The 72,089-nt window shown below is 43.5% G+C and overlaps 1 protein-coding gene across 2 annotated transcripts; it reads left to right on the top strand.

The window, feature by feature from the left end:
* The first annotated feature begins 21,739 nt into the window (after positions 1-21,739).
* Positions 21,740-70,339, top strand: LOC147465866 (NOL1/NOP2/sun family protein). Of its 2 annotated transcripts, none has more exons than XR_015189527.1 (13): positions 21,740-21,916; positions 29,713-29,831; positions 29,950-30,116; positions 30,217-30,370; positions 41,323-41,460; positions 41,612-41,674; positions 42,382-42,503; positions 44,468-44,741; positions 44,816-45,027; positions 45,113-45,213; positions 46,354-46,451; positions 69,257-69,338; positions 69,565-69,621. XR_015189527.1 is itself a non-coding variant. In XM_086522503.1 (13 exons), the coding sequence occupies exons 1-13, from the start codon at positions 21,753-21,755 to the stop codon at positions 69,805-69,807; spliced, it is 1,764 nt and encodes a 587-aa protein (XP_086378629.1). In that variant the 5' UTR covers positions 21,741-21,752; the 3' UTR covers positions 69,808-70,339. The 2 variants fall into 2 exon arrangements, 1 of the variants encoding a protein (XP_086378629.1); XM_086522503.1 differs by lacking the exon at positions 46,354-46,451 and adding an exon at positions 69,699-70,339 and having other exon boundaries at positions 21,741-21,916; positions 69,565-69,623.
* The last annotated feature ends 1,750 nt before the right edge of the window (positions 70,340-72,089 follow it).

The raw sequence follows: 72,089 nt of genomic DNA, 5'->3' as shown, positions 1-72,089 counted from the left end.
AAAAGGGGGTCCATCTACAAAAGAGCAATGTGCAACAAAGGGCTTCAAACACCCTAAAGTTCAGTCCATTTAGACTTCCAAAATGCTAAGGTTCCCAAATTCAAAGGTTATGTCAAATGGTCCAACCCTAGATGGTTTAGTCATGACCAAAAAGTCTTTCATGACTCCTAAAGAGGAGGGGGCGAGCCCTAAAGCTAGGGGAAGAGAGAGAATCTTGTGAGATAATACACACACACACACACACACTCAAAGGCTTTCCTTTACACAAAGGGCATAATGGACACATGTCAGCTCCCTAGGCCAATTGCCCACAAGGTGCACTCAAATCCTATTGGATGGCCATAGAGGTGGACCAATGAGAATTAGACTAGAGTAAATCTAGTCTAATTTTCTAGGGTGGTGAAAGAGACCCTTTTGAGATAAAAGGACCATGTACTTAAAAGTTAACGCAGATTGTGGCTCAAAGAAAATTCATTTTAGAAAATCAAATGGAATTTCCAAAAAGAAGATTCCGTAGTGGAAGCCCTCCCCTCATTGGCTTACAGCACTGTCTCTCTGAATGTTAGAAGGAAAAAAAGAGATATCCAACTTCCCCTAATGGAGGGTGGACAACTTTATGATTTTTGGCCTTCCGTAACTCCTGCATATGATCTCCAATTTGAGGGGAGAATATAGATTTATACTCTATACATTGATCTCTTTCAGTAGATATGTCTAAACGTGATATGGTTTTGCCCGCTAGATTTTAAATTTCATTTTGGGGAAAAGATTTGAATTTAAATAAACTAGTCATTTTGCCTGTTTAAATGCAAAAGTTGTCCTTTGATTGCTTTCTTAATACTAAACACATATTTAGGAAAATAGGGAAAAATTCACACATTTGGGACGATTCTTTGTGTCTCATGGACTTGAGGTAAGGTTGTATTGTACTAGGTTGTTGCACATATGAAAACTGAGATACAATGTTTAGTGGATGCTTATGAGTCTGCAAGATCCAATATGGTCCGTTTTCAACAACCATATTATACACTAGAGTGTTTTTGCACATGATAGTTTACAAATACACACACACACACACACACTCATGCACCCAAAAGAAAATTTTCTTCCCACACATGCTTCATTTGATAAAATAATTAAAATGTAAGTTGCAAGAAAAACTTGGGTGACTAAAGTGAAAAAAAACACCATTCATATTGAATAAGATTTCTTGAAGATTACACAGGTGGGATGCCATTATCAATGTTGCTAATGACCCTAACAATGGGTGGACTAATTGGAACCATTGCTAGAAGATTACAAAGGTGAAAGGCAAATGCTAAGCGATCATTCCTCCTCATTTTCATTGACATTTGATGGTGCCTCATGTTTATCAAGTTTCAACTGACTCTCTTTGGCCTTGAGGATTATTGCCTTTGGAATCTTGATTTTATCCACCCTTGGGCTTCCATGCCCAAATGATGCAGCTAGTGTCTTCCCAGCATTGAGGATCATTGATGTCCTCTCTCCAATACTTGTTCCAACAATCCTTGTAAACCTCCACATCACTTGCATTCTTCTTCTTTGAAATCGGTGCCCAGTATTGTACCTTCACTTGAAGATAGGTTGCTGAGTCATTGTTCTGATCAATATCTGTTGTTGCCACTCCTAACCAAATTGGGTAATTTTCATCACAAGGTTGCACAAGTACAAAGTCTCCCTTTGCCACATCAAGAGTTGGGTTGAACTCCTCAACAGGTTTGTCGTGCATTGGACCACAATAGTGGCCCTCGATTATGTCAAGTACTTCATCTAGACCATCTTCCAATGGAACTTCAAGAGGATGAGCTTGTTCACGTATACTCCTTGGCCATAAGTCATCAAATAAAGTGTTTTCACTTTGTTCAGGGTTTTGCATAGCTTGCATGAGATTCTCCCAGTACATAAGAACTAGGTTGATCCAGCTAGCATACTCACTTTCATCTCCTTTCTCTTGCAAGTGACCTTTCCACCAACTAACATACTTCTTTAATCCTTCCATAACTTTCTCACTATCTTTAACATACTCAAAGGGTGGTAATACTTTTGGAACATGTTCAGGAACCTTGGCTCCTCCTTGGTCATTTCTCTTTCATAACTCTATACCATTTTCGGGTAACCAATCCACATTTTTAGGGTTTACTTTGTACTGCATCAAAGGTATTCCATCACTCATATAGAATCAAAATCTCAATGGCTTTGAATGACCCACTAAGCTATCTGCTCCATCATGTAAGAACCCCTTTACAAATCCTTTAAAGTCTGCCACCTTTTGTAGGAGAAAAGGTGTTGGATGCATGCAAACACACTCACTGAAGATCTTCATCAAATGTGGAAATGTAAAAATGGCTTGTTTTCTAAGCTTCTCAGAAAAGCGATTGAACAATGCATCAATGTATTCATGAGTGTGACCAACCATAGTGTCAAATACTCCTCGTGCAACCAACAATGATAGGTATGCAAACACATATCGATTCTTATTTTCTAAACCACAATTGTCAAGTTGCAACAACAATGTTCTTAGCAACCTCTTGAACCCAAATACATTGCCATCCTCCTGCACATGTGCATTAGTAGAAAAGATTGATTGCATCCTTGGACAATCATTTCCCTGTCTAGAAGCAAAATTCTCAGTGTCCACATTCACATGTGTGATTAGATCAATCTCTGCCTCTTCATTCTGAGCACTCTGTTCCTTGCAGTACTGGTTTTTCTCCTTAAGCACTTTCATATGGTGATAGAGAGAAGTGGTAGAAAAAACACAATCAAAAAGATTTGTTCGTGGTTCTACACTTGAGTTTTCTAAGCTCAAGTCACCAAACATATGTTTATCTCTTCTTTCTAAGTTTCTTAAACATTTTGAGAGAGATGCAATTGTGAAGTTGGGATTACTCGGCCATAATCCCAATGCAAAGTGACCATAAGCTGTTTGTCCATGTCCATGAGTGAGCATTCCTGTCAAGGATACTGGAAGCCTCTCAACTCCATTGAGAGATTTTGGAACTAGTTTAATTTGTGGTATAGCAGTCTTACTCTAGTCCATCTTATCATGTATAATGCACAAGAACTTGGTTGGATTCATTTCTGAAGAGCTCCTCCAAGCATAGTACAAATTTCTACAGATCATTTGTTGCAACATGTGTGCTCTCCTCCGTACCATGTATCTAGCACGCTCCACCTGATTTTTGGTAGACTCCAACTTTTTGACCTTTATTGATGTGCAAATGTCACATTTAGAGAATGTGCTTGATTTTGATAAAGTGATTGTCTTGAAGACTGTGTTCCACAACCTTGAGAATGTTGGCTGTGACAACGTTTTGTATTCCATTGTGACAAGTGTGTTGTTTACTTCCCGCAAAATGTCCACTTGTTTCTACATCATTGGTAGAACACGTTGAGTTTCCTGAGTGCCATGCATGGTTGTCCTTGACTTATGTGGCATTTGATCTGCATTATTATCTATGAAGCCCTGTATGAGTGCTTTTTCCATCTCAACATGTGTCAAACTCTTCCTTATTATTCCACTGTTTCCATGATTGCCAGCACATGCTCCATCCAAGAAATTTTTTATGCAGCCTGTAAAATGCTGACTTTCCTATTCCATGCATTACATACCATGCTTTACTGCATACCTTCTTTCCATCAAAAGTAAACTCAAAGCATTCCTCTTCTTGATATTTTCTATGAGCCATGCTCATACAATCCAATACAAATGTGCATCGGCCAGTGTAGCTTTGTCCCCAAAAGTCTGCCCTTGCTCGCATGATTTTGGATCTATTTCCAATCTGACAGCATCGCATCTCACAACAATCAATTGTTGCAACTTTGTGAATGTTTGCAACATCACATAGTTTTTTGAAAGCATGAGCATTACCTTTTTTTTTCTAGTCCTAACTCTATGTACATAACTCCTTTTCTTATCTGTCCCATCTCTTATATCATAGTCACCGGCAATGGCATCCTGTTCTCTATCATTTTGAGTATGAAGAAGAAGACCTAGTTCTGTACTGGTGATACCTTCTTCAAAACTAGTTTCAGTGTTGTTATCTATGCCATCATCCTCATACTCATCACTGGAAGCATATAAGCTGTCAAGGGAATCTCCCATTTCTTCCATGAGGGGATCTTGAATACCCTCAATGGTAGAAGAAGATCCAGTGTCTTTGATCAAGGGCTCACCATTCTGAAATGTGAGCTGCCTAATAGGCCAGATTACCAAATTCAAACTTAAAATATCATTCTGATGTGGATGCATCGACCCTTCCACAATGACACCCAAGCTACTCTCACCTAGTTCAGTACAGTTTATAGCCTCATATGGGTGGATCAGCAATACCACTCCATTACCAAGTTTTGTAGATCTATCGTTAGCCCAAAGGATGACTCTTTTCTCTTTCCAACTCGCTCTATCTATCAAAGTCATCTTCTTGACCAACAAGAAAATCCTCATCTATTGTGTGAGATTTTCCTTTTTCCATAACAATATTATGCAATGGCCATTTGATGATGCTTCCAACTGCTTGAGACATGGTTCTTGCATCCATTGTGACGAATGGAATCAAGAAGGTGTCATCAAAACTTTCTAGTAAATGTATCGCCATACATGTTGTGCCAATCAATTCAAAACCACAACGTTGAGATGCATCAGTGGAATGAATAACCCCACGAGCTTTCCTTGTGGAACCATCAACAAGAAACACTGAATCACCTTGTTTTGGACTCTGCAATTTTTGAGAAAATCAAGAGATATCAGTAAAATTGTATGTCTGAACATAGAACTCAAAATTTAATGCATTCCCAAGATACACTCACAATTTTGGCAAAAGTTTGCATCCCATTCAATTAAGAAAATCTACACTGAGTCAATCCATGGAGGATGGTAGGAGGCTCGAGCTCAAGTTTGAGCCTGTATGTACATCCAAGTGCTAGAAATCTAAAGCTGACAAGAGTTGCAAGATAGGGACTATGTTACATTGCAGAGGCACCCATGGAATTTGATAGGAGGATGGAGCCTTTATGCACATCCAAGTGCTAGAAATATATAGCTCACAAGAGTTACAAGATGGATCTCACGTTATATTGAATCAACCCATTAGGGATAGTAGGAGGCTCGAGCTTAAGTTTGAGCCTAAATGTACATCTAAGTGCTAGAAATCTAAAGCTGAAAATAGGTCCAAGATGGTGCCTCAGTTACAATGCCGGAGCATAGATGGAGCCTAAATGTAGGTCTAAGTGCTAGAAATCTATAGCTTAAAATAGTTGTAAGATGGATCTCAAGCTATATTGAGTCAACCCACGGAGGACGGTAGGAGGCTCAAGCTCAGGTTTGATTCTAGATGTACATCTAAGTGCTATAAATACCTAGCTAAAAAGATTTTCACAAAGCCAAAGTTTCATAGAGGCAAGCATGGAATTTTGTAGGTGACTCGATCTCAAGTTTGAGCCTTAATGTACATCCAAGTGTTAGAAATCTATACTTGTCACACGGGGTTGCAAGATGGAGCCCAAGTTACATGGAGGCACCCATGGAATTTGATAGAAGGCTCAAACTCAAGTTTGAGCATAGATGCACATTCAAGTGTTAGAAATCTACGAGCAACAAGAGGTGTGAGAAAAAACCCAAGCTATGTTGAAGTAGCCTTGAATTTGGAAGGAGACTCAAATTGAAGTTTGAGCTACATTATACATTTAAAAAATTGTAAGGTGGAGCCAAGTTAATTGATGAGCTTTACATCAAACCTACGTTTCCTTGAATGACCTATCAAAAGAGCCGGAGCTTACAAGAAGGTGAGGCTTCAAAGTAGTTGCATGAGTGGCTCAAACTTAAGTTCGAGCCTAATTAGTCATATAGTTTTCTTTTAGGATAGGACATTAGTTTAAGTATAGGTGGCCTTGGAGATTATGCTATGACAATTGAGCCTTGATGGACATTCAAAATACAATGAGGTTTTTTTCTCAGTTGTTTATGTGTAAATCGAGTCTTGGTGATTATAGTCCTGGTGTTTTACGTGTTAGCAGGACAATTTTACATGTAAAAAGGTGCCACGAAATCGGTTAAGGAAGAGGGTTGGTGGAGGCGGGTTCTTCACTCATTGATCCATAGAGGTTTTAGCCAAGGGAAGTCAAAACTATGTCCAACTTGTGAGTATTATTTTCCCAAAACTCTCAAAAAACTAGTTCTAGACACCCCTAACTTCGTCGAATTTTTTGACCCCTTAAACGTCATTTTTTTGAAATCTGTTCGTAAAACTTGACAACAGCTTTTCTGAATAATGTTTATTCATAGAAGCATAGAGCCACTCTCAAGCTACACGCTCATTAAAAAAGTTTTGCAATCGGACTCCGTATGTGAAAGTTATGCTGATTTTCGTGAAAAGTTTTTTTTCCACTTCTTTTAACCATCATGAAAACCATTAGTCTTGGTCCACACATGTGAGTTTGCTAATCTTACCTTGGTAGGGTTGGTGAGAAAAGCTATTAAAGACCTTTTAATGCTTTTGAAACCTTCTATATTATAATAGGTTTGGATTTTTCTACAGACGGTGACGAATTCGACGACGTCGCGACAAGTGAGATTCTTTACTCCCGCATCTCCTTGCCCTCTGCGCATCTGCTCGCAGCCCCACAAGGCTCTTTTTCACACCTCTACATCAATTCTCTCTCTCTCTCTCTCTCTCTCTCTCTCTCTCTTCTACATTAAAATAAGATTTGGATTTTTTTGCAGACTGTGAAAAAACCGATGACGACGTGACAGGTACAGTTCTTTACTTTCCCATCTCCCTCTCCTCTATGTATCTACTTGCAGTCCCAAAATGCTCTGCATTAACTCTCTCTCTCTCTCTCTCTCTCTCTCTCTCTCTCTCTGTGTGTGTGTGTGTGTGTGTGTGTGTGTGTATGTCTTTCTCTTTTTTATTGTAGGTGAAGATCTGATATAGCAGTGGAGTCCAGATTTGAAATTTGAATTTCAAATTCGAAAGGCTTATCCAGGTGCACCTCTTTGTCTCTCTCTCGTGTGTGTGTGTGTGTGTGTGTGTGTGTGTGTGTGATATCTTCTTCTAATCTTTCTGTGTAATTACCCTCAGCTCCTCTTAATCACTCCCTAATCTATTCTAATCTCTCTGTGTAATCTCCCTTGCCTCCTCTTAAATCACTCCTTAATCTCTTCTAATCTCTCTGTGTAATCTCCCTTGCCTCCTCTTAATCACTCCCTCCCTTCCTCTTAATCTCTCCTAAACCTGCATCAATCAAAATTTCATTCTACTAACCATTGTAACTTGTCTTTTGAGATTAAATTCACAGGTTCTAAACTTCTACTCTCCTCTCAGATATTAATATTTTCCTCTCCTCTAATCTAATGTCCTTTTTCAATTCTAAATGCATCTCAAAATTCAGTCTTCAATCTCATTCTATTAGTTTCTAATCTCTATTTAATCTACTTCTAATGACTACATATACTCATTATTGTTTTCTACCGCCTCCTTGATACACCTTTTAAACTCTATCATTAAGTTAATCAAACTACAACTACGTCTAAAATCACGCTCTATTGAAAGTAAGTGGCTATTCTCTAATTAGAGTACTTAATCAATAAGTACTCTAATTAACTTCTTTTAAAGCTGTAATTAAGTAATTAATCTACTTAAAGAAAAAGATAGATAACAACACTTACTTGGTTGGGTACTAAGTGTGACATTTCCACTTGACATAGATTCTTTGCTTTTAATGTTTAGCTCGTTTTTGGTGCCTTGTTTCCTTGTTGAGAAACTAGAACAATGAACTGATGTAGCTTAAACCTCACCTTCTATTGCTCTCAAAGCACTAGCATATTCCACTCTAGTGTGGCCTCATGAGCTTATTGTGGATATTTTAGCATGATAGTGTTGCCTCATGCACGTGCTTGAGACTTAACCAGGGCCAGAGCATAATAGCTCTAGGGAAAGCGGCTCAAATTTAAGTTCGAACCTTACCTACATATGCTATTGTAGCAAGTCTAGCTTAATGATATCCTTGTGGCTACTTAGGGAAAGAGGCTTGAGCTTAAGTTCGAACCTTGCCTACATATGCTAATATAGCAAGTCTGACTTGAACTTAAGTTTGAGCCTCAATTGTATATGTTACTTTAGCACTAGGGTGTAAGGTTAGCCTCATGACATCTGTGTGGCTACCAATGCCAGTAGGCTCAAACTTAAGTTCGATCCTCACTTGTATATACTAGAGTAGCACCATCATGAAGGGCTTGTTGCTACCAAGGGCATAGAAGAACACCTTTAGGCTCGATCTTAAGTTCGAGCCTCAAGTGTATATTCTTTAGAACTAGGATGCAAGGCTTGCCTCCTAACATCCTTGTAGCTACTAATGGAAAGAGCGTTGCTTGCAGTGTAGCCCTACTATGCAAGGGCACAGCCTCATGACATCCTTGTGGCTATCAAGGACATGGCAAAATATCTTTATCAAGGACATGGCTAAAGTTTGAGTATTTCATACTGTAGCGCTAGGGTGAAAGGTGAGCCTCATGAAATCCTTATAGCTACTAAGTTCATAGAATAGCATCCTTGTGGCAAACAATGGGAAAAAGCTTGCACTTAAGTATAGACCTTGTCTACAAATGTTAATATAGCACTACGATGCATGTATAGCTTCATGACATCCATGTGGACTAGAGGAAAAGAAAAACACTTTGAGGCTTGAGCTTAAGTTCGAGCCTCAATTGTATAAGCGATTGTAGCACTAGGGAGTAAGTCTAGACTCATCCTTTAGAGATACTAATTCCAAGAGACTCGAATTTAAGTTTGATCCTCACTTGCATAGGCTAGTGTAGCACTAGAATGCAAGACTAGCCTAATGACATCCTTGTGGCTACCATGGGTATGGAATAGCACCTTAAGTTCAAGCCCCATTTTCATATGCTAGTGTAGCACTAGGATGCAAGGCTTTCCTCATGACATCCTTGTGTCTACTAAGGACAAGAGGCTCGAACTTAAGTTTGAGCCTTGCCTACATATGCTAGTATAGCACTAGCATGAAAGTCTAGCTTCATGACATCCTTGTGGATACCAAGGGAACAGAACAACACCTTTAGGTTCAAACTTAAGTTTAAGCCTCAATTGCATATGATATTGTACCACCAGTGTGTAAGGCTAGCCGAGGATATCCTTGTGGCTACTTAGGGAAAGAGGCTCGAACTTAAGTTCGAACCTCGCCTACATATGCTAGTATAGAAAGTCTAACTTAATGACATCCTTGTGGATACTTAGGAAAAGCGGCTCAAATTTAAGTTCGAACCTTGCCTACATATGCTATTGTAGGCTAGCTTAATGACATCCTTGTGGCTACTTAGGGAAAGAGACTCAAACTTAAGTTTGAACCTTGCCTACTTATGCTAGTATAGCAAGTCTAACTTAATGACATCCTTGTGTCTACTTAGGGAAAGCGGCTTAAATTTAAGTTCGAACCTTGCCTACATATGCTATTGTAGCAAGTCTGGCTTAATGACATCCTTGTGGCCACTTAGGGAAAGAGGCTCGAGCTTAAGTTCGAGCCTTGCCTACATATGCTAATGTAGCAAGTTTGCCTTGAACTTAAGTTTGAGCCTCAACTGTATATGTTACTTTAGCACTAGGGTGTAAGGTTAGCCTCATGACATCTGTGTGGCTACCAATGCCAGTAGGCTCAAACTTAAGTTCAATCCTCACTTGCATATACTAGTTTAGCACCAGCATGTAGGGCTTGTTGCTACCAAGGGCATAGAAGAACACCTTTAGGCTCGGTCTTAAGTTCAAGCCTCAAGTGCATATTCTTTAGCACTAGGATGCGAGGCTTGCCTCATGACATCCTTGTGGATAGCCTTATTTGCATATGCTATTGTAGCACTAGGGTGTAAGGCTAGCCGAGGCACATCCTTGTGGCTACCAGAGGCAAGAGGCTCAAGCTTAAGTTCAAGCCTCACCTAGATATGTTAGTATAGCACTATCATGAAAATCTACATTCACTAAGTCCTTTTAGGATTCATGAAAGAATAGAAAAACACTTAGGATTGAACTTAAGTCTAGCCTCATGGCATCCTTCTAGTTACCAATAACAAGAGGCTCAAACTTAAGTTTGATCCCCACTTGCATATTCGAGTGTAGCACTAGCATGTAAGGCTAGCTTGATGACATATTTGTGGCGATCAAGGGCATAGAATAGTACCTTTAGTCTCGATCTTAAGTTCGAGCCTCAAGTGCATCAAGGAATAAAAATTCACTTTTAGGCTCAAACTTAAGTTTGAGCTTCCTCTCCATATGCTAATGTAGCACTAGGGTGCATGCCTAGCCTCATGACATCCTTCTGGCTAGAAAAGTTCACTTTTAGGCTCAAACTTAAGTTTGAGCTTCCTCTCCATATGCTAATGTAGCACTAGGGTGCATGCCTAGCCTCATGACATTCTTCTGGTATATTAATGGCATATTCATCTCGTTCATCATGGCTCTTGCAATCTCTGTTTTGACTCTATTCTTTCCCTCAACAACTCCATTTTGTTGTGGTGTGTATCTGCAAGTAATTTGTCTTCTTATGCCTTGTTCACGTAAGTAATCATCAAAACTGTGTGACATGTACTCTCCCCCTCCATCTGTACGTACGTATTTAATTTGACAACCATTCTCTTTCTCAACCATAACTTTGAACTCCAAGAATACCTCAAAAAGCCTCTAACTTTGCCTTTAGAAAGTAAACCCATGTCATTCTGCTGTAATCATCTGTGAATGTGATAAAATATCGACAACCATTCGACGTAGCATGATCACAAGGTCCTCAAATATCTGAATGAACAATTTCCAAAGGATTTTGGCTAATTCTCCCCCTCTTTGGAAATGGTAAACGAGATTGCTTTCCAAATTGACAAGCTTCACAAACATGATCAAAATTCAATCTGCCAAACTTTGATAATCCACGTACAATTTGATTTGATTGCATATGCTTTAGTCTTCTAAAATTGACATGACGAATCCTCTTATGCCATAACTCTGCCCAATTATCTTGAGTGGCTGATTTGTTTGCATACATACCGCTGTGTAAACATGGATCTCCAGCTTCCAATGAGAACAAGCGACCTTTCTTTCTTCCACATGCCAATATCTTGCCTGGTCTGTCTTTGTGAAACTCCTCTATGAAGCAGCCATAACGATTAAAACGGATTTGCAACCCTTGATTTGTCATATGTCCAACTGATGCCAAATTCTTTGTGATTGAAGGCACATATAGAACATCTCCCAATGTGTTGTATGTCCAGGCTTTTTCTAGCAATGGAACTGAACCAACATGTGTAATCCAATGCATAGTATCATCACCTGTAGCGACAAACTCATCCTCTTCTAACTTCTCTTTCCTGTCAAACCATTCACCATGATATGTCATATGATTTGTGGCACCACTATCTAAATACCAATCATCTGTATGATGTGGCTCCACCATGCTTCCAACAATATGCTCCATAGGAAATAAATGTCCACTCGATCTATTGTCACATATATTTTGATCATGAGGATTGTATCCAACAAAGTTTCCTCCATGTTTACCATAACCTCGGCCTCTTCCACCACGATCACAATTTTGATTTAGCCATGTGTAACATTCTCTTTCAAAGTGACCATTAATGCCACATCTGTTACAATATCCATCTCTTTGGGGATGTACAAATCGTCCACCTCCACGTCCACGAGGTCGGGCTCTCCCCCTGCCTCTTTGGCTGTAATCATGGTAACTTTGACTTTGTTGGTTTTGTCATTGACCTCTTCCAGCATTGTTTCCACAACCATAGTTTTCTCTTCCACCTCCACGACCTCTAGAGTAAAAAACCTGATCTCTGGAATTGTTATTTGATGTAGAAGGACCTGACTTGCCTAACTTCACCTCTTCTTGCAAACAAAGGTTTACTAACTCTTCAAAATCAGGTATGTGTCCTCGAACAGATATAGATGTATCCAATGACTTGTATTCCGGTCCCAAATCATTCAATGTCCCTGAAACTAAGTCATCATCTGGAACTTCAACATTAATGCTCGCAAGATCTTCCTGTATTTGCTTTATCTCTATCACATAATCTGATATGGATCTATTTCCTCGCCATACACAATGTAACCTTTGCTTCAAGTGAACTTTTCGTGGTTCTGTATTAGAGCTGTTCATTCTTGCTAGTATCTCCCATGCTTCCTTTCGAGATTGAGCCTTCTTCACATGTGGTATAAAGAAGTCACTAATGCATAGTGAAATCCAATGCATCACTTTCCTTGAATTCTTGATCCACTTCTTGTGAGCTTCTACTCCTGCTTGCCATGTTTTATGTACTTCAAAATTCTCTCTGTTTGGTTCTAAACCAACCTCGAGACACTCTTGTTCACCTGTAATGTAGTCCCATAAACCTTTGCCCATGATAAAGTTCTCCATCCTGTAAGACCATATGCTATAGTTCTCTCTGGTCAGCTTCTCTCCAATAATCTGTGTGACTTGAGTTGAACTTTTTGCCATCTTCACTCTCTCAAATTGCTTCGAAAGGATTTTGAAAAAATTTCGGCAGAGTTTTGTTTGTATTTGGACAATATCTCAAGTGACAATCTCAACCAATGTATTCATAAACACTGACATAAAATCTCTCATTGCCAAGGAAAAATCCACTGACTCACTTTGCCACAGACTGACTCAATACTATGCATAAATACTCTAAAACAATGTCCACATTGACCTGTATGCAAATGCAATCCATACGCTGTCTTGTACCACATATCCATACATCCACCTTCTTCCCATAGTCGTAAACGATATATGAGGTCTTTAGCGAGGCCAGTCAGGGGTTTGCTCCAGTACCTAATCCACTTTGCCAAGGTACCAAAGCTCCCAAGACAAGGCTTCAAAAAACCCTCACTCGACCCTCACAAAGATTCCAGTTTTTCAAAATACATTAACCGCATATCCATACCTAACCTCAAAGTACTCAATTTGACAATATAACCACCTCAACTTCTTTCCACAACCTTTCTTATATAGGCGGTTGTCCATAACGGACCCACAACAACCAAACATAATCTTTGATAACACAATATCATGATGCAAAAGCTCTATGTCGCTCTCCAAAACCTGTGTAAATGTTGAATTCTTCACCTGTAACCTGTAAATCTATTTCCGAGTGCAAAACTGAAAATCTCCTATGCTTGTGTGAGCTAGCTATTTGCTGTGGAAAATTGCAGATTTTGGTAAATCTGAGTATGCCAATGCGTCTGGAATGCCCAAAAACATAAAGATAGACCCATGGATCACTATATTTCGAGTTCGGGTGAGGGAGTTATGACCAAAAAACCTCTCTTTTTTGCTGTTTTTCAGAGCTGCGAAAATCTGTGTATTGACTGTAGCTCCTTAAACTGAGCTCAGATACCACTTTGTAGAGTGCGTAGGTGATGGAGAAGGTAGGAAAGAAAACTATGCACACACACCAACACACATCGAGACACACACACACAATCGTTACCCTGCCCAGCAGCCATTCAACGTGCTGCTCTCACTCTTCTTCTCTTTGAACTATTATCAAAAGTATATTTACAACATAATATAGTCAGTGTTCGGCCGCCCATAGCACAATGGACATATTCTTTAACATCATATTCTTTAACACTCTGTATTGTGGCCCCATACCTGGTTTAGCCGTAATATCCTTTTCAAGAATCATAGAGGACTCCATAGTAAGTTGAAGCAGCTGATTTGTGACCTTGGTGAGACCTTTGAGCTGGATTTTCCATTGTCCCATACAGAGCTTGATCCTCTGCATTTCGCCTTGCAGTTCCAAAACATCATTTAATTGGAGAGCATCATTGATCATTGTGTGCTAGGTTTTTCACTCTACAATGGCTCGCTCATACCAATCTTGAAGATCATCAATGATGTTATAATATGTGAGCCAATCCACTGGTTCTAAATGTTGAGGATACAAAGCTGGGAAAAACCTAGGCAGCTCAGTCTCCCTGGCCGGCAATGTATATAGGAGAAGTGGGGAATCAGGTACAAACTCCAGAATGTTGAGAACAGTCTGGTTCTCCTACTGCATCATCTTCTTGGTGACTCGAACTAGTTGAAACAGTTTTCGAAGAGCAGTTGCTTGTTCCCCTACTGTCATTTGAGTTTGTGGTCCCTTACTGTTGGAAGTCTGATCTTCAATAATAGCTTGTACCCTCTGGTCCATCACTCCTCTGGCAATTTGCATTTGCAATAGGACTTCTTTCAGTTGATTTCTAACCTCTGTCATACATTTATATGTCAGCCTGTTCCCAAGCAGGAGCTCTAATTCAATGGCTAGGGATTGACAGTCTGCAATAGACTGTCGCTGCCAGTGTGGATTGACCAGCTTATCATCAGAGGTTAGTGCCCATTCAGGTACTCTCTTTAGCAGTTGGATTCTGCTAGGATGCTCAGGTAATTGGCACAACTCCTGATCATGGAAAGTGACTGATTTCCAATGCTGGATCATTCTAGCGCCGACATATAGTCGTTGAAACCGTTCTAGATCAGAAAGAAGAACATCATCCTCCAGATACATCCTTGTAATAGGAGCTTGTTGATGTCTTAGCCTCTTGTTCAGTGTGAGAGCTATAATGAATGTTGCTCATCACCTTTCGAAGCCTAAGTCACACAGCTTTAGCTTTCCCTTGCACATATGAATTGTGTTGTGACTGGTGTACTGGGGAATCTTCAGTGTTGCCTGGTTGTTGATCATCAGCCCCTTGGTCTCCCGACTGCTGATCCTTATACTGGTCTATGTTGGACTGATTGCCCCCTATGGCGGCTGATCCACCAACACCAGATCCTGGAGGCGGAGAGTCATTATCATCATCATGCCTATTTGCTGGTTCATCCTCCCTCTCTTCATCCTTCTCTTCTGCTTTCTCAGAATCCTCGTCGAGGTCATTCTGCTTATCAATATAGTCCAGAATAGCTTGATTTTCCAAAGCACTATTATATTCAGAAAGTTTATCCTGCAAATCACTTTGCATTGTTTCCATGAGCGCCCTCAGATTATCCATATTGAAGACGGCGTTGCCTTCTGGATTTAGTATATCAACCAAATTATTGTATATGTATATTTCAGTTATAGAGGCTTTCAATGTAGTGTGGCTGGTCAGGAATGAGTTGAAATCAACTCTCTTCATCCTCATCATAGTTTCAAATCTGTCAGCAGCTCTCTCAGCCTCTGCCTTTCCTTCATTTAACTGCCTCATCTTAAACTCAAGCTTAGACAACTTTCCTTCTAATGTTCTGAATTGTCTTGGCTGACTGATTTTCAAGAACACTATGCCACAATGATTGTGCCCCTATATCCTGTTTCAACTTCTCGACTTGTTGCTCTCTGTTCCTTAGTTCAGCTTTTAACTTGGTCACTTCATCATTAGACGCTGAGGCATCCAACATTTGTCCGAAAGCATGGATAATCGTATTCCAGGATGACTGGATAAGCACTGAGCAGCCATCATTGACCGTCGCTGGGTCAGAGGCACTGACTTATAAATCGTAACAGAAGCCATATATGGTAATGTGGTAAAGTCAGGTTTGTGTAAGACTAATTGTCTTGTGAGCAGATGAGTCTGCAGTTGTTGTAACCTGTCCTTCTTGGATAAGGCTAAAGCCAATTCACTGAAAGGGATAGGACTTTCACTAATTGGACTAGCATGTGCTAGACCTTTTTCCTTATCAGTATGAACTACCGACTACTCTGGCTAGTCTTTGTCTGCACTGGTGTTTGCTGAACTCTGCCATGCTTGCTGGCTGGTCCCAACAGTAATCTTTACTGGAGGCTGGTCTGCTTGGCCAACTGAAGATGGGTCTACTGGGGATTTTTTAGCAGACACAGTTTTGACCTGACTTTCTAGCTGCTTCAAGAAAGCACTGCTCTTGGCCAATGTAGTTTTTGGTCTCTTAGAACTACCAGCTTTCTCTTGTGTGGCCTTTCTCTTCTGACCAGTGAGAGCCAACTGAGTGCCTGGGGTTTCTTCATTGGAAGATAAATCAACATTGTTAGTTGCTGGGTCTCTTAGAACTACCAGCTTTCTCTTGTGTGGCCTTTCTCTTTTGACCAGTGAGAGCCAACTGAGTGCTTGGGGTTTCTTCATCGGAAGATAAATCAACATTGTTAGTTGCTGGGATGGATCTTTGACTCCAAGCCGTCCGTACCTGGTCATGAGCAGCAGAAGAAGTTGCCCAGTAAAGAAATCGCCAGACATACCAGGCTTTGAAAACATTCTGAGACTTCAACTTGGCAGTCTGCTGAAACACATTATGTGACAGAATCTAACATAAGTTGATTGAGGCTGTGGCATCTAATTTCTTTGCCAGTAACATAGCAAACAGTTTCTCTGAGACATATGTGGGGTTATTTTTCATACTCATAGCTTCAACCACAAACCAGTAGGCAGTGGGGACGTCTAGACTTGCTACTGGAACCCCTTGTGAACTGGCCTTGCGTTTTTTCTTGGTTGCGTCATCTTCCTTCAGAGCTGCACTTATCTGTTCGACAGTTGCGACAGTCGGCTTTGGCTCATTTGGCATCTTGAAAGCATAAGCAATGTCATCTGGAGTTGCTGACACTTTCCTGCCATATACTACAGCGCTGCCTTCATCAACATTGAAGGAATTAAGAACCTGCCTAATGATAGCTGTGTCAAACTCAATTCTTGTGGCTTGCACAACCACATGCAAACCCCACAGTCATAGCAAGGCTTCTGCTTGCTCGGTAAACACATACAGCTGTATCTTACTATGGGGAATAAGTGGTAGAGAAGCTTTAGCAGCGGCAATAAGTGCTTGGGTTTCCTCTATGGTTTCCTGTGTCTTCTCCAACATTTTCTTCCTACCCATGCACTGTGAAGACAATGAATTAGTAGAAGAAGACTTACTGAATCTTCAAACCCGTATCTAGGTGTGGCTGGTAAAGATAGGCAACAATCAACACTTGCTTCAAACGAAGAAGTTTGTGGTTGTAGTGAAGAAGCTTCAAAGCTTGGCGATGGCGAATATGTGACAGCAAGCAGACGTCGCGCAGGAGACTTATAAGAAAAAATGCCTACTCTCCTTACTGTTATATGCGTTCTCGTCATAAAAGCTCCACTACTTATTGTTCCTAGAGTTCTGTGCACCGCTAATGATGTGGCATACATGCATTGGCTAACACACTCCATGTTCTTTGAAATGATTATCACAGACAGTCCGACTGGCCCTTTTTCCCATAAAAACTGATACTAGCTTTGACACTTTACTGATTCTAGCACTGGCATGGTTTTGTCGTGCTGAGACGTTTCTGACCCTTTACTGGCTCTGGTACAGGTTGTACATGAAAAAGACTTAAAATAACTGATTCTGAATTTTCTTGGTCTTCAATTCCTAGCATACCAGTATCATTAGCCCTCAAAGTCTATTTGTCATATAATATAGCTTGATTTTGGCCCCATTATACACACCTAGCAACAGTAACCCAGACAAATCTTTCAGCCTTACCGTGCCGTATGGACCTGCCCAAGCTATCTTTAAGTTTGGTTTCTTACGACCCAGTTTAGATTGATAGAGCAGAACCAAATCTCCTTTCTGAAATTCCCTAACTTTGATTCTTCTATCATGCCAGTCTTCCTTCTTTGCTGAACAATTTTATGTTCTAGCATAGCCCTCTGTCTTAACTCAGCCAACTGTGTTAACTTCTCCACTCTATGTTTAAGATTGAGATTAAAATCCAATCCATACTCTACTGCCATCCTGAGAGTGAGAATGACAAATTCCATAGGCACGACAGCTTCAGTGCCATACACCATTCGAAATGGTGTTAATCCAGTGGTGACCTTATAAGCTGTCATATATGCCCAGAGAGCAGACTGGAGCTTCAGATCCCACTGGTGTGGGTCCTCCTGCACAATCTTAGTGAGAATGGTCTTAACAGTTTTGTTACTGCTCTCTGCTTGCCCATTGCATCGGGGATATATATGGTGTTCATTTTCGATGTTTTACTGAGAGCATTTCCATTAAAATATTCATAGTATCATTTATAAAGCGTGTTCAGATACAATCTCCACAGGACATCCATAATGGCATATAATATTTTCAAATAAGAACACAGCAGTGGACTTCACAGTGTTGTTGGGAAGAGCGTTAGCTTCCACCCATTTGGTGACATAACAAGTGGCCATCAATATATACCTATTCTTCCTTGGAGTAAATTTCTTGAATGGACCCATGAAATCCAGACCCCATTTCATAAACACTCTCAGTGGCTGGACTGGAGTTAGAGGAGTCATATCTGCTTCTGTGGGTCTGCCCATCCTCTGGCATATATCACATGTTTCTAAAAAGCTTCTAACATCAGCTATTAAAGTTTGCCACCACAATCCAGCCTGTAAAATTTTCTTGTAAGTGATATCAGTGGAGAAATGTCCTTCAGAATCCCCATCATGTGCCTCTAAAATAACTTGCATTCTGCCTTCCATAGGTACACATCTTCGAAGAACCCCATTGACTCCCAGTCTCTAAAGTGATCCGCCAATGATGGTGAACTTCAGACTCTTAATAATCCGAGCCTTCTTCTGATTCTATGTCTAGTTGTCTGGGAATCCTCCCTTAGAAATAAACTGATATACATCATATAAAACTGTGGATCATTTGTTTCTTCAACTGTTATCTAAAATAGTTCTGCATCCACTGGCTCATCTCTCAAAGATGTCTCAGAGTAGCCATCCGTACTTTTGGACAGGAAATCAGCACCAAATGGGTTTTACCAGGCTTATGAAAAATGCAAAACTCGAATTCCATCAGGAACATCATTCATCTTATCAGTCTGCCTTGAATAATGACTTTGTTGATAAAAATTAATAATGCTTGATGATCCACATAAAAATGAAATAGCTTCCCAGCAAATAATGTCGAAATTTAGTTGCGCTAAAAACCATTCCTAAGGCTTCTCTTTCAGTAGTGGTATATCCTTGTTCAACCTAACTAAATCTCCGATTGGCACAATAACTGGATAATCAGTCCATCCTTCTGGCTGAGCTAATATTGCTCCCATCGTCAGTCCTGAAGCATCTACATGTACATGAAAAATGACATCCCAATTCGGTTGTCGAAGTACTAGCTTACTAATAATGACATTCTTCAAATTCTGAAAGCTTTCTTCACAATCAGCAGTCCAACTGAACTTGCTGTTCTTCTTTGTGAGCTCATACAAAGGTAGAGCCTGGGAAGCAAACTGATGCACAAATCTTCTATAGAAATTGATATATCCCAAGAGAGCTTAATTCTGATGCATTGCGGGGTGCCTTGTCATGATGGACACACTGAATCTTGTCATTGGCCATTTCTATATCATTTTTGGACACTCCATGTCCCAGTAGTTGTCCTTTTCAGACCAAGAAACCAGATTTGAATGGGTTTAAACAGATCCACTTTTCCTCACAACGCTGGAAAACCATTTCCAAAAAGAGTAAATGCTTATCCTCCTCTGAATATACAGAGAAGTAATCCATGAATATAGCAAGGAGTTTGTGGAGAAATTCACTGAATATTTTCATCATACATCGTTGGAAAGTCGCTGGAGCATTGCAAAGACCAAACGGCATAACCAGATACATGAATGCTCCCCACTCAGTAATAAAAGTAGTTTTACTCCGATCTTTAGGAGCAATCTGTAACTGTTTATAACCGCTATAACCATCCATAAAGCTATACATCTCATTTCCTACAATTTCGTCAAGCAGCATGTCCGTAAATGCTAATGGAAAGGGATCCTTGATGGTCTGAGCATTCAACTTTCGATAATCCACACAGACTCAAAGCTTCCCATTCTTCTTGGGCACCACCACAATTGGAAATAACCAGTCACTACTGGCTACTTCAGTAATGAACCCAACCTTCAGAAGGTTATTGATCTCTTCCTTGACGTTCTTAGCATAATTAGGATTCATTCTGTATCGTTGCAACCGTACTGGTTTGGCATCTGGCTTCAATGGTATACGATGTTGACATACCTCTGGATCTACTCCCTTGAGATTAGTATCTTTCCATGCGAACACATCTTTGTACTGTTGGAACATGTGTCGGGCCTTCTCTTTCATTAGTGGATTCATATGTTTGTTGACTTTGATCAGTCTAGGATTCTCCTCAGAACCGAGATTCCATTCCTCTATTTCTTGATCATCTAGAAGCAACCAGTTAGGCCCACCACCTTTTCGTTTGGTTGGCTCCTCAGCATAATCCCAAGACGGTCCTCTGAGCTCTGAACTGCTATTCTAATTTTTAGTAACTTCTCCAGAGTGTGCTTGTTCAGAAATCGCTGGTGTACTAGAATCAACTGGTTCTTCCGGCCTTCCAATCAACTGAACTAGTCGTTCCCGAGAGTTCAGTTCAGTGAACTGATCTGGAATTGCTTCTTTTGCTTTTCATCGTGATCTTTGTCTAGTAATACTGCGTTGAGATCTATTTTAGCTAGTGGAAAAATATTCATTGCCGCCAACATCCTCTCAATTCTCTTCACCTTATACTTATGGCAAAGCTCTTCTGGTCGCAACTCCTAATGTTGTTTATCTGAATGTGAATTCTGCTCTAATGGCACCTTGTATGGTCAGAGTCTGATTGGCATAGTCGTGAATAACCTATGCCGTTCATAATCGTGGGCACCCTAGTAGCATCCCATATGAGCCTTACACATCTAGTACTAGGAAGCTAGTCTTGAACTTTTCTTTGTCCACCCTTATCTGTATACTCTCTATCATCCCAGTTGCCTGCACAACACGATGATCCGCCATTCGAACTTTGAAAGGTGTTGGTTTCAGATTTGTGATACCCATTCTTTGCTGAGCCTTGCAGGAGACAGTTCCCATCTGTTGGAGCTGTGTTTGCCTTCTACAGTCTATAGAGCAACGGGCAATGATGAAGCATGTAGATTTGCAACATTATTAGCTAGGAAGGACGAATACAACATTGTGTGTGTGTGTGTGTGTGTGTGTGAGAGAGAGAGAGAGAGAGAGAGAGAGAGAGAGAGAGAGAGAGAGAGTGCAAGGACCCTTTAAAGAGGAGAAAATGCTATACACAAAATAAAAGAGAAGAGAAACACCTCTTTATATGGACACAAAAGGTCTTTTGACTTTCCACCTTTATTTGTCTTTTCATTTCCTAAACTCACCCTTCACTTACACTTGATATGTTTTGAAAGAATTTTTATTTTCTGAGAATCGTGCCCACACAAAGGATGCTCTCATCAAAATTTTAAAAGTAGGACCCGAACCTGTGCACCTCAAATGTCGCCTCTATGGGCAATGAGCTAACCAATCTGGCTAAGAGCCAACGCTGCCTCACGTTGAAGCCTTGCAAATTAAAAGTAATCCCACCTTGTCCCCTCCCTAGCCCTCCTACACTCGTGCATGGTCATCCACTGCTTCCTTCCCAAGTCCTCTATGCACGAAGCACTAGCTTCTTTCCTCCCCGCCCCCCTGCCTGTGTCTTTGCCATGTGTTCCCTCCTTGCGCTACCATGCCATGCACATGCCCACTCTCTTTCCCCATCCCTTTGCTTCTAAACCCTTCCATTTTTCCTTTCAAACTATTACCACCATTTTTTGATTTTTCACCAACTCGTACCCCCTACTCACTTGTTTCAATCGTAAATGGTGGTAAATAATTTTCCAAAATGACAATATATGTCATTGACATACTGTGATCCTCATATAAATATTACACTACGCACAAATGTGTGTGTGTGAGAGAGAGAGAGAGAGAGAGAGAGAGAGAGAGATGGTGGAGCAGGCGAGCCCCGGGTACAGGCCCAACCTGCAGTTCAATGCGGACGTCGAGGCTTTCTTCCGTAGAGTCTTCGGGATGGACCACTTTGAAGCTATTTGCCAGGCTCTCACGTTGGTTCCTCTTCCTATTACCTGCAATGCTCTTCTACAACTTACGTGTGCTGCGTTTGAAAGAGCATTGTTAGAGCTCAGCACGCACTGTGATGATTTACCTTCTGCTTTATGAAATTAAAGAAAGGCTTGAGCTTCATAACATTTCTTCTCCTCCTCGAAAAAAATCACCTCAGTTAATTTGTTGTGGTTGGAGTTGTTGTGATCATAAGAGACGTCTTTGTGACATTCCCGTGCCAGTGAATTGGTGTTATTGATGATGGTAAAGGCTTGAGCTTCATAACTAGGAGTTCATGTGTTCTCCTCCTCCAAAAGAATCGCCTTTGTCAATTTGTGATTTGTTTGGTCGGTGTCTGCCATGGTTGTTTACGTTATGTTGTGTTGATCATAAGAGATGTCTTTGTGACATTCCCATGCGTGTCGCCACCGATCAATCGGTGGCCAATGCTATAATTGTCATTCAACAACAGCAATGTTCATACAATCTATCAGGTCACGTTAAAAAAGTAGTGTCAAATGCAATGTCCTTGTAGCCACAACAGCAAGTGCGTACAATCTATCTGGTCAGGTTTGTCTGTACTGTCCGACCTTATTGCCATGCGAGCAGTGCCACTTCATTAGCTTGTCTGTATTGTTACAAGCTTTCAGGAGCCATGTCACCCTCCATCCAAACTTCTTGGCCCACCTTGAATGGTTCTGAAAGATTTTCTGTTTTACCGTTTTACCTGTCCTTCCTCTTACAGAAAGGTTACCAAGTGTTTTTCCACTTATCATTCGAAGATCAACCTTTGAATTTGTCACGATCCTGGTTCTGCCACGTCCTTCTCTTTGTCTTGATCCATTTTTGTCTGCAATCTATGCATCTGTTGCTTTCACTAACCATTGTTCCTTAAACCTTTGTCTGTATCGAGTTCTCTCTCGATGGACATTGTGCCGACTACTGTCCCAGTTTATTGCTTTAAAAACCCTCTCCTTGCTTGAACCACTCTCAACCAAAGCTTGGTCTTTCTTTAAGTTTGTAACCGTTTTCTGCTCTTGCTCTTGGAATTGATCCTTGGGATTGCTAGATTTCACACGTTTGGTGAGTAATGCAGAATATTCTCTTTGCTCAATGCAACAATGCTTAACTTTTGTGGGAAGTCTACAAGACTTTTCTTGAGTCGTTATTCTAAAGTAACGAGTCTAAGGTTAAATAATCCCAAAACTCTTGATTGTAGCTTTGTGATCTGTTTTCCTCCTTAAATGATAATTGATTTCATGGAAATAAAACGTTTTTCAAAAGCTTGTGTAAGCCTTTATAAAGCAAACAACTGCTTGAAGTCTAACCAAGTCGTCCTAGGAACTTGTTGTTGTGACTAGAAGAGTAGAACACCATTGCAAAGCATTGCCCTTCCAAATGATGAGGCTTTTGTCGCTTTGGAGGCTTCTGTGAAGTTTCCTCCCAAGTAAGATGTAACGGGGATGGGCACCACGTGCCAATGGAAAAGAATGGACTGAACAACTTTAAGCACTTCAAATAACACTGAACTGAAAGAGATGCACGACACACGAGACGGGGAGTGGCGGAATTCCACCCCGAGAGAGGACTGGTCCCAAACCTTGGCGCCCCTTCGGTATTTCTTTATATTGCTTGAATTCAGAACATTGCCGGTACTCCAAGCTCTAGAGCGTGCCAGAAAATGAGCCCATGGCACATATTTAAAGGCCCTTGGCCTATGAAAAACAATTACATGAAAAGCTTCAAACTCAAAAGCATCTAAGCATCTGGTCCCAAAAGCACTAGCCCCAAAAGCTGCCAGCGGCTTTTGCGGAAATCCGGACAACTGTCACGTCATCAGCGAAAAATGCCGAAATCCGTACAATCTGCCACGTCAGCAAGTTAGCATAAATTGCGGTAGTCCGTACAGTGCTGCCACGACATCAGTTCCCCATGCAATTGAGTGTGTTTGTGTGTGGGCTTGCTTTACCTTAATATTAGTCTTTGGGTCTCTTGGCCCCCATCGGACGAGGTCCCATAAGTTGGTAAGAACTTCGTATAAAATTACCCCACTCGACGAGGCTGTGTAAGTTGGTAAAACTTCTGTTGTTGCTTCTTCTTCTTCTGCTTCTTCACTTAGGGTTTAGGCTCCTCGGCTGGGATTTGCTGGTTGGCTCTGTTCTTTAGTGACTTGATACGTCAACAGTTTGTGACAAAGAAGCATCAAATTGTTGAATAAAAGACAAATCCTTTGACTCATCTTGCACTCCATGAAAAGTATCAAACTTATAACACTTTCTCCTCCTACCTTGTAGTCTTCTTTTTTGAGTGGAGTCAACTGATGTAATCACCGGCTAGTTGGATAATCGACTCGAACTCGAAAAACTATAAATGAAAAGACTTGAACGGGTAAGAAAAGATCACTGACACGGAAGTGGTGCAGTTATACTTTAGAGAGTGCTGGCTCTTAAGTGAAGCGCCTTTGGCAGTATTTCTTATTGATTATACAAGAGAGTTTATAATTGTTAATGTGACCACGCACGTCTGGTCTACAATTGGGCGGTGCCCATTAATATGTAGGCCCTTGGCCTTAAAGCAACTTAAAAAGCAACCTAATAATTATAGGTTTCTTTAAACTCGCCATAGTCATCATATTTCATTAATTCCAACGTCAAAAGCTTTCAATGTAGAATTACGCCATGTCTGCCTATTGTACACTGTCGCGTTAGCATGGGCGGTACAATCGTGTGATTTTTACCTTGATTTATGAAAATCTACGCATAGAGAAGGGTCTTTGGTGTGTGTGTGTGTGGGTGTGGTTAATAATGCCTATCTTACTCATGAAGCTTTTCGTTGCATGATTGGCGATATTATTCCTCCGCTGTTGGCTCAAATGCATATTGATTTGGATGCTGCTTGGTATCGTTTTGTCATGAGAGTACAAACGTTGATTTGTGACTATGGTAGGCAGCATTTGCAGCGTATTCGAGAGAATGTCATTGATGCGAAATAGGTCAGTCACGATTACAACAGTTGGCTGATTTTCGCTCACTGTCTGACTCTGAAATGACGGAGTTATGTGAAGCTAAAGTGTGTATTCAGCAAAATGATAAGAGGAAGATTGCTAAGTGGCAGACGCACGCACGTCAACAGGCTTTTATGGATAAAGGTTGTGCTTCGAAGAAATTTTTTAAGCATTTGCATCATTCAAGAGTCTCACAGTCGATTAAACGGGTCAAGGGCTTGGACTTCTTCGAAGCGGGAACTTGTTGAGGTTATGGTTTCACATTATCTTGCTGCTCCATCTCAGCCTTCTTTGGCAGCTTGTCGAGCGCGTGAATTGTTGCTTTCCTATGTTCGTCCGATCCTGTCTTCGCAGGAGGCACAATGCCTGGAGGTTCCTTTTTCTGTCTCAGAATTGCATAGTGCCTTGCTTGCATTGGGCCGGTGGCGATCTCCTGGTTGGGACGGACTTACTGTGGAATTTTTCCTCTCATTTTAGGATGCTCTTAAACATCCCCTGATCTTCATGATTAATGTGGCATGGGAAAAACAGGCTCTACCACTTTCATGGAAAGATGGCTTACTTAAGTTGTTGCCCAAGCAAGCGCTTTGTGAGCAGTTCTCTCATTGGCGGCCTATAACTTTGATGCCAGTGATATACAAGATTTTGGCTAAAATGTTGGTCCACCGCATCAAGGACTATTTGTTTACAGGACTTTATCAGGCTCAGTATGGTTTCATTCCTCGTCGTCAAATCATGGACAATTTGGCCAATCTTATGATTGGCATGGAGTATGCTAAGTATACGCAGCAAGATGTGCTGATCATGCAAGTTGATATTGAAAAGGCCTTTGACACTGTGCACTGGGACTTCATTGCTGCCACAATGAGATGTCTAGGATTTGGTCCTAAGTTGGCCAATGTGGTTTATTTCTTGTATGATTGTAGTACGTCTTCGGGAATCCTGGACAGGGAATTGACAGAATCGTGGCCGCTTGGTTGTTCGGTTAGGCAAGGTTGCCCTATTAGTGCTTTGTTGTATGCAATTGCCTCTCATCCTTTGTTGATGTATCTGGATCACGATCACTTGACCTCTGCGCAGCGTCTTCATGGTTTGCAGCTACCATCGGGTCATACTTTTGTTGGGCAGGCTTATGCGGATGACTCACTGTTTATGCCTTGCAATCAGCAAAACGATGTTCAAGAGATTATGAACACTTTGGAATTGTTTGCGATTGCAGCTGGTCTTAAAGTCAATTTCCGTAAATCAAAGCTTCTGCCGCTTCGTTCTTGTGATTGGCGTGCTCTGTTGTGGCCAGGAGAGATTGTTCTTCCAAATGTAATCACTAGGCATTTGGGCTATCCAATTGGATGGAATGTTACTCACATGCAGAAAGTGGATTGGGTTATGAATCGCTTGAATGTTAAATTGCATTACTGGAAGCTTTCTACCTGGCCGCTACATGTTCGCCTGCGAATTGTTCAGAGTATCCTCATGGCATATGTTCAGTTCTTTTTGCCATTGTTGCATTGGCCTCGTCATCGTCTTGACTCTCTCATGTCGGCCATTTTGTCTCATTTGTGGCGAACGCGTGCTCACAAAAAAGGTTTGCGCCTGATATCGATGGCAAAACTTTGTACACCAAAGAGATTTGGCGGTTTGAATATTTTGGACCTGCGTAGGCATGTCATTGCTAGGAAGGCTATGCTTTTGCTTACACTTGTGCAATAATCTCAGCCTTGGACTCTTATGTTTGCACACTTGAGTCAGCATGTGGTTACATCCTCATTTGGTCACTGGCAATCATCCATGTGGGAGGCAGTATTTGGTAAGATGAATGGTCATATTCCTGGATGCCCACTTTCCTCCACCTTGCTTTCTGCATGGAAACAGGTTACGATTCATCTCTCATGGAATGCTCGGAGGGAAGGAAACTCACTTCGTGCGGAGAGCCTTCATTGGAGTCGGGCTTTTTCTCTTACTTTGGTTGACCGCTCGCCTCGCCAAGCGTATTTCCTCTCTTGCCGTGGCATTCGAGTGGTTGAGGATGTGGTGGATGCAGCTGGTTTCATTTTCGAGTTTCCATTTGCCGCTCGCCGCTTTGGATTGGGCATGCATTATCGCCAGTTTTGGAGAGAATTACAGCAAATGTTGACAGGTTTCTTGCCTATTTCACCTTTGGCTGATGGTGATCGCATGTCTGATTGGAAGCTTGGGGAAATGCCCTTTCGAGATCTTTCTGCCGGCCGGGCATATGCTCTTCTTCTGCCTTGTCCATGGATTGCTGATCATTGCAATGCTATTTGGCACATGCATAAATCAGATATTTGGTGGCGCAGGATTATATTTGCAATATGGGAAAGCCATTTGCCGTCGAAAGAGCGTTTGTTTCTTTGGAGGTGTCTACTTGGTGTGCTCCCGGTGGGTACCTTTCTTCGGATGCGCCGTATCTGCCATTCATCATGTGTTCGTTGCTTATCTGCCGAGGAGGATGTTTGTCACCTCTTATGGGATTGCTGTGTCACTCGAGACTTCCTTCGCCGGGTATCTGCGTGTATGCGGCTACGTTTTCCCACGACGGTCTTCCATAAGCGGTTTTGGGTTTTTGGTATCTTCTCGCCGGCGTTGCAGTGCTTTGCAGCCTTCTTCATGTGGGTGAGGTTCTGGGCGTACTGGAGCCTGTGACGACAACATAATGGCTATATGTTCCATCGCATTCATACAGATCCCTTACCTTTTTTCAAGATTTCCCTTCGGCAGTCTTTGCGGTTCGCCTTGGAAGTCGGTGATATCACGGCAGAGATACATCATCTTTCTTATGAATGCTTTTAGAAATTTTGTACAGCCGAACACTGTTGTGTTCCTTTCATTGTACAACTTTTTGGTGGGTTTTCCTCTCTTTGAGGTTTCCCACAGATAGATAAATCAAATTGCTTTACCAAAAAAAAAGTGTGTGTGGGTGTGGGTGGTGGGGCATTGGCTAGAGAAGAGTACTTGTCTACAATTATGCATGCATACACAAAAACCTAAACATTATTGTACATGTGGTCATGCAAATAAATCCGATCATTAGACACATTATTTGACTTAGATTGAATGATGTAGTCCATCATCTTCAAACACAGATACAACTTCAAACAAACAACAAAACATAGAACAAGGTTGATACATCAATCCGGTGATGGTTTGTATCAAGTGAGTTGGTGCTCTTTGTAACAAGCTCAAGTGGGCCCTGTTGACTAATCAATCAAGTATTGGTTTCATAGTAGTCAAGTACGGAACGGGACATATAATACGTCGAAGTATAATACGTGTACTAGATGCCTTTTTTGAGGACCTCAAATACTTTTTAATTACATAATTTTCTTGCACGGCCCTTCCACACGTGGACTCTAGGCCCTTGGTAGCTCTACCCACGCACCCGTATTGGTGTGGACTTGGTGATATGGGACACCAGCCCTGGTGGTAGAGGCTAGCATGTTGGCTGCAGACACCCAAGCTTGGGGGTGAGCCCGTATTGGTTCTATGGCTGGGAAATGAATCTGATGTCTGCTCTCTATGCTTGTCTTTGTGTGAGTGTGGCTTGTGTCACGTCATGTGTGCAGGATGGATCCGGCAAAGGACTAACACATCTGCTACCAATAACTGGTCACCAGCAAGCGATCTCTACATAAAAAGTGCCTCGACAACAACTTATGTATGCCTGCCACATTATCTTGTCTGAATGCTGCTACATCACTGTGTCTATACAGTCTGGTGAATCACACCGCGATTCGTAGGCTGCTTTGTTTAGTGCTCGACGTTGCGGTTTTTTCCTCCCAGTCAGCTGTATCCTTGTCAACCCGGTGCGGTAGTGATACGTCCCTGTTTTGTGACATATACACCTCGTTTTAGAAGGGGAAGCACGCCTCTTCCGTGTCTTTGCCAAGTGATAAACTTAGTAGTGTTTCAATTCTTTCCAACTGTTTAAAGTGTGTACCGGTGATTTTCCCGCTGGCATGTGGTGCCGGCCGGTTATAGGGATCCTATGATGTACAGGCTCACAAAGGTGTTGATAGGGTCTGACAGTTATGACCTTGACAAGAACATGTTTCTTAAATTAAGATTTGGGCTCCAGGTCGTTACTGTTGAAAAATTTAAATGTTTTAAGTACACGTAACAACATTCAGGAGAGAAAACTACAGTTTAAGGATCAGTGACCACCCATGGGAAGTTAATTTATAATTTCAATTTTAATTCCGACAAAGCGGGGAATCTAAGGATGCACTATGTCAAGTTTGAAGATTGTGTTTCAGTTTGTTGTTCATGCTTGATTCCAGGTTTTTACGTTAAGATGCTCATTTTTTAAAGGAGTGGACAGATCAGCCTTTCAACTTTTTTCTCACGTCCATGGGATTATTGATTGTAAAGTGGAGGTTGCATTAAATGTAAGTTAATTCCATGTCAAGCTTCTCCTGTTTATTTTACGTCTCTCTTTTGTTTGATTCACGTCTTAATTTGACATTTGTTTTCTTTTCTCCTTTGTTGACTATGGATTTGTAGCCCTTCTTTTTCTTTTATTGGTGTACTGATCTCTTGATTGAGTGTTTTGTTCGAGTGTTTTAGCCAACTTTATAAGGCATTCACGTGAGTCTTTGCATTTTTTTTTTTTTTTCATTGAGGCATCTGGTTTGACAGTAATATCGAGCCTTGCCCGACCTTGCTTGCATTTTTTTTTTTCTTTTATCCTGCATGTATCTGCTTTGGCACAACAAATACTTGAATTTATGCCGAACAATGTGTTCTGCATTTATTTGTTCTCTCGATTTGGATCAGTTGCCCTTCAAGCTATGCATGTGTCAGAGTGAATACTCTTCAGAAAACCTGCCAGGAAGTGCTTACGAATCTTCTCAAAGTTTTGAAGGACTCTCACACCACATCTATTTCAAAGCCTGGTAAGTTTCAGTATTTACTACTTCCGTTGGGAGGTTGCTTTAGCAGTAACAACTGTTGCAAATCTTAAACCCATACAATCAAGGTCAGCTCTGTGATTTGATGCTTGCTTGTTTATAGATGAAGCAAATGAAGATACACTTTGTTTTGAGCATCCTGTCGTGAAGAACACCATTGTTGTTCAAGGTGATGGTCCACATCAGATAGATTATATAGGAAAGCATGGTGTCTTCAAGGAGGTAGTAGTAAGCCGGAAATGCGCGGAGTCCGTTTTGCGTGGAGCCAATGTATGTCAGCTCTCATGTATAAAATCTCTCTAGGTTTGATGTTTGGTGTGCTAGAAATCATGACTGTTTTGGTACTCAGTGCACTTTAATGTCATATCAGGTTTTTGTACCCGGTGTACTTGCTTGCAGTGGACATGTAGAGCAAGGTGATATAGTTGCAGTCTCTGTTGCAGTAGAGCATCTGGATGAGAAGGGAGACTGGGTCGTTGGTTTGACAAGAGGGACTATTCTGCTGTCAGAACATGGAAACGCTCGTAAGTGGAAAGCATTTTACGTGCTGCATTCCCTCTTTCAAGATTCAATTTTTGTGGCTTTAAAAGGATCCAATCATTTGTGAGGTCCTATTGAAAAAGGTAAAGGGAACACCAATTCGGACAAGATGTGCATGTTGTAACTGACAGAAGTGGACATTTTTTAGATGCTTCCGGAATGCTTGTTTGAGATAGTGTCTGTTTGGTGGGGTCTAATCAGGTCAACTCAAATCCGAGCAGAGCTAGCTGCCCCCCTACTGGTGGTTGAGGCGGTCACCAGATCTGTGTCCTTCATACACCGCATGTGGGAGCTTCCTAGAGACAGATATACACGCCTTGCACTTGAGTCCTCTCGACAGTTAGCCATGTAGGGAGATACAACATGCTGGTATGGGGAGATGACATCATGGTTTCAGGCGCATGGGTTCAGCATAGACAGATTGCCTCCCTTCCAGTACTCACTGGATGCGCCCTCTCTGACTCTTACACAGTCCGAGATCACCAGGCTCGTTCGCTAGGACTTGACTCAGCTAGACACCAAGAGGACATGGATACAGCCAGTACAGGAGCTGGGCACGAAGATGGTTTTCTACAGAGAGCATCTCCTCCAGCTTATGGAGGATGTTTTTGTGACGAGGCCCAGATACATGGACACCCACTTGTCTCATGGGATACGATGTGCTATTGACCAGATACGCACATCTTCACACCAGCTGCGGATCGAGACTGGGAGATAGAGCGGAGTACCAGCAGAGGCCAGGACATGCCCCCTGTGTGACGTCGAGCCTCAGACAGAGTTGCGCTACACATGCCATTGCCCCGTCTAATACGAGATACGAGGCCGCTTCCATTGCTTGTTTAGAGAGGGCTTTTGACCATTCTCTAGAGTCATCCGGTACGAGGATCAGAGACGCCTGAATTTGTTTTTGCTCGAGCTGCGCAGACACAGAGATACCCTGATGAGAGGAGAGGCTAGCTAGTCTCAGAGACAGATCACAAACTTCTTTAGAGCTGCCACTGGACACCCGGAGGAGTTACTACCACAGGAGAGCTCGTCGCTTTACACCAGAGGCATACTGATCGACCGAGCAATCGAGCTGGGGAGATCCAGGCGCCCACGACTGCGGAGGACTACACAGCATCGACAGAGGCTGCATTAGAGGATTCGGGTCACTTTGGCTCGACATGCACGACGCCTGGTCAGACTACTGACGATGGAGGAGATTGATGAGATCCGCAAGCGACCGATGCTAGATCTCCTGTGATCTAGCTATCCCAACTAGCTGTTTAGCTGCTTAGTCCACGCCTAGCAATTTAGGATTCCATAGTATTTTATTTTGTCATTCTGTCATTTTGTCATCTTGTTACTTTGACTTTGTACCAAATCCACCACATTGTAACTTTCTGGTCTCATAGGTCACTTTGGCCTTTTGAAGACGTTAATATAACATTTCATTTTCATTTCATTTCTCTCTCTCTCTCTCTCTCTCTCTCTCTCTCTCTCTTGTTGAAGAAGCTGTGGTGCTGACCCACTGCTGCACATGCACGCTGCCCCCCCCCCCCCCCCCCCCCCCCCCCCCCCCCCCCCCCCCCCTCCCAACCTACCCTCCCACCCGTAGGTACAGCAGCAGCAGCAGACAGTTCGCCAAAAATCAGAAATCACAGGCCTTCAGAATTTTTCGGTTTTTTCGAACAATTGCAGAATTCAGGGAATTTACAGGAAATTCAGTAATTGCAGAAATTCAAAAATTACAGAATTGGCAGAAAATTGCAGAAATTACATAAAATGGGGTTTTTTTGTCTCTTTGGTCGTATTTTGCAGAAATTGCAGAAAATGCGCCATGTATGCTTAGTGTGGAACATGTATGCATAATATGGAAGCACTTGTGCGTGTAGGTCATTTTTTCCTCGTTTTTGGCACCGATCAAACACGAGGAAGCAAAATGATAAGGTCGACCCCTTAGAAGATGCAGTTCAAAATTGTAAAGAAGAAATGACCGAAACCATTAACAAGATCAACCGTCACCTATTAGGGACAATAAAAATGCTCGAAGATCACGTTTCAGCCCAAGAAAGCAAGATTGCGGCAATGGGAGATCGGATGACGGCCCCAAGACGAAGAGACTGCGTCACTCAAGAAGGAGCTCGCTGAGGCACGATCACGAAACACACTTGAAGAGAGAGAATTGCAACCCTCTGTGATAGAAGAACTCAACACTATTAAAGAGCAAGTGCGAGCCATCAAAGAAGGGGAAGAGTAACATAAAGAAATGACGACTTCTTGGGTGGACGTTATTACAAAGACTCAACAGAAAGCAGATGAGGCTGAGAAATGGATTGAGGTTGCCAAGAAAGGGAAAAGCAAGGAAACAACATCCACACCCACCATTATCAACCTGACACTAGAAGCGGAGCAAAGAAGACGTGTACGCTCTTTACATGTGAGAATTTGCGGCCTTAAAGACAAAGATAATGTAGATGAAGAGGTAAAAAAACTCATGGCTTTGATGGGAGTTCATGAGCCGACGCACTCAAGAGCTTGGAGAGTGGGCAACAAGAAAAATGGGAGCAAGGGGGAAACCTTGAAAGAAAGGGCACTCATCCTTCGCTTTCCTCCATGGAAGCGAAGGACTTTTTGAAGAAGAGACCAACTCTTAAGAAGACGGGCATCTTTCTCGGGGATGACCTTACCCTCTCACAGGTTGCCCACGTACAGGAAGTAATGCAAGAGATTAGAGTGGCAAGGGACGAAGGTAAGATTGCTTTTTACCGAGATGGAAAAGTTGTGATATTGGAGCCACGCCCCACATGACGGTGTGAGGCCTATGGGACCACACTCAAAGTTGCCACCTGGAACTGTAATGGATCTATGCGTCTTGATGTGGGTGGTTTTGAGGAGAGTTTTAGCGGGAGAGACATCATTTTCTACTCTGAGACACATCAAGTCCCTGGGCAGTCTATGCCTCACATTAGTGGTTATAGATGGGAGACAGTTTGTAGACAGGAGACACGATCAGAGCACAGAGGGCGGGGCTCAGGAGGAGTGGCAGTGTTATTCAGGGAGGAGTTGCAGTCATTGATACATATAACTAGTAGGGATAAGCAAGCTAGGTACATGTAGGTGAGATTGAGAGCAGAGACTGGCAGATATCTTTACATTGCCATTTGCTACTTTTCCCCGAGTACATCAATATATGCACCACCCAAAGGAGAGTCCCCCTTCTCTATTTTGGATGATGACATATGGGAATTCTTTAGAGATGGCGACATTATCATTCTAGGGGACTTCAATGCTAGGATTGCGCATCATCATACGGTATTTTATGATACTTCAGAGGAGATGCTGAGAGAGCTGGATATTGCAAAGACGGGCCTATCCAGAATATCAGGGGATGGGGAACATACTGAGTATGGACGACACTTGATAGACATGGGGACTGCACATGGATTGGCCATCTTGAATGGCCTACAGAAATTTCCCGCTGCAGGAGGCTTCACATGCTTTCCACATAGACATGGAGCCAGCACGGAAGATATGTCATGGCACAGCGGAGCCTCATATCTAAAATACAGGATCTCATAGTTGGGCCTCGACCTGTTGGGGTGGCAGTGGATCGTGCTATTGTGTCGCTGACCATAAATTTCCAGTTCAATGTAGCACACATTCCATGGGGAGCAGCCCCTACTCGCTACATCTTCACGCGAGAGACGGATTCTGTATACATAGACAGGATTTACAGACGCCTATCGACTGAGGAGCCGGGGCGACCTCTGGAGGAGGTTACTACTATATTGACACAGACATTACACGATGCTGCAGTAGAGGCAGACCACACACAACCTGAGCAGGGACGTCGTTCTGGGAGCATGTCTCAGAATAGCTGGTATGATGAGGAATGCCGTTAGACTAGAGCTAGACTTCAGAGGGAAGTGCTTTTGGGGGACATCACTCACAGACAGTCACAGATTGACTTCTGACGCCTAGTGCGGTGGAAGAAGAGGGCATTTTTGGCTCGACTAGAGCAGGATCTATACCAGCTATTCTTGAGTCAGGACTCATGTGAGGCATGGCTGCTCTGTCATGAGCAGTCCCCCCCCTGCCATTACCTCTACAGAGACCTCGTGTCAGTAAGCATAATCTTTGTACACAATTTCCGGACAGCGGCCCCTTCCCGACCCCCCCCGATCCATGCCCACACACATGTGCTTTTTTCATCGCTGAGATGGTGAAGAAGGCCATTGACAGGATGAGGACTGGGAGAGCATATGATCATGATGGCTTAGTGGTTGAGTATTTCATGCATGCTAGAGATCTACTAGCAGAGCTTCTAGGAGTTATGTTTAACCGTGCCATGTGTGAGGGCTTGCTTGATACTTGGATCCTATCTATGATCGTACCTATCTTCAAGTCAGGAGACCCTATGGAGCCTGGGAATTATCGCACTATCATGATTGGACACACACTGGCACAGTTGTACGCATCCATTCTTGAGCAGCAGCTGAGTAGATGGGCAGAGAGGGAGGGCATGCGTGTTGTTGGGCAGGCAGGGTTCAGGAGAGGTTTTTCTACTCTTGACCATATCTTGACACTCAGGGTCATCATCGAGGAGGGCAGATCCCATGGGAGACGGATCTATTGTAGCTTTGTGGACTTCTGCAAAGCATTTGACACAGTACCCAGAGCTAGATTGATGCACATATTACAGGAGATGGGAGTACCCACAGAGCTCATTTGGGGGATCATGGCATTGTACAGATCAATAGTAGGGCATGCACGCACCTCAGAGGGTCTATTTACACCAGTTCACTCCACTATTGGAGTGAAGCAGGGCTGCCCGCTCTCTCCTACTCTATTCGGCATGTATGTGGATGAGGTTTCTGACTACATTGAGAGAGATGGTGATAGAGGTGCACCGCTGGCACGGACATGGATTCCGCTATTGTTATATGCTGATGATAGTGTTGATCTCCGACTCTCTTAAGGGGATGCAACGTCACTTGGATGCTTTGCATAGGTTTGCCCATGAAAGTGGCTTGTCTGTCAACCTTGGTAAAACCAAGGTCATGGTATTAAATACCACCCCACAGTGGATCCGGAGGTCAGCACCCGCATTCACATATAGCACCTACATTCACATATGGCCAGGAGACGGGGGAATATACAGATGCTTACACTTACCTTGGAGTGGTTTTAGTGGACCAACATTTTCTTTGAGGAGAGCAATAGAGACTAGATTGACCAGAGCCCATTCGGCATTGGGGAGACTGGAGAGGATGTGTTCACAGGTTCAGTTTCAGGAGCCTCGGATGAAGCTCTGGCTCTTTGACATTGTGGTGGCTTCTGTATTGCTCTATGGAGCTGAGATATGGGGGCCTTCATTGGATCATCACGAGAGAACAGGTCGCACTGAAGTCTGGCGGATGGGCGGACATGGAGAAGCCTTTGGTCTCTATGATCTCGCGGCTCGTTAGAGCCAAGGCTTCGGTACCACGTGCCATTATCCGAGCAGAGCTAGCTGCCCCCCCCACTAGTGGTAGAGGGGCTCACCAGATTTGTTTCCTTCATACACCGCTTGTGGGAACTTCCCAGAGATAGATACGCCCACCTTGCACTTGAGTCCTCTCGACAGTTAGCAAGGCAGGGAGACACAGCATGTTGGTATGGGGAGATGACGTCATGGTTCCAGGCACATGGGTTCAGTATAGACAGACTGCCCCCCTTCAAGTACTCACTGGATGCACCCTCTTTGACTCTTACACAGTCCAAGACCATGAGGCTCATCCGCCAGGACCTGACTCAGCTAGACACCAGGAGGACATGGGTATAGCCAACACAGGAGGTAAGCACGAAGATGGCTTTCTACAGAGAGCATCTTCTCCAGCTTACAGCGGATGGTTTTGTGACGAGGCCCAGATACATGGACACCCACTTGTCTCATGGGATACGGTGTGCTATTGGCCAGATACGCACATCTTGACACTAGCTGCGGATTGAGACTGGGAGATACAGCGGAGTGCCAACAGAGGCCAGGACATGCACCCTGTGTGACATGGAGCCTGAGACAGAGTTACACTACATATGCCATCGCCCCGTCTACTACGAGATATGAGGGCGCTTCCACTGCTTGTTCAGAGAGGGCTTTGGACCACTCTCTAGAGTCATGAGGTACGAGGATCAGAGATGCTTGTGTTTGTTTCTGCTCGAGCTGTGCAGACACAGAGAGAGCCTGATGAGAGGAGAGGCTAGCCAGTCTCAGAGAGGAGAGGCTAGCCAGTCTCAGAGACACATCACAGACTTATTTAGAGCAGACACTGGACACCTAGAGGAGCTACTACCACAACAAATCTTGTCACCTCACACGAGAGGCACATTGATCGATCGAGCGACTGAGCTCGGCAGATCCAGACGCCCACGACTGCGGAGGACTACACAGCATCGACGGAGGCTACATTAGAGGATTTAGATCACTTTGGCCCGACATGCACGACGCCCGGTCAGACTACTGTCCATGGAGGAGATTGATGAGATCCGCCAGCGACCGATGCTGGATTTCTTGTGACTTGTGATTTAGCTATCCTAGCTAGCTGCTTAGTTCACACCTACGAGTTTAGGATCCCATAGTACTTTTATTTTATCATTTTGTCATTTGTTACTTTGACTTTGTATCAGATTCACCACATTGTAACGCTCTGGTCTCTTAGGTCGTTTTGGCCTTTTGAAGACCTTAATATAACATTTCATTTCATTTCATTTCTCTCTCTCTCTCTCTCTCTCTCTCTCTCTCAGATTTTCGACAGCTGGAGGTTTTACTTGCTTTCCACACCGACATGGTGCCAGCACAGTGGATTATGTTATGGCCCAGCCAGGTCTCATTCCATTCTTTCAAGATTTCATGGTGGGCACTAGGCCAGTTGGAGTGGCAGTTGATCATGCTATCTTGTCCTTCACCCTGCGTTTCAGTTCAGCACAGCTCCATTAGGAGAGGTCCCTACACACGTCTGGTATACCTTCATGAGGGAGACGGACTCTGTGTATATGGATGAGATATACAAGAAGCTATGCACCCAGGAGCCAGGACGGCCACTAGATGAACTCACTCAGATATTGACAGAGACGCTCCATGATGCAGCATCAGAAGCATATCCCCACAACCAGCCTACACGGAGACGATTTGGAAAAATTCCCCAGAACAGTTGGTATGATGAGGAGTGTAGAGAGATGAGGATCAAGTTACATAGGGAAGTGCTCATGGGTATTACCACACATAGACAGTCATGGATTATCTTTCACCGCCTAGTGCGACGAAAGAAAAGGGCTTATTTATCCCAGCTAGAGCAAGATTTGTATCAGTTATTTATAAGTTAGGACTCAAGCGAAGCATGGAGGCTATTCCACGAACATTCACCACCACCAACGGTCACCTCCACTGAGACATGGGGGGAATATGCCCCATCTCTCTACACAGTATCAGGACAACCACCTCTGCCAGACCCACTAGAGACATGCCCGGAGACATGTTCTTTCTTTACTGCCGAGAGGGTAAGGAAAGCTATTGACAAGATGAAGACAAGGAGAGCACATGATCATGATGGTCTGGTAGCAGAGCACTTCATCCATGCCAGAGATATGCTTGAAGAGCTCCTGGCTATGATGTTTAATCGAGCCATGTATGAAGGCTTCCCCTATACTTGGAGTATGTCCACGATTGTGCCTATTTTCAAGTCAGGAGATCCCATGATTCTCGCGAATTATCGCACCATCATGGTTGGTCCCACACTAGCTAGGCTGTATGCATCCATTCTTGAACAGGAGTTGAGTAGATGGGCAGAGCGAGAGGGCATAAGAGCACCAGGGCAAGCAGGTTTCAAGAGAGGTTTCTCCACTCTTGACCAGATTCTGACACTCAGAGCTATTATTGAGGAGGGTAGACACCATGGCAAGAGGATCTATTGTAGCTTTGTGGATTTCCGCAAAGCCTTCGACACAGTGTCGAGAGCCAGACTTATATGAAGATTACATGACATGGGTGTGCCTACAGAGCTCATTTGGGGGATTGTGGCTCTATATAGGACAGTGATGGGGCGGGTACGCACCACTGAGGGAATGTTTGACATGGTCCTCTCCACTATTGGAGTAAAGCAGGGATGCCCCCTATCCCCGACTCTTTTTGGGATGTATGTGGATGAGTTTTCGGACTATGTAGAGCGTCAGGGGGGCTCAGCTAGCAGGGACATGGATTCCGCTGTTACTATATGCTGATGATATTGTGCTGATTTCTGACTCTCCAGAGGGGATGCAGCGTCATTTGGATGCTCTGCATACATTTGCTCGTGACAGTGGATTGTTTGTCAATCTGGGGAAAACCAAGGTTATGGTGTTCAACACCACACCACAGTGGGTCAGGAGGTCGGCACCCACATTTATGTATGGCCAGGAGACTGTGGAGTACACAGATGCATATACTTATCTTGGGGTAGTCTTCGTTGGACCGGTGTTGTCACTAAGGAGAGCATCAGAGACTAGATTGACGAGAGCATATACAGCTTTGGGAGGACTGGAGAGGATGTGTTCGCAGGTTCAATTTCAGGAACCGCGAACAAGCTTTGGCTTTTTGACACTCTAGTGACTCCAGCTATGCTCTATGGAGTTCCAAGTATGGGGACCCTCAGTAGACCACCATGGGAGATCTGGCAACACAAACGGATGGAGATGTATGGAGAGGCCTCTGGTCTCCACGATCGCTCAGATGATTCGGGCTAAGGCCTCAGTACCACATGAGATTATCCGAGCCGAGCTAGCCGCCCCCCCCTCTCATGATGGAGGCATTGACTAGATCAATTTCCTTTATGCACGGTCTATGGGATCTCCCCAAGGACAGATACGCCCGGCCTGCCCTGTAGTCATCTCGACAACTAGCTCTACAAGGCGATACAGCATGTTGGTATGGACAGATGACAGCATGGTTTTAGTTGCATGGTCTTAACATGGATAGATTACCTCTGCTTCAATACTCCCTGGATGCACCCCCTCTGTCCCTCACACGGACAAAGATCACCAGACTCATACGTCATGATCTGATTCAGCTAAATACCAGGAACACATGGATACAGCCGACACAGGAGCTAGGCACGAAGATGGCCTTCTACAGATAGCATCTTCTCCAACTCACGGAGGACGGCTTTGTGACTAGGCTTGCATACATGGACACACACTTATCTCATGGGATAAGATGCGCTATTGGACAGATACGCACATCCTCACATCAGTTCCAAATCGAGACTGGCCATTTTCGAGGGGTGCCGGCAAGAGCTAGAATATGTCACCTATGTAACTTAGAGCTAGAGACAGAATTACACTACACATGTCACTGCCCGGCATACTATGAGATACGTGGCCGCTTCCACTGCCTGTTCAGAGAAGGGTTCGGACCTTTTTCTAGAGTCATGAGATACAAGGATCTGAGGTGTCTCGGATTGTTCCTGCTAGAGCTGCGCAGACTTAGGGAGAGCTTGCTGACGACTCAGAGGAAAGACAGTCTCAGAGACGACTCACAGATTTCTTTACACCAGCCAGAGAAGAGCCAACGGAGCAGTCATTACAGCAGATCTCAGAGCCTATCATACTAGAGGTACACTGCTTGATCGAGCCACGGAGCTTGGCAGATCCAGACGTCCACGACCTCGGGGGGTCTCCCGCTACCGACGAAGGCTGCAACAAAAGATAGAGATCACTCTAGCTCGACATGCAAGACGCCCAACCAGAGTACTGACCATGGAGGAGCTCGATGAGGTCCGACAACGACCGATGAGAGATTTCATCTGAACCCACAACCAACCCCCCCCCCCCCCCCCCCCCCCCCCTCATTTCCTTTATGCTTAGTGTTTTAGATTTAGTTCTTTGTAACTCTGTAATTTCCGTACTCAGACATGGTATCAGATTCACCAATTGTAACTTTTTGGTCTCATAGGTCATTTTGGCCTTTTGAAGACGTTATTATAACATTTCATTTCATCTCTCTCTCTCTCTCTCTCTCTCTCTCTCCCTCCTACAGCTCTCGGAACATACCTCACCCGCATACTTGAGCATCAAAAGACACTCATAGGAACACAAAAAGAGAATAACACACACCACACCATACACCCCTGTGAGGGGAGACTATGTATCACTTTGAGGTCCCATGCATCTGGCAGAGAAATCTGGTGATTAGCCTCTGATGCCAGGCCATGAGCAGGGATAGGTATTAAGAGATGCTTCGTAAGTCTCCTCATTTTGCGGAAGTCCACAGATCCGCATTTATTGTTTTGCCTTCTGTACACGAGAGGTCCAGATGTGTGTTTTTGTCACGTTTATTGAGAGGGGGCCCTTTTGAAGCTACCCCCTACCTGTCTCCATTGTCCCTTAAGAGCTCACACATATTGTAGCCTTGTTTCCTCGTTACTGCTGTTTCCCAATATGATTCCAAGAAATGCCCCCAACAAAGACTGGATGGCTGGAATATTAGTTTGAATATGAGGTCTGATGTATTGTGCAGAAGAACAGTTAAACGATTTCAAGTGTTCATGAAGCTCATTGTTGCTGGCTAGTTCTTAGATAATTATCATATTGTGTAGAAAATTGGGTAAACACTTCTTAACACCTATGAAGCTCACCATTGCTTACACTGCTTTTTATACTCCACAAGAAAGGTGATATGTAGAAATCACAGGTTCTATGGACCTGCGAAGCTAGCAGAGATTACTGATTTCATGTTTGAAAAGAGGCACCTCTAAATGATTATCAAAAGTAGTTTCCAATTGGAAAGCTGTTTTTGATTTATTATGTATTTTGTGATTCAATTTTTTTTGGAGACCATAAAAAACAGTATGCATGTGATTTCACTGCGTAGAGTAACATGCACTTGAAATGGAATCAATGGTTAAATTTTGGCAGTCATTAAAGCTTTGATGCCTCGCAGAATTGGAACAAAATGAGCGAGCGCGTTGTTATATCGGAAAGGGAAGAGCAATGCTGTCTAGAACAGCCATATTCAGAGAATTACATGGAATTGCCGTTGAAATGGTAGATCGTGTGTATAGCCTTCCTCCTTTGCATGGTGGGTAAAGACCTTAAGTTTTCTTTACTGCCATGCATGGTTTAAATTCACTTGGTAGCAAATATAGGCTCTTATTGTCAAGCAGCATTAATTAAAACAATGCTTTCTTTTCAGGTGTAACTAACAAAAGAGGATTTGTCAATGTTGGCAGGCGTTTTGAAAGGAGACATTTTTCTTCAAAATCTTCCCAGTATAGTTGCAGCCCGGGTGCTAGGTATCTCATTTTTCACAAATTACCTACACTCTCTTTGAGAAGCCACTAAGGGTATTACACATATTATACATAATGAGCTTTAGCATCAACAGCAGAAGTACAAATAGACCTTTTGCCAGCCTTCCATTTTATGTTTACCAATCTGGATCTGCCAATGTTCGAAACTTTGTTACTACCCACTAGGAGCTACTAGTGATTCTAGTTCACACAAGCCTTGACCATTTTGTGTTTTATATGGAGTCTTTGGCTTCCAAGCGTATGTAAATCATCAATCTTCAACTGCTTTGCATTTGTTTTTGGATGTGACGACACTCCATTCCTGTTTAAGTTTGTTGTGTATTTGTATTTGCAATATAGTTGGATGTTTTACCCCTGCATAAAAACATTCAGAACATGTCACACCTACCGTACTCATCACAAAATAGATAAGCTGGTCATTTCAATCTCCATCAATTTGTAATGAAACCTGACTCCGAAGTTGGACATGCTCAGTAAATGTCTTGAATACAGTCATACATATAATGATTTAGATAATCTGGTCACCTCAATTCAATGAATTTGTGTAATGAAACCTGACGCAGAAGGTTTGGCATGCTCAGTAACCAAATTTTGATGTTTTGAAGAGAGTCACTCATACATGTAACAGTTCAGATGGTAGTCTACTTTGAATCGTCAGTAACAAGGTCTAAAACATGATCTTCTTTCAGATCCACAACCTGGAGAACGAATTCTGGACATGTGTGCTGCACCTGGAGGAAAGACCACAGCGCTGGCCATCCTTATGAAGGATAAAGGCACTATAGTTGCAATAGATAGATCTCATAATAAGGCAAGAAGATCTCTGACAATTTACCATATATAGTTAATTGCAAAGAAATACCCATAGGATAAATTTTTACAATGGAGGAGGTCAAAGCACAAAGAGAGTTCATTTTGGGGAAATTATATATCCCTGCTCACAACATACCTCTCTGTTTAAATTTCTAACAAACAGGTTGGGGGAATAACCAAACAGGCAGCCTGCTGGCTGGCTCTGTGAGTAAGTAGATCCGTCCTTCTCCATGAGACATGGATTCTCATGTATAAATTGTTATGTATCCTGTACACTCCCTCTCATCAAGCCATGCATCCATATATGAACCTGGCAATGATGCTGCCAATCAACTCCACCAAGTATAGTCGTGAATCCTCGCCCAGCCAGAAACGGGTTGATTCAGGGCTATGTTGATCACGAGCCTGCATTGCTTACTGCTTCCCCGTTGCTTGTCATCTAGACCAGGCCAAGATGTAGTACAGCAACTTTCTTCTCTCCCCTTGTCATTGTTGCTAATGAGCTAGTGATGGATTTGTTGTGCTGATAAGAGGTGTCTAGGTTCCTTTTCTTTTAATGGAGCTATGGTGACACAGGGCGGCACAATGCAATGACTCAACACCTCAGCCACAATCACTAGTATTGTAATGCTGGGCCTTCACCTATGGAATTACCCATGCAGCTTCAAGTCACTCACTGACATGTGATGGCCACATTTACTACCACTAGAGAAGACATTGTTTTCGACTCAACAATGGACTCATCAATTTCAGTAGACCTAGGTTGATGACATTCTGAGGAAACACAGCGTGGGTAGCGGGCTGCACATTGATTAGAAGTAGATTTTGGATATGTCTTGCTCTGAACCTGATGAATGCTATCTTACACCAGGTCTATGGTAGTTGATGGACATACATGCCATCATTGGATACATACAATCGACCTCCGTTTAAGAGCTTGGTATGAAGTCCACATACCCATCAGTCCACACTGTGAGCGCTACGCTTTGTTTATACGTGTTATTGTATCCCACTTTATTCTAGCTAGACATGTTGATGCCATACACTAGCCACATTAAAGATCGTTGGGCCTCTAGATAACTTAATTCGGTCTTTCTTTTCTTCCTTCCTTCCAAGGGTAACCTTGAGTCAAGCAAGCATCAGAGTCGCTGAGAAACTTCTTTTGATAGCAAGGGATGTGCCTCATCATTTGGCTTCAATCAAAGATCTTTGGTTATGCATGTTGGGAGTTTTTTAAAAACAACAAACCGTAATTGATGCCATGGTATTGTCGACGGCTCATAATATTCCAATTGTTAATCTTTTCCCTTGTGCGACATTTATTATAAAACTGATAAAATGGCATTTATCGACATGGTACTCAAGTGCAACATCATCCAATGCTGTTACACTGATTCTTTGGTGGCCCCTCTTATAAGTAGCAGAATTGTGAGAAGATCAGAGGTTTCTTTGATTTCAGTCACTTGTTGCCACGCATGAATAAGGAAGTAGTGGCAGTAACAATACCACCTGCTGCCAATAGTTGTCATTTTAGAAACAAGAATGTTGAATACCTTTTCTCCGACTTGGTCTTGTGCCATCTATAAGTCAATTCTTCCACTCCTTTTACGAGAAGGCACCATTTAGCTTTTTGAAAACAGCATATAAGTGATACAGAAGAAGCCACATGGTTGCAAAATCGGTCTTGAACAGCTTCTTACTTTACGAAGGTTCGTAAGCGCCCTTATGTTTCTTGGGCACCTTCCGGATAAGATAACAGGGTGATCTTCGCTTGCCAAATTGTAATTACTAAAGGGCTTGTCCAACAAATTCTTTTGTGTGGTTCTTCATGGCTCAACATGAGCTAGAATGTGCTCTCACATAGGCTGGGTATTTGGATTTGTGATTGGAAAACTTAGGTGTATTGAATGTTGCTGTTTAACTATGGAGTTGGTTTTTAAAGCGTGAGTCGCACTCTTCCAGGTTATGGATATCAAGAAGCTGACCGAGGAGATGAAAATCACCTGTGTTCATTCATATAAACTTGATGCTCTCAAGGCTGTACAAGCGGAACAAAAAAATTCCGAGTGCTTAACAACTAGAGAGTGCTTTGTCAATGAAGAGACTGTTGAGTGTACGACACCAGAAGTGTTGCTCTTTCATGAGACTAATGGTGGTAATCCTGGTCTGGCACAAAATAGTAAGACTTGTCGCGTTACAGATTACTGTCTGGATATTCCAAGGGGTTCACCAGATCGTAAGTTGAGTGATGTTGTGCTTTCTTTTATGATATGCACAAATATTTGCTAATCAAGTCTTGGTTTGGGGCAGGCGAGGTAGCTGAGAGAAAGCATTACCTAAGCAATGCTAAAGCCATAAAAGAGGAAAGGAAATTGAAGAGTAGGCTTAAAGAGGCTAAAAAATATCAAGACCATGTCACAGTGAGCCATGTAAAGGGATTTCTACCACATACTTTTGACAGGGTTCTATTAGATCCCCCTTGCTCTGCATTAGGATTAAGGCCGCGGCTATTTGCGGGACTGGTATGTCATTGGTTACTTTCTTGTTTTGTTACATCCACTTCATACTAGTAAACCTTAAACCTCAATTGATTTTTTGCTCAATTAGGAGACAATAGAAGGTCTGAGGCGGCATGCAATCTATCAAAAGAGGCTATTTGACCAAGCCGTGCAGCTTTGCCGGCCCGGGGGTATCATTGTATATTCAACGTAAGTCCTAGCGTTTCTCTGCAGCCTGTTTTCACTTGTTTCAGTCTTGTAGTGGAAGGCTACTTCATTTTGGCTTGCTACTCTTTTTGTCTTCAAGCATCATGTGTTCTGTGTTCTTGCAATTAATGTATGCCAGATATGCAACAGCTAGTTACGCGGCCGAGTTTGTCTGAACTCCTTTGTGTCTTATCACAGCTTTTTGAGGTCTTGCGAAGTATATGCCTCAACTCACTAAGCTAACCACCTAGGCCCTTCAAAAGTAACAAAAGGTGATCAAAGCAAGAAGCATTGTGCAATTCCATCTATAACATGGACAGATGGGCTCTTTAAAGTTTAGACATTGAAGCAGCTAGTAACCTTTGCACAAATGTAGCAGATTGTGGATCATTTGCGGTGGATGGATGCCAATAATTATGCTATAGGTGCCTTACTTTATCAGGACAGAAGGCTTTTTAAAGCTGTAAGGTTCCGGATCTGTTGATGTGGTGTTTTACACAAGAGGATTTGATGGCGAAAACGTGGTCGTTAGGTGTTACACTCCGGGGCAAAAGTAACACATAGCCTAGGATAAATGCAACATGTTGGTCCAGTTCCTAGGTCAAATACATCAATAGGATGTGATATACGGGTCTCACAATACCCTAAAATTATGTGCATGCACATGTGCACATTTGTGCAATTTTGGAGGAAGTTATTTGACACGCACTTCAAGATTTAGGGCGACACACTTAAAAGGATTTTCTCCAGCGAACTTTGAGGCTAGTGCACTAAAATCAAGGGCTGCTTGTCTTCACTCATTGTGCCCCCACTGACTAGGGAATTGGAGGTCTAGCTCTCACACACAAGAGTGGTGGTGACTCCAGGTCCAAAACCCCTGTAAAACGGCCCTTCTCCCCATTTTTTCCAAATCTGCTAGCACTCGCCTATCAGCATTTTTGGCAGCCAGCGACCCCTCTCCACCCATGGCATTTCCAGCCCAAGTCACCCTTTGCTCCCCTAGCATTTGTGAGCAGGTTATCCCCCTCTTGCATCAGCCCTTACCGGGACATTGGAGGCACCCTTCTGCGCTGCAGATTCAGCCCATTAGCAGCCTCATCTAGCGTCAAGAATTTGACCAAATTTGCTGTGTTTCTGCATCAGGTCTACGTTTTTGCAGCCAACATTCAGCTCTTGAATCCTCTGACAGTGGGTGTGCTAATCAGCCAGATCTTCTCAGTGGGGGCTGTCACAAGACTGTGGTAACCACTATATATATTTGTCGGTTTCTTTCCCTTGATTTTTATTAAATTTTTTGTAATGTGCAGCGGAAGTGAATGATGGTGTATGGCTCATGATGAGTGATCAGTGGGTGCTCAAGGTGCCTTTTACTGACGGGAAGGGAGAGCCTTCCTTGACTTAATGAGAGAATGTGCGATGACCAAAACAACGAGTGGAATGCAAACTATGAGTGAGAGTGCAAGAGAGTGCTAGAGAGAGAAATGAAATGTTATGTTAACGTCTTCAAAGGCCATAGTGACCTATGAGACCAGAAAGTTACAATGTGGTGGATTTGATACAAAGTCAGAGTAACAAGATGACAAAAATGAAATGACAAATGACAAAATAAGATACTATGGAATCCTAAACTGCTAGGTGTGAACTAAGCAGCTAGCTAGGATAGCTAGATCACAAGAGATCCAGCATCGGTCGCTAGCGGATCTCATCAATCTCCTCCATGGAGAGAGAGAGAGAGAGAGAGAGAGAGAGAGAGAGAGAGAGAGAGAGAGAGAGAGAAATGAAATGAAATGTTATATTAACGTCTTCAAAAGGCCAAAATGACCTATGAGACCAATCAGTTACAAAATAGTGAATCTAATACCATGTCTGGGTACAAAAGAACTAGAAAAGAACTAGAAGTGGAACAAAATACTACTACTACTACTACAATCTAAAACTACGTGGGTGTAGCAGCTGATACAATAGGTACCCGGTAAACTGGATGTAACAGTGTGTGAAACAAAGATGGAAGAAATGGTGAGGATCCATCCTCATCTGCACTCTGGATGTCGAGAGAGTATGGCTCGAATCTTCTGTTGTAGTCTTCGTCGATGCTGTGTAGCTCCTCTCCTCGGTCGCGGTCGTCTGTATCTCTGTAGCTCCAATGCTCGGTCGATGAGAGTGCCAGTAGTGGTCGAATGAGAGAGAAGAGAGAGAGAGAGAGAGAGAGAGAGAGAGAGAGAGAGAGAGAGAGAGAGCTATCACAAGAGATCCAGCATCGGTCGCTAGCGGATCTCATCAATCTCCTCCATGGAGAGAGAGAGAGAGAGAGAGAGAGAGAGAGAGAGAGAGAGAGAGAGGAGAGAGAGAAGAGAGAGAGAGAGAGAGAGAGGAGAGAGAGAAATGAAATGAAATGTTATATTAACGTCTTCAAAAGGCCAAAATGACCTATGAGACCAATCAGTTACAAAATAGTGAATCTAATACCATGTCTGGGTACAAAAGAACTAGAAAAGAACTAGAAGTGGAACAAAATACTACTACTACTACTACAATCTAAAACTACGTGGGTGTAGCAGCTGATACAATAGGTACCCGGTAAACTGGATGTAACAGTGTGTGAAACAAAGATGGAAGAAATGGTGAGGATCCATCCTCATCTGCACTCTGGATGTCGAGAGAGTATGGCTCGAATCTTCTGTTGTAGTCTCCGTCGATGCTGTGTAGCTCCTCTCCTCGGTCGCGGTCGTCTGTATCTCTGTAGCTCCAATGCTCGGTCGATGAGAGTGCCAGTAGTGGTCGAATGAGTGTGGGACGAGCTCTGCAATGGTGGCTGCTCCTCTGGCTGTCCCATATCTAGTGAAAAGAAATCTGTAATGTGTCTCTGGGACTGCCTCTCTCTAGCTCTCCCCAGTAAAGTGTCTCTATACCCGTGTAACTCAAGCAGATATAGTCCAAGACATCTCTGATCCTCATAACTCATGACCCTAGATAGAGGACCAAAACCCTCTCTGAATAAGCAGTGGAAACGCCCCCGTATCTCATAGAACACTGTGCAATGACATATGTAGTGCAACTCTGTCTCTGGCTCTCTCTGGCATAATCGGCATATCCTGCTGTCTGCTGGTATCCCTCTGAATCTACCAGTCTCAATCTCGAGCTGATGTGAGGATGTGCGTATCTGACCAATGGCACAACGCAAACTATGAGACATATGTGTGTCCATGTAGCTGGGTCGAATCACAAACCCATCTCCTGTGAGGTGGAGAAGATGCTCTCTATAGAAAGCCATCTTCGTGCTCAACTCCTGAGGCGGCTCTATCCATGTCCTCCTGGTGTCGAGCTGGATTAGGTCCTGACGAATGAGTCTAGTGATCTCCACCCGTGTAAGAGACAGCGAGGGTGCCTGAAGAGAATACTGGAAAGGGGGCAACCTGTCCATGGTGAAGCCATGCGTCTGAAACCATGAAGTCATCTGTGCATACCAGCATGAAGTGTCCCCCTGTAGAGCTAACTGTCTGGAAGACTCAAGGGCCAGTCTAGCATATCTGTCTCTAGTAGTATCCCATAGGCTGTGCACAAAAGGACACTGATCTGGTAAGCGCCTCAATCTCCATGGGGGGGGCAGCTAGCTCTGCTCGAATGATCGCGTGAGGTACGGAGGCCTTGGCTCTAATCAATCGGGAGATCATAGATACCAAGGGCCTCTCCATACGTCTCCAACCATCCTGGCCTACAGAAGGTCCCCATACCTGTACCCCATACATCATAGCTGAGGCTACTAAAGTATCAAAGAGCCATAACTTTGTCCGAGGTTCCTGAACTGAACCTGCGAACACATCCTCTCCAAGCCTCCCAAGGCCGCATAAGCTCTGGTCAGTCTAGTCTCTGCTGCTCTCCCCAAAGAAAACCTCGGCCCAGTGAAGACTATCCCAAGGTAAGTGTATGCATCTGTATACTCCACAATCTCTTGACCATACGTGAAGGTCGGTGCCGATCTCCTGATCCACTGCGGTGTGGTGTTAAACACCATGACCTTGGTTTTACCAAGGTTTACAGACAATCCACTATCCTCTGCAAAACTGTGTAATGCATCGAACTGTCGCTGCATACCCTCTGGTAAGTCAAAGATCAAGACAATATCATCAGCATATAACAACAATGGGATCCACGTCCCTGCCAGCTGGGCACCTCTATCACCCTCTCTGTCAATGTAATCAGACACCTCATCAACATACATACCAAATAGAGTAGGAGACAATGGGCAACCCTGTTTCACCCCGATAGTGGAGTGAACTAAGTCAGATATCCCCTCTGGGGTGCGTACATGTCCCATCACTGATCTGTATAAAGCCATAATCCCCCAAATCAACACTGTGGGCACCCCCATCTCCTGCAGTCTGCGCATCAGTCGAGCTCTCGGTACCATGTCAAATGCTTTGCGGAAATCCACAAAGCTACAATAAATCCGTCACCCATGTGACCTGCCCTCCTCAATGATAGCTCTGAGTGTCAGAATATGGTCAAGAGTGGAGAAACCCCTCCTGAAACCTGCCTGTCCCTTTGCCCGTACACCCTCACCCTCTGCCCAGTTACTCAACTGCTGCTCAATAATGGATGCATACAATCGTGCCAGTGTGTGTCCAACCATAATAGTGCGGTAATTTCCAGGGTCTGTAGGATCACCTGCCTTGAATATAGGCACAATAGTAGACAACCTCCAAGTCTCAGGTAATCCCTCACACATGGCACGATTGAACAACACTGCAAGAACCTCCATCAGCATATCCCTAGCATGTATAAAGTGCTCCGCTACTAGACCGTCATGATCGTAAGCCCTCCTGGTCCTCATCCTGTCAATGGCTCTCTTTACCATCTCAGTGGTAAAGAAGGTGCTCGTAGGTGGACATGGCTCTGTAGGATCTGGAAGGGGAGAGAGAGAGAGAGAGAGAGAGAGAGAGAGATGAATGAAATGAAATGTTATGTTAACGTCTTCAAAAGGCCAAAGTGACCTATGAGACCAGAAAGTTACAATGCTGTGTCTCTGATACATAGTCAAACTGACAAAAAAAAAAGTTAAATTAGGATAACAAAATATAAATACTCCGGAATCCTAAACTAAGCTGATAGGCGTGAAAGTCTGAAATGTGTGAACTAAGCAGTACAATAAGTAGACAATATGGGAGGGAAGTAGAGATTCATCTTCATCTGCGCTCTGGTCGACGAAAAAGTATGGCTCGAATCCTTTGCTGTAGCCTCCTTCGGAATTGTGTAGCTCCTCTTCTCCATCAGGGTCGTCTAGATCTCCCTAGCTCCAATGCTCGGTCTATGAGAATGCTAGTAGTGCTGACAGACCTCTCCAGTGTTGGCTGTTCCTCTGTCTGTTCTTCTGGGTGCACATTATCCAGTGTAAAGAAATCTGTGATATGTCTCTGGGGTTCTCTCTCCTTAGCTCTCCTCAGTAAAGTTTCTCTATGCCTGTGTAACTCGAGTAGATATAGCCCAAGACATCTCTGATCCTCATAACTCATGACCCTAGATAGAGGCCCAAAACCTTTTCTGAATAGACAATGAAAGCGGCCTCGTATCTCATAGTACACTGTGCAATGACATATGTAATGTACCTCTGTCTCTAGCTCTAGATGGAGTCCCTCTGAATCTGCCAGTCTCAATCTCGAGCTGATGCAAGGACGTGCGTATCTGGCCAATGGCACAACGTAAACCATGAGAAAGATGCGTGTCCATATAGCTAGGTCGAATCACAAACCCATCCCCCGTGAGGTGGAGAAGATGCTCTCTACAGAAAGCCATCTTTGTGCCCAACTCTTGTATTGGCTCTATGTGAGAGAGAGAGAGAGAGAGAGAGAGAGAGAGAGAGAGAGAGAGAGAGAGAGAGAGAGAGAGAGAGAGAGAGAGAGAGAGAGAGAGAGAGAGAGAGAGAGAGAGAGAGAGAGAGAGAGAGAGAGAGAGAGAGAGAGAGAGAGAGAGAGAGAGAGAGAGAGAGAGAGAGAGAGAAATGAAAGAAATGTTATATTAACGACTTCAGGCCAAAGTGACCTATGAGACCAGAAAGTTACACTGTTGTATCTATACAAAGTCAGAGTATGACAAAAATGAAATGACAAATGTCACAATAAAATACTATGGAATCCTAAACTACTAGGTGTGAACTAAGCAGTTAGCTGGGATAGCTAGATCACAAGAGATCCAGCATCGCTCGTTGGCGGATCTCATCAATCTCCTCCATGGTCAGTAGTCTGACCGGGCGTCGTGCATGTCGAGCCAAAGTGATCCGAATCCTCTGATGCAGCCTCCGTCGATGCTGTGTAGTCCTCCGCAGTCGTGGGCGTCTGAATCTTCCCAGCTCAGTCGCTCGGTCGATCAGTGTGCCTCTGGTGTGAGGCGACGAGCTCTGCTGTGGTAGTAACTCCTCCGGGTGTCCAGTGGCAACTCTAAAGAAATCTGTGATCTGTCTCTGGGACTGGCTAGCCTCTCCTCTCATCAGGCTCTCTCTGTGTCTGCGTAGCTCGAGCAAAAACAAACCCTTGCAAGCATCTCTGATCCTCGTACTGCATGACTCTGGAGAATGGTCCAAAGCCCTCTCTGAACAAGCAATGGAAGCGGCCTCGTATCTCGTAGTAGACGGGGCAGTGGCATGTGTAGTGCAACTCTGTCTCAGGCTCGATGTCACACAGGGGGCATGTCCTAGCCTCTGCTGGTACTCCGATGTATCTCCCAATCTCGATCCGCAGCTGGTGTGAAGATGTACGTATCTGGCCGATAGCGCATCGTATCCCATGAGACAAGTGGGTGTCCATGTATCTGGGCCTCGTCACAAAACCATCAACCGTAAGCTGGAGGAGATGCTCTTTGTAGAAAGCCATCTTCGTGCCCAACTCTTGTGCTGGTTGTATCCACACACACACACACACACACACACACACACACACACACACAGAGAGAGAGAGAGAGAGAGAGAGAGAGAGAGAGAGATGAAATGAAATGAAATGTTATATTAACGTCTCCAAGAGGCCGAAATGACCTATGAGACCAAAAAGTTACAATTGGTGAATCTGATACCATGTCTGAGTACGGAAATTACAAAGTTACAAAGAATTATCACTAAGACACTAAAGCACTAAGGAGAAAGGAAATAGGCAGGGGAGGGGGGGGGGGGGGGGGGGGGTTGTGGGTTCAGATGAAATCTCTCATCGGTCGTTGTCGGATATCATCGACCTCCTCCATGGTCAGTACTCTGGTTGGGCGTCTTGCATGTTGAGCTAGAGTGATCTGTATCTTCTGTTGCAACCTTCGTCGGTAGTGGGAGACCCCCTGTGGTCGTGGACGTCTGGATTTGCCAAGCTCAGTGGCTCGGTCAAGCAGTGTACCCCTAGTATGAGTGAGCTCTGAGATCTGATGTAATGACTGCTCCGTTGGCTCTCCTCTGGCGAGTGTAAAGAAATTTGTGATTCGTCTCTGAGGCTGCCTTTCCCTTGATGTCCTCAGCAAGCTCTCCCTAAGTCTACGCAGCTCTAGCAGGAACAATTTGAGACGACTCCAGAAAAAGTCTGAAATCTTCTCTGAACAGGCAGTGGAAGTGGCCGCGTATCTCATAGTATGTCGGACAGTGACATGTGTAGTGCAGCTCTGTCTCTGGCTCTAAGTTACATAGGTGACATATCCTGGCTCCTGTCGGCACCCCTGGAAATCGGTCGGTCTCGATCTGGAGCTGATGTGAGGATGTGCGTATCTGTCCGATAGCACATCTTATCCCATGAGATAAGCGTGTATCCATGTATGCAGGCCTAGTTACAGAGCCGTCCTCCGTGAGTTGGAGAAGATGCTCTCTGTAGCAGGTCATCTTCGTGCCCAACTCCTGTGTCGGCTGTATCCTTGTGCTCCTGGTATTTAGTTCAATCAGATCCTGACGTATGAGTCTGGTGATCTCTGTCCGTGTGAGAGACAGGGAGGGTGCATCTAGGGAGTATTGAAGCGGAGGTAATCTATCCATGCGACTAAAACCATGCTGTCATTTGTCCATACCAACATGCTGTATCGCCTTGTAGAGCTAGTTGTCGAGATGACTCAAGGGCAAGCTGAGCGTATCTGTCCCTCGGGAGATCCCATAGACCGTGCATAAAGGATACTGATCTCGTCAATGCCTCCACCACGAGGGGGGGGGCGGCTAGCTCGGCTTGGATAATCTCATGTGGTATTGAGGCCTCGAGCGATCATAGAGACCAGAGGCCTCTCCATACATCTCCATCCATCAGTGTTGCCAGATCTCCCATGGTGGTCTACTGAGGGTCCCCATACCTGAACTCCATAGAGCATAGCTGGAGTCACCAGAATGTCAAAAAGCCAAAGCATTGTTCGCGGTTCCTGAAACTGAACTTGCGAACACATCCTCTCCAGTCCGCCCAAAGCTGCATATGCTCTTGTCAGTCTAGTCTCTGATGCTCTCCTTAGTGAAAACAGCAGTCCACCAAAGACTACTCCAAGATAAGTATATGTATCTGTGTACTCCACAGTCTCCTGGCCATACATAAATGTGGGTGCCGACCTCCTGACCCACTCTGGTGTGGTGTTAAACACCATAACCTTGGTTTTCCCCAGATTGACAAACAATCCACTGTCACGAGCAAATGTATGCAGAGCATCCAAATGACACTGCATCCCCTCTGGAGAGTCAGAAATCAGCACAATATCATCAGCGTATAGTAACAACGGAATCCATGTCCCTGCTAGCTGTGCCCCCATGCCCCCCTGACGCTCTACATAGTCTGAAAACTCATCCACATACATCCCAAAAAGAGTCGAGGATAGGGGCATCCCTGCTTTACTCCAATAGTGGAGTGGACCATGTCAGACATTCCCTCAGTGGTGCGTACCTGCCCCATCACTGTCCTATATAGAGCCAGAGTACCCCATATCAGCTCTGTAGGCACACCCATGTCCTGTAGTCTGCGTATAATTCTGGCTCTCAACATTGTGTCAAAAGCTTTGCGGAAATCCACAAAGCTACAATAGATCCTCTTGCCATGGTGTCTACCCTCCTCAATAATAGCTCTGAGTGTCAGAATCTGGTCAAGAGTGGAGAAACCTCTCCTGAAACCTGCTTGCCGTGGTGCTCTTATGCCCTCTCGCTCTGCCCATCTACTCAGCTCCTGCTCAAGAACGGATGCATACAACCTAGCTAATGTGTGACCAACCATGATGGTGCGATAATTCACGGGAATCATGGGATCTCCTGACTTGAAAATAGGCACAATCGTAGACACACTCCAAGTCTCCGGGAAGCCTTCATACATGGCTCGATTGAACATTATAGCCAGGAAATCTGCAAGCATATCTCTGGCATGGAGGAAGTGTTCTGCTACCAGACCATCATGATCATGTGCCCTCCTTGTCTTCATCCTATCAATGGCTTTCTTTACCTTCTCTGCAATAAAGAACATGTCTCCGGGCATGTCTCTAGTGGGTTCGCCAGAGGCGGTTGCCTTGATGCTGTGTAGAGAGATGGCATGTCTCAGTGGAGGTGATCGCTGGTGGTGGTGAGTGCTCGTGGAACAGCCTCCATGCTTCGCCTGAGTCGTGACTTATAAATAGTTGATATAGATCCCGCTCTAGCTGAGATAGATGGGTCCTTTTCTTTCGTCGCACTAGGCGGCGAAAGATATTCCGTGACTGTCTATGTGTGGTAATACCCATGAGCACTTCCCTCTGTAGTTTGATCCTCGTCTCTCTGCACTCCTCATCATACCAACTGTTCTGGGGCATGCTCCCAGATCGCCTCCGTGTAGGCTGGCTATGGGGGTATGCCTCTGATGCTGCATCATGGAGCGTCTCTATCAGTATCTGAGTGAGTTCGTCTAGTGGCCGTCCCGGCTCCTGGGTGCATAGCTACCTGTATATCTCATCCATATACTCAGAATCCGTCTCCCTCATGAAGGTATGCTGAGTGTGTGTGGGGACCTCTCCTAATGGAGCTGTGCTGAACTGAAAGGTCAGGGTGAAAGACACGATAGCATGATCAATTGCTACTCCAACTGGCCTAGTGCCCACCATGAAATCCTGAAATGGAACGAGTCCTGGCTGGGCCATAACATAATCCACTGTGCTGGCACCATGTCAGTGTGGAAAGCAAGTAAAACCTCCTGCTGTGGAAAATCTTTGTAGGCCATTCACAATGGCCAATCTGTGTGCGGTTCCCATATCTATCAAGTATCTGCCATATTCAGTGTATTCCTCATCTTGTGATAGTCTGGACAGACCCATCTCTGTGACGTCGAGCTCCTTAAGCATTTCTTCAGAAGTATCATAAAATATTGTCTGGTGGTGGGCAGTCCTAGCATTGAAATCCCCTAGTATGATAATGTCATCATCCTTGGAAAACTCCCATATATCATTATCCAAAATAGCAAAGGGGGATTGTCCTCTAGGTGATGCATATACTGACGTATTAGGAGGAAAGTAACAAAAAGCTATGTAGAGGTATCTACCCGTCTCTGCCTTGAGCCTCACCCACATGTACCTAGCTTGTTCATCCTTGCGTGCTATTTATATCAGTGGCTGCAGTTCCTCCTTGAATAGAACTGCCACTCCCCCTGAGCCCCGTCCTCGATGCTCCGATCTGGTCTCCTGTCTGCATGGTGTCTCCCATCTATATGCGCTCACCTGTGGCATGGATTGTCCGGGTGCTTAGAGAGAGAAGAGAGGACACCAAATGGGGTTCCAAACCCCCCTCCAAGGGCAAGGGCCCCCCTCTCTAGCAATAGAGAGGTATTTGCTTTAGATTGTACAATGCTTCTAGATGTTGTGGTACTTGATGACGACGACGGCGACGATGATGATGACAATGACGATGACGATGACGACGACGACGACGACAATGGGCTGAACTCTGAAAACGCTAAGATCTCTTGCTGTGGATCTGCTACCTTCCATGCTTGCAAGGGCTAAGAATGCAAAACGCTGACTGACTAGAGGCTGAAAACAGAAAACGCTGGCTGATCTGGGCTGAATCTGCAAAATGTTGGCTGGTTTGTTTTGAAAACTAAAAACGCTAGGCTGATCTGGGTGTTGGGGTCGTGACGGCGAGGATCTGCAAAACAGGTGCTACAGGTTCTCGCGAGGCTAAGTTCTTCTTGCTGAAAACGCTGGTCTTCTCTTGAGAAAAACGCTAAAGATCTTGAGGTCTGTAAAACGCTGATGCTTGCTGAACCTCCTTGTGCCTTCTACCTCTTTTGCTTCTACTAAGCTCCCTAGCCTTCCTTATATAGATGCATCCAATTGGGTCGAGCAGTGCAAGAGGACGCCTCCACAATTTAATCGACAAAAAGTCACTGATTAAATAAGTGACTATAAAAGGTGGTTCACATGCGATCGCAAACTGGGTCATGCGGTGGAACATGCTCATGTTGGGTACTAGGTACTGATGCTAATGATTCTGGGTTGTGCAATCAGAAGGTATGCAGCTACTGAGTGCTTAGACATGCACGGCCCGTGTACAAGCTCACAAGGGTGCCAGAACACTACCTAGGCTACCTAAACCATAGTTACCAGGGAACGGATTGGACAGAGCCTCGAACGTCGGAACGACGTTCCGGCCGGTTGCAATTGCCGGGAATGTCCCGGAATGGACGAGCGTTCCGACAGGCCGGACAAAACTGCAACGGGCAAGAACGGCCGGAACAGCAGCAACGGCTAGAAAAAATCCCCCCATTCCTTCACAAATGGAATAAGCCTCAAGGCTCTCTCTCCCTTGCTCTCAAGCTCTACCCTCGCCGCTCGGGCCTCAAGTTCTCAAGCCACGATTGAGGAGAGGGGCTACGCAGCATCGATGGAGACTACAGCAGAGGATTCGAGCCATACTCTCTCAATATCCAGAGTGCAGATGAGGATGGATTCTAGTAGTAGTATCTAGTTCATTTGTACCTAGACATGGTATTAGATTCACCATTTTGTAAGAGATTGGTCTCATAGGTCATTCTGGCCTTTTGAAGACGTTAATATAATATTTCATTTCATTTCATTTCCCTTGGGCTTGCCCTCAAGCTCTCTCTCCCTTGGTCTCAAGAGGTGAAGCCTCTCTCTCAAGCTCTCATGGAGTCAAGCCTCTCTCTCTCAAGCTCTCTCTCAATGTCATAAAATATAATATCTAACTTGACCAAATGATTTTCTCATATTAAACTGATCATTTATTTTGGGAGAATAAACGGGAACAAGAGTTAGAATAGAGACATGTGCTTCTAGACCTATCTCAACACGGAACCAAAAGGAGAGATGATTGCATCTCAATAGGGGTCCAAAAGGAGATGGTCTATCAAAGAGCAATGTGCAATAAGTGCTTCTAAACTTACCTCAGCAAGGGACCAAGAGAAGAGATGGTTACATCTCAATAAGGGTCCAAAAGGAGGTAGTCTATCAAAGAGCAATGTGCATTTAATGAAGCTTAAAAGACCTTCGGGTTAGCTTCATTAAAGACCTCCAATAGTTAGTGTTAAAAGTCCTTTGACCTTAGGCAAGCTAGGGTTGAGCTTGAGGTGAGAACCCGACCTAAGCTTGAGGTGCTTGTCGTGCTTGATGACTAAGGTGCTTGAGGTGCTTGTCATGCTTGATTACTAAGGTACTTGAGGTGCTTGTCATACTTAATGGGCGGTAAGGTGCTCGAGTAAAACAAACTTAATGAGGAAGGTGCTTGAGAAGCTTCCCATACATGGGGCGTAAGGTGCCTGAGTCAAAAAGAGACCCTACAAACTTAATGAGGAAGGTGCTTGAGAAGCTTCCTATGCATGAAAGTCTTAAAGTTAGGAGATCTTTGACTTAACTTTCCACTCACCCAAAGGGCACATGGGACACATGTCAGCCTCTCCCTATGCTTAGCCACACGGTGTGTTTGAATGCTATTGGTTGGGCTAAAGAGGGATCCAATGAGCTTCTAGTTCCATCCGACAAATATCTAGATATTTTCAAGCTCTCTCTCTCTAAAAGGTAAGGAGGACACTTGTCCAAAGACTACCCATGTACTTGAATGCATGTGATTGGCTAGGGGGGAGAGGGGTCCAATGAGCTTGAAACATGTGTAAAAGCTACAACTCGCCCCAAGCAAGCAAGGGGGGTGCTAGGGCCTGGGGGGATATACACCACACACGCACTCATTTTGTGGATCCATTCTCACTTGGTGAAATTGAGGAACTCCACCTTCTTCTTTAAGCTTGTGAGAAGTGAGAGCCTACACCAACACTCTTGGCTATGGAATTCAAATCCAACCAAGATCCATGCTTCAATGCTTAAGCTTGCCATCTTCTCCATCTTCATTACTAATGCTATTATGTATGCTAGAAGAAGAGTGATGATAAGTGAGGAATTATTTCTTTCTCCTATGGAATGTTTCTTCTTCCACTTCCCTATCCTCATTTCCCGCTAGCTCTCTCCACCTTCGAAGGTATTTGAGGCCTTTTGACTGAGGCTTGGGATAGTTAATGCTTTCTACAAAGTTTATGTTATGTTTGTGATGCATGAAGCTTTCATCTTCATTGCATCACCTAGGTCACAAGGAACACAAAGATTGTATTGTACGAAGTCTCTCTTGATGGGAGAAACTATAATACAAATGCCTATTGGAGGGGGGACCGGCTCCGTATGAATCCGGTCCTCAACTATTGTCATGTTCTCTAAACTCTCTCTCTCTCTTGCAAAAGTATTGTTCATGCCAAGTTAACTAAGTACCATGTTTATGTTGCTACCATCAATTAAGTTCACCCGCTATGCTCACAAAGTAATCTCACAAAAGTGCTTTATCTAATTTCCTAATTCCCCTACTCTCAAAGTTCATAGGCCATTTTCATTACATTGGTATCAGAGCATTTGGTTTCTCTTTTTCTTGCTTAAGAAGAGAGGTCCTTAAGTAGCCTATTAATGGTTGATTTTGTTAATTATATCAAGGTAAGTGGGATTGGGATCTATTATCGGTTTTGTTGAGCCCACTATGTGGGATATGGTGCACACCTCGTGAGCTTTGGTTTTAATAATTGAGTCTTTTTAGACTTGCCTACGGCTTTACCATTATTGAGCCATAAGAAGTCTGAAAGGAGCTATCCCTCGGTAATTTCGCTATGTTAGACTCACTCCACTACTCTATAATTAACCAATTCGAGCCGTGGATGTAGATACTTAAAGTGCCTATTTTCAAAGGCTAAGAGGAGTAGCAACTAAGGTTTTGAATTGCCAAAGCATACACTAAGTAAATACCTAAGTTTAATTAACATGGCTGAAATAACCAAGAGAGTAGAATGAACATTGATAACTTTGATTTTGACATGAAGGTGCTAATGATGATGCCCCCATGTTTGTTAATTATCTTGTCACTAGGTTGCAACAAGCTATGGGCAACTCCGCTTTGCAAGCCAAAGTTACTCAACAACTTCGTGCTTATGGGATTGGAGAAGAAGGAGAGAGAGCTTAAGAGGCGTCTTGATGAGACCCCCAAAAGAAGACTCTCTTCCATACGAGAGGCGGAATCCAAAGATCAAGAAAGTAATGAATCCCTAAATTTCTCCGAAGATGTGGCTCCACGAAGAAGGCGGACTAAACGATCGCCAACTCCTCCCAAGAGGAAACGGTTAACCCATAGTCCTTTTCCTCGTCACTTCAAAAAGGAAGAGAGGAAACAAAGGAAGAAAAGGACAAGAAAGAGGTCACCCTCTTCTCCTTCTTCTTGACCTTCCTCCTCTACCGATGAAAGCTATGGCTATTCTCGTAGAGAAAACAAGAGGGGAGGACATCGCAAATCTTACCCTGCATGCCGAAGGTCACAAAAGCTCAAGAAGCTCAAAGAGGGAGGAAAGAGCATCTCTTTTCTCACCTATGATGGCACCTTTGGTGCTACTAACAAAGTATTGGCCTTCATCCAACAATTTGATGGGCCTTTGGAGACAAGGTCTTCACGCAGTCCTCCAAGCTACGCCATGTAGCTATGCACTTCCAAAAAAAAATCGGCTCGTCAATGGTGTTGTAGCCTTCATTGCAACGACGAAGCCCCAAAGACATGGAAAACTCTACGAGTTTCCATCATGAAGCAATTTCTTGCAAGCGATGCAAAGGACAAAGTGCTCACCGAATGGTGGAGTTTGAATCTTCTCTCCCATGAGTCTATCCACAAATATGTGGACAAGTTTTGGGATTTATATCTCAAGGCTATTGCCTTTCAAAAGATAGACTTCGCCGAGCAAAAGCAACAATTCTGTGCGGGATTACCCAAAGAGATGGCCGAGTATGTCAACTCTCAACAGCCTAGTTCTATCACCAAAGTAATCCATCACACCATGGTTGCTTCGCGTATCAATTTCCAACAAGGGGCTAGACAAAATGTCAAGCCCATGGAAAATAAAGACAAAAGTAATGCAAAGGGGAAAACCAATGCCCAAAATTCTTACCAAGGCTATTCCAACAAAAACAACAACAATCGGTCCCCTTAACAATCGGTCCAAGGAGAAGGGAGGTTACAAAGGTAAATATAAACTCTCTCCTAAAGAGCTAGAAGCTTTTCATAAGGAATACAAATGTTTTAAGTGTGGGGAGCAAGGCCATGCTTATCGTCCTTGCCCCAAGAGAATTGCCCGCAATGAGACTCCTAGAGCCTCTATGTTTGAAGCTTCAAAAGAGGATGCTCATTGCCAAGGATTTCTCCTTTCCCTATGCTTGGGGAAAGATGCAAGAGCATGATGCCTTTATTTTGTTTCAACTCACAACTTCATATCCACGGAGTTGACCACCAAGCTAGGCATACAAGCCCACGAGATGGGAGATGCATTGAAAGCCAATGGAGCTATCAAGGGACAAGACGTCTCAGTTACTTCCTTAATTGGAAAATTAAGGCTTCATGTCCAAAGCTATGTGGACAAAAAGGATTTCTTCATCTCCCCTCTCAAACATGAGAATGTTATCGTTGGGGCACCATGGTTTAACCGCATGGCTTCCAACATGAATTTCCTTGAAAGAAGAATCTACTTCACCTACAGGGAAAAGAGCATGTACATGGATGCTAATGAGTCGGGGAACACCATATCCTTGTAATAAAGGGAATCAAGAGGAACTAGAGTTGTCTAATTTCCTAAAATGGATCCCAAGATGTTTTCATTGATGACATCCCTCGTGAGCTACCTCTAAAATGAGGGATGATGACCATGCAATTGAGCTCCTACTAGGAAGCTCAGTGTCTAACAAGCCTCTTTATGGAGTTTCACAAGCTCAACAAGAGGAGATCATGAGGCAAGTGTATGAATTTGTGGAAAAAGGGATGGTGAGGTTTAGCTCCTCTTCATTTTGTTCACCATTTCTTTTAGTGCAAAAGAAAGACGACACATATCACATGTGTGTCGACTATAGAGCACTAAATAAGATCACTATCAAAAATAGATTTCCCATGTGTAAACTCTTTATCTTTTTTAGAGTGATCTGCATACATCCGTGCTCATGCATGAGTGAATCATGTGCATTGTGCAATAAGGCATACTTGTGAAAAGGGAACATATAAAGACAGTGACGAAAATACAAGAGATCGTCACGAATGAGAAACTCAAACAATGCGTACTGACTAAGCATGGAAAGGCAAAATACTTCTTGAATGGGTTCTTTGGACCTCGACTCGAGAGCCAAGATCGGTCTTGCGTGACTGATCGTAACTACAATGAGGTTAGCTTTACTAGGCACAGAATCATTCAAACCACCAAATTGCTCACAAGACTGGAACCATCTAGCTAGACGATCATCCCAAGGTGTACTTGGTACAGACTGGAGCAACTTGAAGACTTCATGATCCTGATGAAAAATCACATCGCTGTGATGCATAAAATGTGTGTCGTGCTTCGGAGAAGACATGACAGCAAGAGAGTTCTTTTCATGCAATGACTCATGCTTTTCTAGACTGTGGGACTGTGTACTGAGAGAGACAATCATACTACGTGTCTTATCCTCTTTCGAATCATGAGAGTGAGAGACTAGTGGCAAAGACGGAATGTTCTTGTCATAGCGAAGGGCCACGGGAAGTGCTCCTTCAACTATGAGGGAGAGAGTGTTTTCTTTCCAATCAATGTGTGGATTATAACATTTAAACCACTTGATGCCAAAAATATCACATCCTTTGAGAGGAGAAACCACAAATCTACGACGAAAACCGACATTGTGAACTAACACTGTCACATCAGGACATTCATGTGTAAAAGAAGAGTGCATGCCAGAAGCAGAAGCAAAACTAGAGATCACAATGGGATCTACGGGAAGAGCTTCTAAACGTGAGCTTTTCACTAGAGTCACTAATCACATCATGCAGACTACCTAAATCAAACAAGATCACAATGCGTGTACTATTCACATGACCATAACACTGCATGAGAGACTCATCTACATGATCATGAGAAACTTCGGACACATTAGTGTTCTCACTGAGTGCATTCACAGATGATGTGGATTCTGTGGGTTCTTTAGGTGCTTCTGTAGGACAATCTCGTTTAATGTGACGTTTAGTGTGACACTTAAAACATCTTTTGTCTTGGGCATATTCGGCTCGTTCTGCAAGAGTTAACCTACCTCCTAAAATTTCTTGAGCAGGTTTTTCATCAGGCATCAACTTAGGGGTGTCCTGAGTTTTAGCCTTTCCTTCATCATCATTGTGAGAAATTGTGCTTGAGGTGTAGAAGAAGATTGAGAAGAAGAATTATCGTCATGCTTACCAATGGTCTTACCCTGCTTACCATTCGGTTGGTCTTGAGAAGTACTCGACTTGTTCTCTTTCGGCTTGTCTTTGTTATGCTTCATTTCTTATGCTAAGGCGATTCTGACGGCGTCATTATAGTCCTTAGGGCTGAAAACTTGCACATCAAACTTGATGTACTCGTCTAAGCCAAAGAGGAAAGCCTCCTTGCGATCCTCATCCGACTTATGCAATTGAAGGCCATTCTGCAAAATACGGTTAGAAAAGACATAACAGGAGATCCATTTTGCTTAAGACCACTCTAATATCAAGGTATTGCGGTGGCATGAGACGAGCCTTGAGCTTGTCTTGGAAGTCGACCCAACTGAAAGAGAGGGGTATGCCTTCCTTGGCACTCTCAAGATGCTCAGCCAACTGTGACTCTTGCCAAGCTTGATACCAATTAATGGTATCATTTGCTAGATACATGGCAACAGTCAACACTTTATTGTTGCTTGTTTTCTTGTTAGTCGCAAAGTTAGCATTAAATTGATGCAACCAAGAATGAAGCACAAATGCATCCATCTTCCCATCATACTTACTAAACGTCAACTTCTCAATGACTGGATTGTTGGAATCTTTGCCTCTACTTGATATGATGAGTGATCAGTGGGTGCTCAAGGTTCTTTTTACTGACGGGAAGGGAGAGCCTTCCTTGACTTAATGAGAGAATGTGCGATAAGCAAAACAACGAGAGTGGAATGCAAACTGTGAGTGAGAGTGCAAGAGAGTGCTAGAGAGAGAGAGAGAGAGAGAGAGAGAGAGAGAGAGAGAGAGAGAGAGAGAGAGAGAGATGTCGTGTGCGAGAAATCATTTCTGGGGATCCCATTTCAAAGTACTTCTCTCATTAAGTCATTTAGTAGAATATTGTCAACCCATTAATATCGCTGAAACCCAAAGGGAAATCAGTGACTCTATTCCATCGAGGTAATTTGTGACACAGGAGTGGAGTAACTCCCCTCTTGTGCAGTCTCGCCTACACCTGATTCAACCCGCTAATTTGTGGGAACTCTTGGAATAGCCACAGCTAGACCAAAAGCGTCGAGGTAAAGTTCCAAATCTGAGGAGTATCTGCTAGGTCCTCCTCCATTCAATTCGCATTCAATGCCGGATGGTTCTTAACTAAGAACCACCGTTCATTTTACCTTTCTCTTTTCTATCTTGGAAAGTCAGTATCTGTTTCTGAACGAGTATCTTCTCGCTCTTTTTCAATTCACGTTCATTCGGGAGCTGTCACTGCTCCAGAGTCATCATCATCTCATCCTTAATCGTGCTATATGCTCACAAATAACAGGTTGTTCCATAAAACTTTGGTTTCATCGAAAAATCAAAATCTTCTTCCAAAAGTCTTATTTCATAAATTCATACAGCAAAATAATGCTAATTCATCCATAATGTTCTATCTAAAATTTGTTCTGGAACAAGTATCTCCTCGTTCCGTTGTATTTCCATTCTGTCAGTCATCCTTGTTCTTGTGCCTTGTTGGGGCACCGTGCAACGATATGTCCTTGTTCTCCACATCCAAAACACTTTCCTGCTTTGAAATATTGATCTTTCCGGTCTTCTGTCAACCAAGATCGTGTATCTTTCTGTTCTTCTGTCAGTCGAGTTTGTGTATCTGTTTGTCGTCTGTTTTTGTTCTGACTTGTCAAAGGTTCATCTGGTGGGTAAGTCAAGTTACCCGAATGCATAGCGAATCTCCGCTTAGCATGTCCCATCAATTGTTGAATGGACTTTGACTTCTTCTCAAGGCAGTAGTCTTGAATTTCTTTGGGGAGTCCACCCTCTCAATCTGCTCCTTAAAACTGATCTTCTTGAAAGAAGACGTCGGAAGGAAAGTATCCCAAAATCTTTCACAGTAATCATCCAAAGTGTGACCTCTGATCATCCGAAGATGGTTCCAATCAGTTCTCGCATCTCGTTCATAATCTTGAGTGAGCCAATAGGAAATAAAGAGTTTCTTGAATTTCAGTCACTCTGTCGGAGCTTCTTTCCGTAACAAAAGATTGGACTACCATGTTCGTGCATTACCTTTCAGAAAGGATGCTGCCCGTCTAATCTTGGAGTGCTCTGTATAGCGGCCTCCAAAAAATGCTATGTCAAATTGTTGGATAAAGGCTAAAGCCTTAGGAGCATCTCGAACTTTACTGCTTGTCCACCCTCTTTGAATTCCTTGGCCTTCTTGCCCTTGTCGTCGAGAAAATCATACTGATTAGCTCTGTAAAAGTGCTTCCTTTTTTAATAAAACATAAAATCCACTCGTCAGTTCTTGCCCTTTATGTCCTCATCACTTGAGTCAGAAAAGGATGAGCTATCCGAGTTGTCAGAAGAAGATGAGGACGAACTAAACAATGCTTCAAAACATATACGCTACTTCTGTTTTCTTGCTTTCTCAAATAGGATTTTCAGCCCTAGTAACCAGGGAAGTCAATTCTCTTGTTACGTTTCTTCAATTGCTTCTCCTTTGACCCAAATGGTTGGTTGACTCGTTTTTCGACAATGTCCTCGAGTTCATCTTCAGTAAACATCCTTGGGACAGGAGGTTTCTTGATTGCCGGTTTTATTGGTGACTCAATGGCTTTCTGCCAATGAGTATGCACTTCATCCATCAGGTGCAGGGTCAAAAGTTTGGCATATTGTGGATCCTTGGCAAACTGAAGCATCTGCTTTGCGCACTCGTCAACTTACTGTTGACGTTGCATCTCCATGAGTTGATATTACGAAGGCCGAGGTGGCCCGTACTCATTCTTTGATAATCCGCTTGAATTTTCCTTACTGCCTCCCACTTCGGAGGTGGCAGATGGAATTGTCTAATTCTTTTTAGAATCCATATGTGCCGTGAGGAGAAGGTCGTATTTTCCGGTAGAAGAGAACTCGGCCGTGCTCTGATACCACTGTCACCGACTTGGGCACCCCAAGTCTAGAATCTGTTGCAACACAAGAAAGAGATTCACTAAAAAATACTTCACAACTTTAAATCACATTTCAATTCGAAACGACATGGCCCAATGTAGTTCCATGCCCAAAGGTATTGGCCCCAAACCTGGCAAGGTCAAAGGTTTTTTCACATGCTAAAAAAAGTGTTGTTTGAAATGGATGGTATCTGTTTTAAACCTATCTTGGTAGTGATTTCAATTGTTTGACTCTGTTTAATACTGGTTTCATTGATTGGTAATTTACTCCCGGGTGGAGTAGTGAGAAACGGGATGTCCGGGGAGCATTTGGTTGTATGCTTGAACCTCCAAGCGACGCAGGCTGCAGTCTAGGGAGCGTTTGGTTGTACTAGTCCTGTGAACTCATCTTTTTAGGTTATTTGCGAGGGGAGTGACGAGGTAGTCGTTGAGTAGCTTCATACCGCAGACCGTTTGTCTCGGGAGAGTGCTCAGCGGCGCTGTTCGTTGTGTCTTGTAACATGCATATGTGAGCATTTGTGTTGCATTATGATGTGTCCACCACTGAATAAGATTTTTTTGGGAAGCCAACGACCCAGGAAATCAAGAGCTTCGATTTGGAATGAGAAAACGGATTGTCCCTTGGAATGTCCCTCATTAATTTTTGAGCTAACTTAAGTTGTTTTGAAGATATGTTGTAATCGCAGACGATTACTTTCTTTCAAGAAGGGGGGATGTCACAAACTACTGACGTGCCAAGCCACTGAAGAACAGAGCCAACGTGCAGATCCCGACCAAGAAGCCTAAACCCTAGAAGCAGCAGAAGGAGCAAAAGAAGTTTCACCAACTTGCAAACTTTGGCCGAGTGTGGCCTAATTTTAAAGAAGAGTTCCCATAAATTTACAGGACCCAGAGTGTGGCCTAATTTTAAAGAAGAGTTCCCAGAGGACCTAAAGGCATTAAAATAAAGCACGACCAACACACATAGAGATTTGCGTAGCAGCTGATGATGTGGCAGTAGTACGGATACTCCACAAATTGCGCTCACATGCTGACGTGGTAGCGTGTACGGATTTCCGCGATTTACATTGCTGACGTGGCAGTTGTACGGATTTTCCGCAAAACGCGCTGCTTGTTTTTGGGCGCCCGCTTTTGAGCCAGTTGCTTTTGAGTTTCAAGCTTTTCATGTAAACTGCTTTTCAAGGCCAAGGGCCTTTATATAAGTGCAGAGGGCTCAGTCTCTGGCACTCTTCCAAATGAAGGTGCAGAGCGCGAGTACTGGCATTGTATTGAGTTCAAGTAATATAAAGAAATACCGAAAGGGGCGCCAAGGTTTGGGGTCAGTACTCTCTGGGATGGAATTCCGTCACTCGCGTGTGCTCCATCTCTCTCTTTCAGTTCAATTGTTGTTTGAAGTGCTTAAAGTTGTTCAGTCTGTTCTTTTCCGTTGGCACGTGGTGCTCCTCCCCATTATCGTGGGTGTAGGTGATCATAGCTTTAATGGAAAGCTTGCCTTCTCTGTTGTCTCATGTAGCGCGATGATTTTCTCTCGTGCATCCCTCTCTTCTCTTTTCACATAGGGTAATGCCCCTCTAGTTGGGCTTCTTTGCTGACCATGTACAGTTCTGGGGGTTTTATGCGCGTTTGCCAAGGCAAGAGCCTTCTGTACAAGAACTGGATTAGCTAATTGCTAATCCCCACAGATACGCACAGTTCCATCGTGAAGAATTGCGAAAACCGAGAGTTTTCTCGCATGAAAATTCATCCAATTCAAAGGGGAATTGTCCCATTGTGTGCGGGAGCTTTTGGACGTGTTTGCTCCGCTGAAAATAATGCGAAACAGAAAATTACAGCCTGCTGTGTTTTTCTGCAGGTTTAGGGTTTTGCACCTTAACTACAAGGTAACTCCAGGGGAGCCTCGAGAAAGCCTTGGGTGCTTATACAGGACAACTAGAGAGATTTCCCGCGATGAATCTTAAGTGACCCTACAGGTGTAGGAGCTCGAGGGATACCCACACGAGTGATCGGCACATGAATTAGAGCGCAAAACAGAGAATTACCGAATACTGAAAGGGGCGCCATGGAGATGCAGAGCAGTGGTGCTAGCGTTGTATTGAGTTGTCGCAATATAAAGAATACCGAAAGGGGCGCCATGGTTTGGGGTCAGAGTTCTCTTGGGGTGGAACTCCGCCACTCCATGTGTGTGTGCCGTGTTTCTCTTTCAGTTCAGTTGGTTTGAAGCGCCTAAAGTCTATTTAGTCTATTCTTTTCCGTTGGCACGTGGTGCCCTCCCATTACATAGATGCATTACAGAGCTATGCACAGAGTAGAGATTTGTCTGTGAAGGTGATGATAGTTAACACCAATGTTAGGAAGTGGCGGAGTATGTAGAGTCTTGCACATATCTGGAGACTGGGAGTCATTTTCTCAGGACCCTCTTTCTCTATGAGAGAGGCAGCAGTTTGGAGATCGACACGAGGATATGCAGCCCTTGCATAGTTGCAGCACATGTGCTCATTGGTCTACTTCGTACCCCGAGAGCAGCGGGTAAACCAGCTATGGGACTTAAAGCCAGAGGCTGAGGAGCTCTACATATGTTGATGCCAAGTATATTGGCAGATTTTGGGACGATTTCATTCTCTCTTTACAGAGGGATTCAGGCCTTTGTCCAAGGCAATGGACTACGCTTACTATTTATGCCATGCTTGTTGGAGCTTCACAGGCCGAGACATGCTTCACTACGGAGTTCTTCACACCCTAACAGAGTCAGGAAATGGATTTCTTATAGAGCAGCAGCTCTTAACAAGACCCTAGGACACGGAGTTGCAGAGATTAGTAGACCTCGACAGCCTCCTATCTCTAGCAAACCACGTGACTAACATAAGAGCAGTTCCTACGAGGTTCTGTATAGAGGGAGATTGACGCCATGATGCAGCAACCCATCAGAGTTCATGTGATGGTCTTATAATTTATTCTTCCTGTTTGGACAAGCAGCGAAGTTAAGGTCGCGTATTGTCAATTTTTGAACTTTGTACTACTTTGGTTATGTTTTGCCTCTCGTAGGTAGGTTCGTAGTAGTATTCAATTCTAGTATTTAGCTTACATTAGGATTTCAGATGTTTCAAGTTTTAGTCAAGTAAGCTTGATTTGCTTACGCCTGTACAATGGTTGTGTAATCAAGGCTACTCCAGCATGGGCATCATGTAGGGCAGGAACTGCTCTCTATTATGAGCTGGTACTCTACTCTTGGCTAGTTGCCACCCCCAGAGTTGGAACTTTCTTTCCTTTTGGAAGAGATGGTCTTAGTGCTTTTATGTGCTGGAACAGAGCATGTGATTCATATATGAATAAGAGGACCTGGTTGCATTTCTGGTTGTCTAGTCTCAGATCTTGGGGATGCTTCTTACTCATAGTCTCTCTCCAGATGTACAATTAATCCGGGAGAGAATGAGGCTGTGGTGCGGTATGCATTGGATACCTACGGTTGTCTATCGCTTATACATCAGGTATGCTCGAGTCCATTTCTTCTGTGTTGCCTCCTTGAGATGTTTGGCGCCTGTGAACCTTCTAAGTGGTGCCTTGATATTTGGATAGTATAATGCCACATGGGCATAATCACATGTAAAGTGAATGAGAGGCTGTTTATTTTACGCCAAGTAGTCATCACCAGTCACATTGGACCAGCAAATCGTGAAATCAAGCTAAGTATGAGATGCTGTTACTTTTGTGCAGAGTCCCTACTTGGGTGAGCCTGGCCTGATTGGAACGTTGGATGATGGCGTATCTTGCAAGTAAGTAATACAGCTATGACTCACTGGTGTTTTGATGTCTAGTTTGTCCTTCATATTGTGACTATTAACATCCAGGAAACTGCTCAAGGAAGAAGAGAAGTATCTAGTTCAAAGGTTTGATCCATCAGGGCCTTTGGATACCATCGGATTTTTCATCGCAAAATTTCAAGTGAACCCGAGCTGAAGAGTTTGACTTTAGGTGAGAATCTCCTTCTTGAGTGCACCACTATCTGCGAGAAGTACCTTGAAATCAAGGGGATACCTCAGGCCTCGATGTGCAGGTTTGGCATCCAAGAATTTGATTAATTCCTCTTTCGATTTCCTACTTAGCTTCACTGCCAAGGCCTTAAGAGCAAAAGTAGCCCTACCACAGAGCAACAGGGATACTTTTTCACAGAATTTCTAAAGCCTAATCAAGTGACGTTCATCAAATCGAAGCAGTTTTAGGTGTGGTTTTTGAGTGAGAACAGCAAGTAGTAGGTGCCCTCAATTCATTTCAAATGAAGAATGCATTGAAAGCTTTAAAGATGTAAAGTAGAAAGTGCGTTGAAACGTTAGGAAGTCCTGGCGATCACTATTTGGAAGGTCAAACGACAACAAATTAACTGTATACATGAGAGGGCTTCATATGCCCTCCGTGCTAATGCCCTCTCTCTCTCTCTCTCTCTCTCTCTCTCTCTCTGTGGTTCTTCAATTGAAAAACCATTTTTGGCCCAGGCAATGCTACAAAATCCTGTTTTTCTAATTTTTGGACTGTTTCTACTCTACTCCTTAGGGTCCACATGCTTTGCTCAAGGTTGTTCTGATTGGGTGTGTGTGGGAGCTTAAAAGTTCTCTTCTCCTTTCTGTGTGTGTGTTTGTGTGTGTGTGTGTGTGTGTGTGAGAGAGAGAGAGAGAGAGAGAGAGAGACCCTTTCTATCACCCAAGTCTGTTGGATTGGTTACCCCATTTCCTTTTCAGTCACATAAGGATAAATATTTAATGACATCAGAACAATTTTAAGAGACCTTAAGATTTTCCCAACGAGTCTTCAACTCAAGACATCTTATTCTCGATGTATGCTTTAATTTTTGAGACTACATAACCATCCAAAGGAAGCTTTGATGGTTGAGCACTCTTTTTACTGTTAGACTTGACTTCTTGCACAATCACATGATGCCATGGGGGGTCAGATAAAGTGCATATGTGGTAAGTCCTTGTGGCGTTTAGTAGGACGCCTTCCACATTTTCTCGTGGAATCGCAAGAGAGTTGCATCCTTTTATGGTATTGAGAAAAGTTTTAAATTTTAAGAGTAGATTGGAGATTCAACAATCAAGTTTCATTGTTATTTTGAATTTTTGGAGATTTTATAGTTCTTCATGAGTATGATGGTACCTCAATTTTGCAGAGGTGTAGGATGTTGGATTGATTAGCTCTATACATTACTTTGTTGCAAAGTGTGTTGGCATATTTATGTAGGTACCACTTTGCCAAGAGGCCAAAGTTATCCTTGCTATTCCATTGATTGTATCATTGATTAGCTCCATACATTACTTTGTTGTAGAGTGTGTTGGCATATTTATGTAGGTGCCACTTTGCCAAGAGGCAAAGTTATCGTTGCTATTCCATTGATTGCATCATTAGTGTGGTTTTATCTTTATCACTTAGTGCTTTTTGGCTGGAGATGGTATTTTTGACAAAATGGTTGGAGGTTTTCTTGTTTTGGGTATTTTGTATTTATTTTGGTGATACTCAAGTTTGAGAGGGAGAGAGAGAGAGAGAGAGAGAGAGAGAGAGAGAGGACTAGAGTAGAAAATTATATTCGACGTGGGAGGTAAATTTCCCTTCGGCAAGTTGTTTGCCCCCCCAACACCAAAACCCCACCCCCACAGTAAAAAATTTGGGGGTTGGGGGTGGGTAGATATGAATTGATATTACACCCTAAGCAACATCTACTCATGGGTCAGCATGTGATAGGTGTCTATCTGACCTACTCTTTTGGTCGATAGAATTGTGTAAAACAATGTGAAATGTGAATTCTATTCAACAAAAGGGTCCCTCTCCTTGACTTCCAACCCACAAAGGAGTTGTGTAAGGTTGAGTGTCTTCTTGTTTCTACAAGTAGGGTCTTGTCAAGAAGGGTCATTATTCCTTAAGAGGGCATAGGATGAACATGTCATTAGCTACCTCATTGGTGCTTTGAACTTTGTTGATATGCAAGCACAAGGATTCCACAAATTGGAATTCCAACTTTTGAGATGCCTGGTCTTCTTCTCAAGCAAAAGTATTGCCACCATTCTCTCAAGAGCATGGTTTACTACTTGATATCTATACTCCATTGAATGGTTTTGATGACATGATATATCTATTTAGTGTGATGAGACAAAATGAGAAGAATTTTCCAATTGTTATGTCTAATGGAGTTGCATATACTAGGAGATCCAAGAGCTTGAAAACCAAGAAATAATCTTGGTTTTGTATCTTTC

Source organism: Adiantum capillus-veneris, chromosome 1 (assembly GCF_014529385.1).
Source record: "Adiantum capillus-veneris isolate H3 chromosome 1, ASM1452938v2, whole genome shotgun sequence".
Classification (NCBI taxonomy): domain Eukaryota; kingdom Viridiplantae; phylum Streptophyta; class Polypodiopsida; order Polypodiales; family Pteridaceae; genus Adiantum; species Adiantum capillus-veneris.
This window is presented reverse-complemented; position numbering and strand designations above follow the sequence as displayed.

What these genes read in the sequence shown, in the direction of transcription:
- LOC147465866 (XM_086522503.1), top strand. Translation starts at nt 21,753, where the DNA reads ATGTGTGTGTGTGAGAGAGAGAGAGAGAGAGAGAGAGAGAGAGAGATG. An exon ending in GCTATTTGCCAGGCTCTCAC is followed by an intron (nt 21,917 to 29,712) that starts GTTGGTTCCTCT and finishes GATTTGGATCAG; the next exon opens with TTGCCCTTCAAGCTATGCAT. An exon ending in CACATCTATTTCAAAGCCTG is followed by an intron (nt 29,832 to 29,949) that starts GTAAGTTTCAGT and finishes GCTTGTTTATAG; the next exon opens with ATGAAGCAAATGAAGATACA.